At 34.9% G+C, this 72089-nt stretch overlaps 4 protein-coding genes and 2 long non-coding RNA genes across 28 annotated transcripts; 5 read left to right on the top strand and 1 right to left on the bottom strand.

Moving 5' to 3' along the window:
* The first annotated feature begins 3362 nt into the window (after positions 1-3362).
* LOC142642529 (uncharacterized) lies at positions 3363-8804 on the top strand. Of its 4 annotated transcripts, XM_075816904.1 has the most exons (4): positions 3396-3565; positions 4903-4996; positions 5391-5609; positions 6355-8804. In XM_075816904.1, the coding sequence occupies exon 4, from the start codon at positions 6683-6685 to the stop codon at positions 8612-8614; it is 1932 nt and encodes a 643-aa protein (XP_075673019.1). In that variant the 5' UTR covers positions 3396-3565; positions 4903-4996; positions 5391-5609; positions 6355-6682; the 3' UTR covers positions 8615-8804. The 4 variants fall into 4 exon arrangements, with proteins under 4 accessions (XP_075673021.1, XP_075673019.1, XP_075673022.1 ...); XM_075816906.1 differs by lacking the exon at positions 4903-4996 and having other exon boundaries at positions 3363-3565; XM_075816905.1 differs by lacking the exon at positions 5391-5609 and having other exon boundaries at positions 3397-3565.
* A 7723-nt stretch (positions 8805-16527) lies between these two features.
* LOC142644040 (uncharacterized) lies at positions 16528-18173 on the top strand. Its single transcript, XM_075818728.1, has 2 exons — positions 16528-17009; positions 17796-18173. The coding sequence occupies exons 1-2, from the start codon at positions 16545-16547 to the stop codon at positions 18171-18173; spliced, it is 843 nt and encodes a 280-aa protein (XP_075674843.1). The 5' UTR covers positions 16528-16544.
* A 1655-nt stretch (positions 18174-19828) lies between these two features.
* On the top strand, positions 19829-21686 carry LOC142642540 (15-cis-phytoene desaturase, chloroplastic/chromoplastic). Its single transcript, XM_075816919.1, has one exon. The coding sequence runs from the start codon at positions 19907-19909 to the stop codon at positions 21353-21355; it is 1449 nt and encodes a 482-aa protein (XP_075673034.1). The 5' UTR covers positions 19829-19906; the 3' UTR covers positions 21356-21686.
* A 25604-nt stretch (positions 21687-47290) lies between these two features.
* LOC142605400 (uncharacterized) lies at positions 47291-49714 on the top strand. The gene is made up of 3 exons (XR_012839031.1): positions 47291-47479; positions 48405-48472; positions 49341-49714. It is a non-coding gene; the product is annotated as an uncharacterized LOC142605400 (long non-coding RNA).
* Positions 49715-52545: 2831 nt separating this feature from the next.
* Positions 52546-54952, bottom strand: LOC142642064 (uncharacterized). Its single transcript, XR_012845577.1, has 3 exons — positions 54808-54952; positions 53011-53124; positions 52546-52665 (listed from the first exon to the last, which is right to left on the bottom strand). It is a non-coding gene; the product is annotated as an uncharacterized LOC142642064 (long non-coding RNA).
* A 2458-nt stretch (positions 54953-57410) lies between these two features.
* Positions 57411-68108, top strand: LOC142643356 (putative disease resistance protein RGA4). 20 transcript variants are annotated; one of them, XM_075817933.1, is made up of 11 exons: positions 57411-61159; positions 61257-61349; positions 61863-62021; positions 62245-62338; positions 62469-62674; positions 63782-63886; positions 64090-64545; positions 64840-64939; positions 65091-66338; positions 66983-67193; positions 67594-68108. In XM_075817933.1, coding segments are annotated over exons 1-2 (3558 nt in total). In that variant the 5' UTR covers positions 57411-57602; the 3' UTR covers positions 61258-61349; positions 61863-62021; positions 62245-62338; positions 62469-62674; positions 63782-63886; positions 64090-64545; positions 64840-64939; positions 65091-66338; positions 66983-67193; positions 67594-68108. The 20 variants fall into 20 exon arrangements, with proteins under 20 accessions (XP_075674048.1, XP_075674047.1, XP_075674044.1 ...); XM_075817932.1 differs by having other exon boundaries at positions 62240-62338; XM_075817929.1 differs by having other exon boundaries at positions 61863-62149; positions 62240-62338.
* The last annotated feature ends 3981 nt before the right edge of the window (positions 68109-72089 follow it).

Here is a 72089-nt window from a genome sequence, read left to right as displayed (position 1 = left end):
ATAAATGTAATCCAAGAAAACAATAATGTAATTCTTGACAATTTTACTTCTTTGTGATGTACGAATAATAATTTTTTCATAAAATTTCATTGGATTTAACTGAGAAAGTAAAAAATAGGGGTTATTTAGTTATTTCCCAAATATAGCAGGGGAAATTTAATTAGTTTCAAAGACAATGGAGGAAATTATGAACCACCTCAAACATAAAAAAGAAAAAAAAATGCATTTTTTTCTCCGTCTTACAATATTCTAAACTAATAAACATTAATATTGTCTCTCTTCATTTCTTTTCTCCGTCAAAATTTCTAAACATAGGATTAGGTGAAATCTCATCTTATCTATGGTGTCAATTGCTAAGCGTTTAAATAGAATTAAAATTAAGATTTTACATCTCTCAAAAAAAAAAATTAAGATTTTAAAAAAGATTAAGAATTTGAATAAACATGCTTTTGTCGAAATTTTAGTACGAGCAATATCACGACTAAATACTAAGGTTGGCTTATTTTTTAAGTAGATTACATAGTAGTTTTAGTACCATTTTGTTGGGACTTTATGCAGTTATTACTTAATAGTGATGACGTAAAGCATGACGTAACTCAACAATAATGTTGCTAATACAAAAAATTAAATTTTAGTTGGTTATATTATATACAAACATAGTTAAAAAGAAGTTAAGACAAAACTAGAAATAAACATATTAAAATACTCTTACATGACTAAATGGCATTCAAAAATGTCAAGTTGAGGCCGGGCAAAGTAGGACATATAAAATTTTAATTTAATTATAAGTTAGAAACGAAAAAATAACATAAATTATTAGGTTTCAACTTGATGCCCACATTATATTGCCAACAAAAGGAAAAAAGAAATCCCCTTTTTTCAAAGTCATAAGAGGATTGAGACAAAATAATAATACTAAAATTAAAAAAAATTAATATTACTCTAAACATCTAAATTAAAAATTTTAAAACTTGCTAAATTTGTCAATTGTGAACGATAAAAAAAGACGGGTCCATATAAAATCAATTATAATTTTAATATAGTTAATCATGTGTAATAAATAATCATTTTTACATAAATTTATTGTTTTTTTTTTCTACTCATAATAGACTGTCAAAGTTGAAAATTTTTAGTACACTGGAAAAATTATTAGGTACTTTCAGAGTACTATAAATACATACTCTCTCCTCTCACATGAGTAGTGGGTTCCACCATGAATTTAATTACTGGGATCCACCATTCATGTGAGAAGAGAGAATACGCATTTATGGTACTTCGGGAGTACACAATAATTTCCCTTACCAGAGTATGGAGAAGTGATGTTCTCTCTTTTCATATTCATAATAGACTCTATCATGAATTTAATAAATGAATCTTATCATAAATGTGAATAGAGAAAACATCATTCTCTGTATCATGAGAGTACTTAATAATTACTCCATCAAAAGTATTACCAAAAGTTGTGTCATATGCTTACCGACAACCACATCAACACATAAAAAGAAAAAAAAAAAAAAAAAAGACGTGTCCTTATTTTTAATCTATAAAAAAGTACCATGAAAAGAAAAAGATAAACATGTTCTCATAGAGATACATTGGCAATGGCACGGGCAAAGATATGTCAGTGGTTCGTGAACCAACCAAGCCGTTGACATGAGAGCCAGTTAGAGAAGCCAGCGCCCAATTAGCCAGCTCTTATAGATTCGTTAATAAGACTTTTTGACATAGTAAAAGTAGTAGTAAAGTAATACACTACAATGCACACTATCGATGATAGATAGATCAAATATAGATTGCTGCTGGCTTGTGCGCACTTTGTGTTTGTATTCGTGTTTGTGTTTTTGTTAGATTTGTGCTATGGGCGCCCCCACCACGCCTCCACTCTTCTCCTCGTCCACTAGTTTCTCTCCGCCACGCCCTACCCAAAAGATATTATTAAAAAAACAGAGAAACTGACCCCAATAGACAAAACAACCCTCTCTCAACATCGTCGAATATTCATTTAAGGATGGCAATTCAGACATTTCGTTACATTTCCTTTTCAACTAAAAGTATGCAGGTTGAAAACCATTTGACAGTTCGATTGTGCGTTGTTTTGTTTTGTATTGTGCACCCACTCAAGCAAAACAAAAGCCTGTTTCAGGACCAAATATGTATGGAAGTGATATTTTGGTGTTCGAACAATTTATCAAGCTTTAAAATATATATATATATATATATATTTTTTTTTTATTTGAAAAAGTGAGAAAATGCTAAGGAAAAGTGAAGTTTTTTAAATTGTATATAAAAATTAAAAGTTAAAAACTGAGCTTATAAGTTATAAATTGATGCCAAACAAACATTAAAGTCTTTGAGCTTAGGGTCCGTTTGGTTGGAAGAGTGGAAATATGGAATGATGGAAAATTGTGAGAGGATGAAAAAGTGGGAGGATGAAAAATATTTAGTTTTCTTACTTGTGTGTTCGGTTGGAGGAGTGGAAAAGTGGGAGAGTAGAAAACTTTTTTGTTTGGTTGGAGAGAAAAATAGAAGGATGAAAATTGTAATTTATATAAATTGACTATTATACCCTTATTACATAATATGTAAGAAATAAATTTATTTGTACTCATTACATAATATAAAATTTATTATATCATATATATATAATTTATATTATTATTTTTATTATTATAATGTAAAAATTAGATTAGGTCACATTGAAAAAGAGAGAGAGAGAGAAGAGAACGTTGAAAAAAATAGGTGGAAAGAGGGTATTATTGTAAAAGTGCTACAATAACACTTTTTTCTCCAGATTTTCCTTCCGATTTGGAAGGAAAAAAAATGTGAGTCCGGAGAGAAAACTTTCTCCCCAATTTTCTCTTATTCCTATTTTCCTTCTTTAAATGAACAATGAAAAACAATATTTTCCACCCTATTTTCCTTCCTCTATTTTCCACCCAAATAGACGAACCCTTAGAGTATTCTATTTTCTACCGTGAGATACTCTAAAAACCTTAATGATCGATGATATGATAGATAAAATTTGAGAATTTTGAAACTACAACATGTCTTTCAAGTCAATTGAATCCACACTACATATATTTTTGAAGTGTGGTGTCTCAAACTCACGGTATTTTGATTAAACTATAACTTTTTATTCATGAGATACTCTAAATATAATACTGTAGAAAAAACTTGAGGCTTTTGAGTCTACGATAAGTTCGTTAAACCTACCCTCGTGACCACCCAGAAGGGACAAACAAGGCCATTTTTGGTATCTCACAATTCTTGACTCTACTCCACAAGTGGCTGCCCCAGCTAAAAAAACACATAGCCAAAAATAATAATAATAAAATAAATAGAGCCGCCCAAATCAATTTCCATTTATTTAATAAAGCCTTTTACGTTATTTGGCTGCTTCTGCATTTGCTCTCTCTCTCTCTCTGTTACAACAAATCGCTTCTTCTTCTTCCTCTTGTTGTTGTTGTTGTTGTTGTTGTTGTGGGGTTTTAGAGCTTTAAGATGTCCACAGCCGCTTCTCAGATCCGCCAGCTTTTTCTGGGTTCTCCATAAACTGATTATCACGGTATATCTGCTAATTATTCATCTCTGTTTTATTCCTTTTAATCCGTAGCTGTTATTTATTTTACTGAAACTTTTTTGTGTGTTATTTCAAAAGTACTGTTTTGTTTTCCCTATGAGATAATTTTATTTCTTATAGGTTTGGGTTTTACCTGCTTTGCTTTGCTTTTTTTTTTTTTTTTTTTTTTTCACTTTATGGTTTGGAATTGTTATAGATAATATGACAGGTTGGGTATTCTCAGTGCTCCTTCTCAGTTTCAGTTATAGTTTTTTTTTTTTTTTTTTTTGCAGAAATTTGCTGTTCTCCTATTTTTTATTAATGGGTCTTTGAGTTTTTGTTCTTGTTTTTACTTTGGTGGGTGGAAATGATCTTGGGTATCAAATTCTTAACATCTCTGATCTGGTTGTGTTCTTGACTTGGTCCATCCAATATATATAACATATATATATATATATATGGTGTTGATAGGACTTGAGTTTCTGTTCTATAGTTTTTAGTACTAATTGAGTTTTGGGGTACCTGGATAGATCTTAAAATGTTTAGCTGTTGATTTAACTTGAATTTTTTTTTTGGTTGAGTTTTTGTCCTTTGATATTGATAAAGAGGTCTGCAATAGATTTTGTTGATTTTTAGTCCTTCTGTTTGTTATGAATTTTTTATATTTGTCTTCTAATAATATTCAGCTAAACAAAGCAAAACAAGATGGTGTTAGTTAAAATCTGATATACTGAATTCATTTATGGTTCATTTGTACAGAAGTATTTGAAGAGATGGATTTGGATTTCAGTTGTTAGTTTAAATGACTTGAATAAAGCATAACAAAAACATAGTTTTCTTTGTATTGATGAAATTCATGGATGGATTTAAGCCTTCCTTGTAAGTAGATTTGAAAAGATTAGGTGTATTTATATCACGCGTTTTTGTTGGAGAAAAGTCCAACAGTTTTTTTTTTGTTAGATTAAAGATGATACTTATAAAAAATAAAATAAAAAATTTCATAACTATATTGTTAATTTACTTATCTTTTTTGAATGATGAAGTTGAAAGTGGTGTAAATTGGGTACAAAATTAATACTTAGATGTTGAAGTCCTTTTTGTTATACCCTCCAAGTCTGAAGCTTTTGATTTTTATGTGGTCACATTCCATAGAGAAACAGCCATAGATTTTCTTTGTGGGCTTTTAGTTGATTTGCTCAGCATATTTTAAGGTGACAATGAAAGGAAGAATTGAGGATGGACAGAGAAAGTAGGAAATAGATTAAATTTATTGTAATATTCAGAAACTACATCCATCTGCAGTTATGTACACTTGCTAATCAATAATTCATATTAACAATCAGGATGAAGAAAGCATTATCTGTACTCAATTGCGTAGCTGCTGAATTCCACTTGAATGCAATGAAATCTACTTTTTTCCCTACTAAGTTAGTGAAGGTCAGAAATCAGAAGTCTTTGCCTAGTATTTTACTTGTTTCAATATGTATATAATAATCACTATGTATTGTTTCTTCCATTTTAAGATCTTTATTGCAATTCTCTTCTTTTAAAGGAAAATTTGGGTTACTTTTAATGAAATCATGCACTATCCTTATCTTCAAAAAAATTAAAAAATCTTCCCTCCACCCCCTCTGGCACGTATGCACAAATTATTCAAGTATGTAAACAGGTACTCAATGATTATGGGTTTATAGCTTTTGTTGTTGCTTGATCATGTAGAAAACATTTTAGCTATCTCTCTAATCGTTTTCTTTTAATTAATTATCTGTTTCGCCAACTTTGTGATTGATTTTCAATATAATAAGTTACTCATTTTATTTACACTATATAGGCTGATCAGAGTTAATAAGAAGGCTCAGAGTGTATCTTTTGTTGAATGGGGCGTGGAATTAAGTCGGCATCAGAATTATCTTTGATGTAGTTGTGTTCCCACACCCTCCTTCAAAAAAATTTATTATATTTAGATAACAGCTATTACCATCTTTCCTTCCTATCTGAATAACAACATGGGGTGGCTTGAAATCCTGACTTCTCCTGTTGGTTTCAACTGGTAAGCCGGAATGCCAAAAGAAGGACAATGTCACTGGCATCTTTTATTTATCTTTTTTTCCCTCTTTTATAAGTAAATAAATTTCATTAAAAAGCTCAAAAAAGTAGCATAAGAATTTTAGTATGTGGGTAGTATAGTCTTTTAATCTATAAAGCTGTCATTCCGTGGATAGCCAAACGTTACATAGGAACAACTAGGGAATCCTAATGGCTGATATTTCTCTTTTAAATAATTTCTGTATAATACTGAGGAACTTAGAAGCAAGCAGATGAGATTCAAAACTAATTGTGGGTGTAATGTTTATATGTACCAGACCTGTCGTGTTGAACATGAACTGCATTTTTAGAAAGTCTGCAGTAGTTTTCAAATTTTCAATTTTGTAGAATCCAGCAGAAGTAGGAAGGCTCAGATAATAATGTAATACATACTGGGATAGAAAGTTTACAGGTTGATTGATGACTAGCATTCGAAACTTGGTTATAATTCTTTTACCATCAGTTTTGCATAGACCCTTGTTAATTTATAAGGTTCTCCACCAATTACAGGCAACCTTTAGATTTTTGTGTGTTTATGGTAAAATGAGATTTTGGTGTCTTTCTTCTTTTCTTCCACTCAGACCTGCAAACTAAATTTCCTCCACTAATATGTTTGTTGTTGGTTTGTATCTTTGAGCAGAACATTAATTTCCTTTGAATTGGTTGATTAATTATTTTCTAATGCAGTCTCCTTTTTTATTCACTGTCAGGGTTGATGAAGCTTTATGATTTTTCAGTAAGGAGCACAAGAAGCTCCAAAGATTTCTGCACTTCTGTATTTACCATTCTACTTAAAGGGTTCTATCCAAGAAACGTTATCAGATATTCTATAAAGAATGTGCTTTCACTGAAGCTTTGGGTGCCGACATATACCAAAGATGGACAGAGCAGACACATCTGGCTTTGTTAGTGGGGGAAGTAGCGTGTTGGAATTTCTTGTACGTTTTAACTTGGCGGTGATATATAGAACTTCTGGTAGCTTGTAAATTATTTTTTGTTGTTGGGCCTTTTAGAACTGTAGTGTATATTGTTTAGAGAATGGATCTGAACAAGAAGGGGGTACTGTTCTCTTATGATCAAGCTTTTATAAAAAATGACACCTTGGGTGATACTACTCTGAGCCTGAACTGCTTTGGCTATGGAGGCAATGACACAGCTAGATTTGGGTGTAACCAAAGCAATCTTGGGGTTAACTTATCCAATGCTTCTGATGACGGCTGCAGATTGGTACTTGGACTGGGCCCAACACCAAGTGCATACTCTGATAAATATAATAATGTGGGCTTTAAGAAGAACAAACGATTAGCCAGCACAACATTAGCTCACAGGGTATCATCTGAGGTTGATTCAATCCTACAACTCAGTCTTTCTGGAGGTACTAATGATTCTTCAAGTGTTCTTGATATTTCAGTTTCAACAGAGGCTGATTTTAATACCTTCTCCCTCCCAAACCAAGTATCTGTTGAAGATAATCATCTTGTGATTCCTGTTGTTGATGAGGGTTCTACCTCAGCAAAGAAATCAGGTGGCTATATGCCATCACTTCTTTTTGCTCCAAGAACAGACAATGCCGAGGTATCAATGCAAGCACAGGAACTTTCTGAGCTCACAACCAAGGCCCAGTCGAGCTATGAACTGTCCTCTACAACAGAGTACTCAATTGGCACCATCTCTGAGCAAGCAACTACTGGAACATCTTCAGACCACCGAACCAGCAATTCTAAGAAATGCAAATTTTCAGGTTGCACAAAAGGTGCACGAGGGGCATCTGGTCTTTGTATTGGTCATGGGGGTGGTCAGAGATGCCAGAAACCAGGATGCAACAAGGGTGCTGAGAGCCGAACTGCCTATTGCAAGGCCCATGGTGGAGGGAAGAGGTGCCAACACTTGGGTTGCACTAAAAGTGCTGAGGGGAAGACAGATTATTGTATAGCACATGGTGGTGGCAGAAGATGTGGGTATGCAGGTGGGTGCAGCAAAGCTGCACGAGGCAAGTCAGGCCTTTGCATTAGACATGGAGGGGGTAAGAGGTGTAAGGTCGATGGTTGCACTCGTAGTGCTGAAGGACAGGCTGGTTTGTGCATCTCTCATGGGGGTGGACGCCGTTGTCAGTATGAGGGATGCACAAAGGGTGCGCAAGGGAGTACCATGTTTTGCAAGGCACATGGTGGTGGAAAGCGATGCATATTTGCAGGTTGCACCAAGGGTGCAGAAGGGAGTACTCCATTGTGCAAGGGACATGGTGGGGGTAAGCGCTGCCTCTTTGATGGTGGTGGGATTTGCCCAAAGAGCGTCCATGGAGGTACAAACTTTTGTGTTGCCCATGGTGGTGGAAAAAGATGTGCTGTGCCAGGCTGCACAAAGAGTGCACGTGGCCGAACAGATTGTTGCGTTAGACATGGGGGAGGGAAGCGGTGCAAGTTTGAAAACTGTGGAAAGAGTGCTCAAGGGAGCACAGATTTCTGCAAGGCTCATGGTGGTGGAAAGCGATGCACTTGGGGAGAGGGCAAATGTGAGAAATTCGCAAGGGGTAAGAGTGGCCTCTGTGCTGCTCACAGTAGCATGGTCCAGGAGCGGGAGACAAACAAGAAAGGTATGATTGCACCAGGACTCTTCTATGGCCTTGTATCTAGTGATTCAATAACTGCAGGGAGTGGATTTGAAAACAGTAGTTCTTCCTCTGGAGGCAGTGTTGTCCCCAGCTGCATTGAGTCGCTTGAAAATTCAGCAAAAATACAACGCATACCCCCACAGGTATTGGTTCCTCTATCAATGAAGTCATTTTCATCTAATACAAGCTTCTTGAGTGCTGAGAAGACGGAGGGAGGGACCAATGTTTGTGGCATTGGCATCAGCAGTAGTGCTGGGAGTAAAAGCTTTGACTTTGATGCTCCAGAGGGGAGAGTCCACGGTGGGGGTCTCATGTCATTGTTTGGTGGGAATCTGAAGAATGCAATTGATAGGATCTGAAGTTGTTCGAGTCAACTAGTAGATTTTATTGTGAATTAGGGGCTTTTATTTGTTGAATTGTGTATAAGGTTTGGTGCTTGTTCAAAGACTCATATATAGTTTGTGTCAATTAATGGGGTTAATGTTAATGTTATGGTATTTGTATTGTAACTGGGCTTCGATTCATTGAAATTTGGTTTAATTGTTGAAACAGCCTTCTAAATCTAGCCTCAGGACACCTTCTTTAGGCTCAGCGGGATTTTAAGCATTTGTGTTGTTTTCAACAAATGCTCAAGACACGGGGTTCTATTGATGTCCCAGCGGCAATGGCATCATTGGAGCACCATAGAAAGCCATGCAAGTGACTGCATTGGCCATAGCCATGGAATTTCAATTTTAATTCCTACATTAGGAGAAGCTACCTGAAGTTTCAAAACCCAACGGAAAAATGAAGTCTTTTAAAGTTACTAGCCTAGCTAAATAACCTAAAGGAAGGAAACAAGTCATGTTGACACCAAATATGGAGTAAAAATAAATGGGTGATACTGTATATGTGGATCCAGTTAGTTCAACTGGTAAAATTTATGTCTTGGATCTGATGATAAATGGCACAACTATTCGAAGCAGACAACATAAATGCAGTGGCTTACTATAAGACTTGTGGGTTGTGGCCACTAGTGGCATACCTGCCAACATAACAATAAATAAAGATTCCATCTCTCTCCTAATCGCCAATTTAAATCATTCAAGCTACACGTCTCATTGTTAAATGGGCCTTCTGCAAGCTCAACATCTTCATAGGGCTATGTCTAGTCCCGTCTCATTCTCAAATGGACCGGACTTTTTGCAAGTCTAATCTAAAGGCACCTTTGGAAATTATGTTAGAAATAATACAAGTAATATTTATTGCTGAATATTGAAGATGTTGTAATAATGAAATAGATATTCTTATTTATAGTTGTAAAATTGAAATAAAAGTCCAAACTTAAATTTATAAAATAGCTTATTTATACAATTATGTTTTCATTTATTGTGGGACTCAATTATCCTAAAAATGAATATTTATTGAAGTTCACAAGGGTTGTAAATGAACCGAGTTTTATTAAATATTGAATGTTCAAGTTTATTCCGATAACAAATATAAAATGTTTAAGCTTGGTTTGAACTTAAACCAAGCTTACAAACTATGTTTGAGCTTGAACTTGTTAGAAAGTCTACAAGTTTGAGTTTGGCTTGGCTTGACTAAAGCTTAGCTTGACTTGATTCATTAGTCAAGTCAAACTCAAACTCCATATTAAGCTTTTAAGATCAAGATCCAATACAAATATATTATCAAGTTCATATTAAGCATATTATCAACTTCATTTGGTTTGGACATGTGGTCCTAACTCCCAACTAATTAAAGGGCTTAGTAAGATATTGGTTTATTTTTCAAGATTATATCAAATTTATTACCAAGCTCAAAAACCTAGCTAAGCTCGTGTTTCATTTTATCGAATCCTATTGTTCATAAGCTTGTTCATGAATATATTTTTTGCTTGGGCTCGAGGCTCAGCTTGTTTATTAAACAAGCCTAAAATGAAGGTATATATTTGGCTTATTTATAAATAAACAAACATGAACAAACTTTTTATCGAGTCAAAGTCTAAACTGTTTATAAACGACTTGATTCATTTACAATTTTATTCACATCATTGCTCAATTTTCAAATTAATATGGACTATAAATTTTAGAAAAAAAAATTTGTTACGCATTTTAAGGATGAGGTATTACAGTCCTTTTAGCAAGGAATAATTATTCCTCAAAATTGAGAAATAACTATTCCTGGTAATAAAAATGCAACTAAATAGTTAATCCACATGAATAACTATTTCATTACAAGATCTATTAATTTGTATCAAACATGCCCTTAGGCTTAGAACGATCTATTGTCCTTTGGTTTTGTGAATAACTTTGATCAAATGTCCTTGAAGGGAAAATATTTTTTATTTTTTATTTTTTATAATTCATTACAATCATGGAAAATAGAGAATTTGAACTTTGCATGTTTCTACTGTAAAATATCAAAAGGTATCAATTGAATTATAAAACTTCTAATCTATATCTATATATATCTAAAAGCTGAAGCGTAGCATTTATTGTTGCTACGCTCCAGTTAAGCCACATCAGCGTTCACCTCATTATCATTTTCTTTCCAATTTCCCTATAATTGTTTATAACATTTATTTTTTATTTTATTTTAATATTTACACATTTTTCAACATTTCTCCACCCTCACCTTTTCATCTCCCACTAGCCTAAATATAAATATTATTCTTCCTCTTTTAATCTCCCCACTACCCTATACATAAATAATATTCTTCTTCTTTCTCTTCATCTTCCTTTATTTTGTCTCTTCCTTTATTTTGTCTCTTTTTATTCACACCCTCTTACTATAAATTTGTAACTATTTATTCCATCCTATGCATGGTTTTCTCTCACAAAAAAATGTTCTCACTCTCTCTCTCTCTCTCACTCAATTTTTCGATGAATTTTTTATACATTCTTCTATTTATGGCAAATTACTAATCTTTGGAAATCCTTTTTTTTTTTTTTTTTTTCTACACTAGAATCATTATGCTTATTTTCTCACTTAATTTAATTAGGTAGTTTGCTGGAATTCAAAAAAAGGTTCTCTCTCTCTTTCTCTCTCAATTTTTCAATGAATTTTTTATACGTTCTTCTATTTATGCGAAATTACTAATCTTTGGGAATTCTTTCTTTTTTTTTCTTCTACACTAGAATCATTATGCTCATTTTCTCACTTAATTTAATCGGGTAGTTTGCTGGAATTCAAGTAAAACCAAACAATAAGGAATTTTACGGTATTGGAGAACGCCTGAATATATACCAGCCAAAAGTTGAAAGTCCAGCAAATTAGTGGAGCTATGATTAAGCTTCAAATAGGATTGATGGTATTGCCAATGTTCTTTAATTAGCATCCTTATTTCTATTTCTCTATATATGTTTCCTAGAATTAGTATTAGTCTCATTTTTATTTTCTCTATTATATTCTAGGTAAACAAAGAGTTCTTTAAAACTCCACCTTGGTTAATTCCATTTAGATTTTTTTTTAATTTTTTTTCTCTTTAATTGTTAAATGTTATCCTATTTTTGTTCTTTCTTATAACTCTAATTAATATTGATGGTTCTTTTTTTTTTTTTTGGTTAGTTAAGGTTGATGATTCTTTCTTACAGAGAAAAGAAAAAATTGAAAACAATTGAATTCCGTATAAATCTGTACCTAAAGGGGACAAGAGCCTTTGTTTATTTGATTAGAGACAATATATTAAAGGGGCATATCCTTTGGCCATTGCATTACATTTCTTAGAGGTTAAAGATAAAGCTTGTCATTATAGGAAAACATTTTGGGTGGGGATAAGGGCGTCATTTTGTTTGCTCTAAGAGTAACAAAAGATCCTATTATAAAGGAAGCCCACAATCATATCAAATGCTTATTACACTAATCTGCATGAGCACAATTCATTATTCTCTCTCACCATGTTTCTACTACATTTGCATTTAGCAACCTAAGATTAGAATTTATTCCCAATAGAAAACTTGTAGAATCATTCAATTTTTATAGGAAACTAGCCACAGACGCGCGATGCGTGGAAATATAAATATTATGCAATGAAGTGTAATATATAAAAAGTAACAATTTCCTTAAGCATTGTCTTTTTTTTTTCAAAAAAAAAAAGATTTTTACACTTATTTTTTAAAATCTTTTTATCTCTACAAATATATCATTTTAATATTTTTTGTGTATTTCATTAATATTTTTTAAGGTGAACCATATTCTTCTAATTTGTTGTAGTGTGTTACATTTGCTTAATATAAAACTCAGCTCTTAAGGAATAAGGAAATTATCATAATAATAAAAAATCATCACAAAATTACAATGTTAACTTAACCAAAATTAAAATAAAACTAAAGAAATAAAAAATAGATTTTATAATAATTATTCGTCAAAAAATTGGTAGGCATATTCAAATTCCTATTTCCAAAAACAACTAAGTATTAATCCAAACCAAAATTCAATCAAAATTACAAAAGGGAAAGAAAAGACTTTCGGATGGGAAGTTAACAAAACACAATACTAAAACACATATTAAAACATAAAACCATCAATCTTAATTAGAGTTATAAGAAAGAATAAAAATCTTTCATGTGCAATTGTTCTCTTTATTGGTATTTATTGTTATATATTTTATTTTTAATTTTTTCTTCTTCTCATCTTATGTTATTCAACATTTAAATTCATTCACATCTTCCACATCATTAAATTATTTATATTTTCTCACTTTTTTTATTTTTAATAATTAAACATGGAATATTTTATTTAAATTCAAATCAATAAAATTATCCTTAAAAAATTGTACTTTTTTTTTAATTTTTACATTTACCCTTTGTCCAGGCTTTTTCCTTACCTTTATCTTTTCATCTCCCCACTACCTTCTACCTTAATATCACTATTCATCTCCCCACATCTTCTATATTATTAAATTATTTATATTTTTCTCTCCTTTTTATTTAAAAAAAATTAAATTTTAAAATTTTACTTAAATTCAATAAATAAAAGTGTCCTCATAAAGTGGAGTAATACTTGAGACACACTCATTCTCAAACCCAATACATCAAAGAAAAAATATAATATGAAACAAATGCCAATTGGGAAACACTAAATTAAAAAAAAAAAATAATGAGGATATCAAACCAAATATAATATAAGGAAACTAATAGTTATAGATATACTAACTTAAAGGTAGCAAAATTAAATGAAAAAAAAAAACTACATTGCATATTTAATGCAATAAAATCATTATCAAATTTTGGAAAACACTAGGATGCCTATGGAGAGAGAGAGAGAGAGAGAGAGAGAGAGAGAGAGAGAGAGAGAGAGAGAGAGAGAGAGAGAGAGATGGTAAAGAAAAAAAAAATCAAATGTCAATTAGTAACTATTAATTGGAAAACAAAGAGGTTGTAAGGAGAAGTAAAAATAAAAAATAAATATGACCAATATGGAGAACATTAAAAACTTTACAGTGTAATTCAGCAACAACAAAAAAAAAATTCAGCAAAAAAAAAAAACTTTATAGTGTAATAAAATCAATTGTTACATTCACTTAAAAAATTGAATCAATAATCAATAATTAAACACAATCATAGCAATATATTTAAACTTAAAACTAATCAAACTCTAATTCATAACTAAAAGGAGATGTTCTCATGTAATAATAGAAATTACATAAGAAATAATGTTAGAAAATTTAAAAATCCTTTTTTTGACATTTCATTTAACTTTATTTATATATGTATGTATGTATGTGTCTATATATATATATAATCTTCATACAAAATTACATTTAAAAATCTAATAAACGATACTACATCTCATTTAACACCTCTGTTATGAAAATCATTAGCCAGTAAATATATAGTAATAGTAAAAAACGTTATAAATGAAATTATGATAAAAAAGTGATAAAAATAATTAGCTACTATCATTATGAAGTAGTAGTCTATGATTTTACACATCTAAAGAAGTGGAATATATAGAGTTTACTTAAGGTATATGTAAAGATTCACATTAAAAAAAAGATATGTAAAGCTTAAAAAAATGTATATTCTATAAATAAATGAAAAGGTATATGTAAGGTTTTTATTAACTTAAAAGAAAATGAAAAATCAATTATTAAGAACAACAACAACAACAATAATATAGAAGTAATTATATTCCCCTTCCTTGAGGTTTGAAGAAATTACACTCTACTCCAAACTTGTAAGCAAAACATATTTTCACCCTTTACATTTGTTTGACCAAACTTTGTTAAATTAATATTAAAATATTTTGTACTAACCTGCGTGTGCTTGAGGTAGGTTCCAAAATTGTCCTTAATTTTAAAATTAAATTCTCTTATTTTAAAATTTTAAATTAAAGTATATTTCAAAATATTAAGTAATGTCTTTTGCTTTACCCCCCCCCCCTTTTCTTTTCCCAATGAGTTATGGAAAGATTTGTCATTTCAAATGTTTTGGTATTTTATAAATTTGTATTTTAATTCTAAAGTTATGAGTAATGTCTTTACTAACCATTGTTAAACATTTATATATAGAATCTTAAATAAATTTAAAATATTTTGTTATTAAGATAAACAAACTTGGAGGGCGTTATTACTTATTACCCCAAATATATTTAATAAGATCATCCTAAAAAAAAATTATCTCGCGCAATGCGCGGGTTTGCGACTAGTGAAGGAGATAAAACTTGAACCCCTAATAAATATTTTTTTGAATAAATTAAAACATACTCATTTGAGATTTGGTCTGCCATAATTTAGTACACAAACGTACATAAATTAAAACGTACTTATTTGATGAAGGGGATAATACTTGAACTACTAATAAATATTTTTTTTGAATAAATTAAAACGTACTTATTTGGGATTTGGTCTGCCATAATTTAGCACACAAACTTTCAATTACTATATATAACCCTTTAAATTTTCTTCTATTTCTTTTTAAAAGAAAATTTTAGGATTTTGTCTAAATTAACAATTTTTTTTTTCATTTTTTGGACAAATAATTACCTTTTATCTTATGGTTTGACCCAATAGTCTCACAAACCTTTTCAATTGTTATATTTTGAGCACAAACTTTGTATTAAAATGAAATTGCTAGGAGTACTTAAAATAGAAGTAGAACCCTAATATTTTAATTTTAGTTCAAACCATAGGTGATCAAATATAGCAAATAAAAGTTTATGGACTAAATTATGATAACTCAAAAGTCAAAACCCTTGTAACTCTCTCTTAGAATTTGAAAATTGTAGTACGGTGTTCACTCTTTCCTTACCCGCGTAGTTTCAGTGCCTATATATACTCTGTTCAGTCCCAACTTTAAGTCCAAGATCGTAGTTTTCTCTCAAAAAACTCATCGAAGAAATTCCATTTAGGTCAAAACCACCAAAGCAAAAACCACATTTCCTCTTCAAAATCTCTCTCCGTAGCCGAACACTCAAACTCAGCCACAGCCTTCATTTTCAAGGTACTATTCCACTACCTCACCATTTCTCAGCCTTATTAGTTTTTCTTTTCAAATTCAAATTCTCGATGAATTTCGCAATCATTGATTGTTGCTTGTTTGAATTCTGCTGCAGAGTGCAAAAACTGTAATTTATGCTTTTTTTTATTTATTTTTAGTTTCAAGATCTAAATTCGAAATCGATCATGTGTATGAAAAATTATCTGTGAAAAAAGCATTACAAGAATCGAATTCGTTCAAAGCATCGAATTTCTAGCGGAAAACGAAATGCTGTTATATTTTCAAATTTTCTTTTCAATTTTCTCTCCGATTCTCTGTTTTTTTTTTTTTGGCCTTGTGATGTTCTAGTTCAGATTCTCGATAAATTTTGTATAATTGATTGTTGCTTGTTTGAAATGTAATGTGAGTGCAAATACTGTGATTTATGCTTTTGAAATTGATGAATTTCAAGACCTAAATTCAAAATCGATCATCTGTAAGAAAAATTCTCTGTGAAAATAACAGAATAGAAGCGAATTCGTTCAAAGCATCAAATTTTTACTGGAAACCGAAATGCTTTTGTATATTCAAAATTATTATCTTCTTTAACTTTTTAAAAGATTTTTTCATATTTTATTGTTTAATTCATTGAAAGAACGCTTAAATTTAACAGATCGCCTTTCATAGAAGAAGAAGAAGATTTTGGCGCGAAAATTCAAAATATAAAATCGAAAGCAAGCAATAGAAATTCAGAATCACAATTGATTGATTTTTATGTGAGATACGAATTCAAAAATGATTTTTTTGAATTGCATTTTGGATTTGCTGGAAATTGAGATGAATTTTGCAATTGTGAATGGAATCAGGACTGGTCTCACAAATTCCAAAAATGGCTCGGCTGAAGAGTACTAGCAACCTAAACGTCAGCGTTTCGCAGATGGACAAGGAGAACAACAGCAACAACCACCACTTGCTATTGGGAGGAGAGTTATTGTCACCGTCACGGCCACTGCTGCCACCGCTCCTCAGGTACCTCCGTAACAGGAGCGGTTCTCCGCCTCTCCCTCTGTCACCACTGGATAACATTGCTTGGTCGCCTAATAATAATTCCCCCACTCATTACGCCATGACGCCGATCAAGGTCGACGAGGACGGGACGCTTGTCATGGATGGGATTTTGCTCCCCTCTACTGGAACTGCTGGAAGGTTCTCTAGGTCTTCTACATCTGCTGCTGATTCTAGTCCTTCCTCCTCCTCATCTTCGTCGTCATCAGGTGGGAGGAGTCTGAATAAGACTGACATTTGCCGCTCTTGGGAGGATTCTGGAACCTGCCGCTATGGCTTCAAATGCCAGGTTACCTCACTTCACTTCATTTTTTCACTCAATGTATATATTCAAATGGTTAGGACTAAACTGATTTGGGGTACGTACTACATAGGGATAATAATGTAGAGCATTGATCATGTGGAGATTTAACAAAGTTTTCTAGTATGAATTACCATTTCTCTGATTCAATTCCAACATTGTGAATTATGCCAGTTGTTGTGATGCAGTGCATCTTTAGCTATTTCTACTAGTACTTGAAGCTTTTGTAACAAACAAGTTTGTACTTTTTATAGAAAAGTTAAAGGGTAAGCTAGGAGCCTAATTAGATACATACGAGTCTAATTATTAGCTAAGAGCCAATCAGATGTAAGAACCTATAACACTAATGAAAAATATTTAGTCACACTCATTGTTGTACACTTTGTACGCACAACATTCATGATTTCACACATGTTGTACACGTTTGTTTATTGATGTCTATGTATAAAATGTGAAATGGGTAATGCGCTTAAACACTGTATTATAACGAGATTAATTGTCCTTACACTAAAACAGGCCAATGACATGCTTGATTTTCTAACAATAAATAGGCAAGCAAGTGTAATTTGTAATCAGTTTTTGGTATTCAATATAGAGTATATAGCCAAGAGGTATTTTTCCAAGGAATGAGTTCTTGCACCCTATCCTGCTGTAAGCAATTAAGCTGTACCATCAAACCAAATTTCCCAACCTCATCCTTCATCATGTTGATGGCTTGATGCAAACATACAGAGACTCTTTTGGTATTGATAAAACAATTTCTTGAATTTGCAGTTTGCACATGGAAAGGAAGAGCTCCGTCCACCTCGTTTCTCTGCAAGGAACAAATCTGACTCAAGCATTAATAGGTCAAAGAGTCGTTTTCTTAATCAGATCATGGCAGCAGGAGGGGGGATGACAATCCAAACAGAATCACCCACCAAATTACCTGTAGACGACACCAGCTGCAAAATCCCAACCACCACCATTTCCATCATCACCAGCAGAGATGACTGGTCACCCCAAGTTGATGGCATTGAGGTTGTACTGCCACATTCTTCAACTGCAGAGCCTCCATCACAGAAAGTTGTTGATGCTTATATTCATGGCATTCTTTATGGCCCCTCTACAAGAAAGAGACTGCCGGTGTTTGCTGAAATTTGCTCAGAGTAGTGATCTCATTTGCTTAACAGGTCTCATGAGCAAGGTATATGACACATTCTCTCGGAACAATATATACTATACTTGGGACTCCTAATATTCTGTTTCCACGTATCCAGCCTTCATTTCCTCATATAGCAGGTAACTGGAATTAGACTGATAGTCATATTAGTTGGCCAGGTACACACTTGTGTCTCATTTTGCTGATGAGACAGTTACTATACTACCTTACAAACAAATCACATTTGGATAATTGGACTTGAATGCAGTTTTCCTAATTCTGGACTTTATCTTCTTTCTGCCTTTGTTTGTAAGCTTACTTGCAGAGGTAGGAGAACAGCATGGTGTGATTTGGTTAAATGGAACAAATTGCTTGGACTGCAACTACTTTCGTCCCATTTTAGTTGTCCATTTTTAGAAAATCTAACTGTTTAAGTGAGTATCATTTGATACATTGTTTCCAAAGGAAAATTTATGTAAATTTTAAAATTGTCCTTATAAACTTCAAAAATTTTAACCTTTAACTTAGGGAATAATGGGTCATTGACATTTAAAATGGGAGAAGTATTTTGGTACAACTAAAAATTGAATTCTGGACACATGTTATTACTTTGATCCATGCATGAAGTGCAAGTAGGATGTGCATGGGCCATGGAGCAGAAGCCGTTAGTTCCACTCTGGAAGCAGTTGACTACTTGGAGTGAGATGGTGATGTAAGAAAGAATGAGGAGTCGTAGTGCTTGAGTCTTATTTTCAATCAATAAGACCTACTGATTTTCAATTGTTTATGTTGACGTTAGGGTTGTTACTTGTTAGTATTCTTGAAGAGTTCCTAGCTGAGTCTGGATATATTGGATTCTTGTGGTTCACGATTAGAGAGTGGAACCTAAGTTTAGGTTTGATTAGAAATTTTGGTATAAATTTAGCTACTGATCTTTTGAATGAATCATCAAATAATTTGTAATGAACCCGCTGGTTTTAAAGGAAATGAGAAATGTTATGTCTGTAATATTTTTATAATATTTTTACAACAAATTCTAAGTGGTGGGTTGTTATTGGTTGTTATGGGTAAACAAAAAATAATTTAAGTTATAAATTCAAATTAAAACTAATAACAACTTATTACCTATGATTTATTGTGAAAATATTGTGCACGTAGTACTCATTAAAGAAAATAAATGGAATGAGTGGAAAAAAGCCAATTACTTATGTTATGATTAATGCTTTTAAGTTTTTATTTATATTTCTTGATAAGCACGAGTTTTTATATATTGAATAATAGTGCTTAGTATTCCTTCAATGATCAAAATTAAGTGCATATAACATTTTCAACTCTTTACGATTGTAGTTTCTCAAATGCTAACAGCTTTTTTCTATAATAATTTTTCTTTTTTGCCAAACTTTTAACCCCAAATTTCTGCTTCCTACCACAATTTAAAAGACACTTCACATATTATATGTTCATCTACCCTCAAATTGGTGCAAAAAAAAAAAAGAAAAAGAAAAAAAAAAAGGAAATGGTAAAAAGTAAATGAATTAAAAGAGAATTGTAAAAATAAAACTCTACCTTAAAAAACATAGAGAAGAGTCACGGTCTTAATCCGACGTGGACAGATAAGGCACGTGAGCAGGTTCAAAAACAAAACCAGCGCCGAGAGAAGCACGCAATACACAACAGTGGCCATCAAGCAATAACAAAAGCATCCCAAAGCTCATCCAATCCAATCTAATCCAATCCAAAACCAATGACTCTATTCCTCTCTTTGCCTCAACTCTCACCCCAAAACATCCACATCCACGCCCACACTCACCATCACCGTAGCATCCGACTCAAACCCCAAGCATCACTGCCACTCTCTTCCAATCCCCCACAATCCAACCAATCCTCATCTTACTCCAAAACCGGTGTCATAGTCATCGGTGCCGGCCTCGCGGGTCTTGCCGCCGCCACTCACCTCAGCTCCCAGAACATTCCTTTCCTCCTCCTCGAAGCCTCCGACGCCGTCGGCGGCCGTGTCAGAACCGACTTCCTTGACGGCTTTCTTTTAGACCGGGGCTTCCAAATCTTCATCACTGCTTACCCTGAAGCCCAAAAGCTCCTCAACTACCAAGCCTTAAACCTCCAAAAGTTCTATTCAGGCGCTCAAGTTTATTACGACGGAAAACTCCACACCGTTGCAAATCCTCTACGCCATTTCTGGGACTCCCTAAACTCCCTCCAAAACCCAATAGGATCACTTCTCGATAAGCTTCTTATTGCATCGAATATAATTCGTGTTCTCACCAAATCTGACGAGGAAATTATCACCTCAAACGAAATTCCCACCATTGATTTGTTGAGGAAAACCGGGTTCTCGGACTCCATTGTCGGTAGGTTCTTTAGGCCTTTCTTTGGTGGGATTTTCTTCGACAAAGAGCTCGAAACCTCGTCGAGGCTGTTCGATTTTATCTTCAAATGTCTTGCTCTCGGTGACAATGCTCTTCCCGCCAATGGCATTGCCGCAATTCCACAACAATTAGGGGACAAATTGCCACCCGGTTCCATCTTGTTCAATTCTAAGGTTGTTTCGATCGATTTCGATGGAGTCGAATCCGAATCGCCGCCGAGTTTGAGGTTAGAAAACGGTGACGTTTTGAGGAGCGAACTTGGTGTCATAGTTGCCGTTGAAGAACCCGAAGCTCGTAAGCTTTTGCGAGAGACAAAGCCAAACCCAAAACCAGTTCGAACCACGGTTTGTTTGTATTTCAGCACGGATCGGACCCAAGTCCCGGTTCGTGAACCCGTATTGTTTCTAAACGGGTCGGGTAAGGGGATTGTGAATAACATGTTCTTTGCAACTAATGTGGCTCCTTCATATGGCCCAGCAGACAAGGCCTTAATATCGGTGTCGTTGATTGGGATGTTTGAGGATATGTCCGATGATGATCTGACGGCTGAGGTTGTTCGAGAGCTTTCGGGTTGGTTTGGGGAGCCAATAGTGAGGTTGTGGAAGCATTTGAGAACGTATCGGATCGGGTATGCACAACCGAATCAATGTCCACCAACGAATTTGATGAAAAATCCAAGAGTTGGGTCGGGTGTGTATGTGTGTGGTGATTATTTGATTTCGGCTACATTTGATGGCGCTTTGGTTTCTGGGAGGAGAGCAGTTGAAGCTTTGCTTAGAGATAGGGTATCCACTTCAGTTTCATAACGTATTGATTTATTAGTTAATTCATCTCTCCCCCCCCCCTTCCTCCTTCCCTTTTGCTCATTGTCCTTCCATTGAGAACTGGATTTGATATTGTTATGGTTATGGGGTTTGGTATGGGTCCAGTATTAGAGTGCACTGCACTGCACTGGACACCATTCGGACATGTTGAATTCATCGCATGTTTGGTTGTCTACATTGTGTCCCATTACTGTACAACAGTGTTGCCCTATCATTGATTCGTATTGCACATATGAAACAAAAATTGTCATAAACACAATATTTGTCACAATTGTTAAGTTAAGAAGTTGTTGATTCTCATATTGGCATGCTATGAATATTTTATTGTGTATTATTACAGGGGCAGAGTTTGGATTTTTTGTTTGGGGGCCAAAAATTAATACTAATATAATAGTCACGAATCAAGATAAATCATTACATACATGCGCACATATACATATATAAACAATTATATTTTGATATTAGAGTTGGTCATATTATAAAATATATTGTGTATATAAAAATAACAACTTTCGCTTATGTATCTTTGCAAGATAATTTTTAAGGGAACTTATCATTTTATAAGCTCCAATGAGAATACAAATGTTGTCTAGTTTGATATTAAAAATGTGTAAAAATGAATTTGTGAAAACAAAAACTACCTTGTTTCTAGAATTACTAGATCGATTGACAAATTCTATTAGTTTTTATGAGCATCATTGGACTAACTCAAACATTTGGGGGGGCCAAATTCTATTCTTGTAGCTAAATATTTAAAGCTTTTAGTACATGCGCATATTATAAAAGTATTTTTTTAAAATTGGGGTGGGGGGGGGGGGGCTCCACCCTGTATTATTAAGAATTTGTTACCTCAATATTTGTAATTCTCCAAAATGATGATTTTCCCTCACTTTGTCAAGGTATGTTAAGAAAGTTGCTTATGCATGTCTATTTCCTCTTGTTATGCATATGCTTAACATGATATGTGAATGGATGAACCCCTAAATTACACTCTATTGACACTTGCTAGTTTTGAGAAGGAAGCACTAGGTTCACTATGCAGCAGTTCATTAAAAAGGCATATTGGAGATTTAAAATTATTTAAATTAAAAATAAATAAATATAAAAACAACTTAGAGCATTCACAATAGTGAAGCTAAACAATTTAACTTTTGGCAACTCAAAAAACTACTTTACTTATTTTAACACCTTACTTTATAATACACCCAACATCAAAGATTTTTTTGTTACTACTTCATTTAACTATTCTTTCGTTATTCTTCCTCTATGTCTCTTTCTCTCTCTTCCTTCCCTCCACCCTCTCTCTCTCTTCTTTGTAGCAAAAGCAACCAACAAACCCACACATCATTCTTCTCAACCCAGCAAACCCCACCTCTATGGTTTTCAGACCCGGACCGTTCATTGAACCTTAAAAAGAAGAAGTTGAAGATTTTTGAGGTCGAACCGAGGTTGAACTGAAGTCGAACCATGATGACGTCATAATTAATTTAATAATTATTTTAAATATAAATAAAAACATTAAATTAATAAAAATAGAAAAATTAACTAAAATAGTCTAATTTAATATTGAGATTTATCTTTCAAATATTTTTTATATAACTTTTACCAGACAAATAAGAAATGTCAAATCCTAAGCAAATATAAATAGAGTATTGTAGGGACATTGGGCCCAGTAATTTATAAAGGATGGCCCAAGAGTATCTCTTGGGCTAAAAGCCCCATCCGAGGACATCAAGTGATCTAGGGGTGTGTGAATGTACCTCATAAAGAAAATACTAGGTAAAAATGTGATAGCGAATGAATAATTATGTTTGAGGAAGACTTTGTCCTCGGATAATAAAGCCGAGGTAATAGAAGGAGAGGTTTAATATCCCTAGGCTATGTTATAGAAATTCCTATGGTTTCGGGAAGATACGGTACATGTGGAAGGTAATAGAAAGGGCGGTGGAATATCTAAGGTAAAGCTGCTACCACCGCCCCCGCATTAAAGACTCTGCAATTGATATACTGGCTGCATTAATGGAGAAATGGGACCTGAGCATGAGGTTTGGAACTTGGCCCTTGACTCTAAAAGATTTCAGGGAAATCTGATGGGACAAGTATCTAAAACCAGCGTTATAACCATGAGGTGGAAGATGAGAAGGAGAGGAAGAGGAAGTATAAATAAGAGAAGTGACCTTCGGAAGAGGGGCAGGTTTTTCTTGGGAGAAAAAAGAAAGAATAGTATATGATAATTTGACTATCCACAATTATAATCTATCTTAAGAAGCAATATTATAAAATATCCTCGGATTGTGTCCGAGGAGGAGCTTTCATTCATATTCTTACAGATAATTCCTTTATTTGTGCCATTGGGCCCAAAGCCCGTTCTTTCTTTGTTGTTTAAACCACATTTGAAATCTAGATTTCAAGCCCACTCTCTACAAATTTATTGAAAAAGGTCTTTCAAGCCCTTTCCCTTTTGATTGTGGATCGGGAGTTCGAATTGTGTCCTTACAATTGGCGCCGTCTGTGGGAATTTAGTCTTTGAAGTGGTTTAAACATCATGGTAGGTTCAGGACCACAACACCATACAGAGTCTATGGGCTCCCAGCATGAAGATCATTCCTTGCATCTTGAGCACGAAGAGAACTGGGAAGGTAGTGTGCATACTACGTACACTACCAGAAGTAGGAGTCATTCACAAGGGGGAAGCAGAGTTCCTCACGAGGAAAATACCAAAGCCATGCAAAAAGAAATTGACAGCCTAAAAAGGAAATTGCGTCACGAAAGGCGAAGGCGAACTCCTTCGGTCTCCGATCCCTCTTCGGAGGGTTCCGAGGATGACAATTACAGGCAGAGATCTAGAACTCCTCTAGATGAATCTTTCTCTTACGAGGAAGACAACCTGCATGGGTGGCAGGGTAGAAACTATTCTTCTAGGGGCTTAGGAAATGATGCAATGGGTAGGGCGTTGCACCAAATCTCCAGGTCACCCTTCACACGCAAGTTGGAAGAAGGGAGGCTACCTCAGTGCTTCACACAACCGACCTTCATTATTTACAATGGCCGAACGGATCCTGTGGAGCACGTAAGCCATTTCAGCCAAAGGATGGCAGTACATTCCAAGAATGAGACTTTGATATGCAAGATTTTTCCCTCTAGCTTGGGACCTGTGGCCATGAGATGGTTTGATGGCTTGAGGGCAGGCTCTATCAATTATTTCAAGGAACTTACTAGGGCATTTGGTTCTTGTTTCATCACATGCAGTAGGGTTTCTTGGCCCTTGGATTCATTATTATCCATGGCCATGAGGGAAGGGGAAACCCTGAGAACGTATTCGGATAGGTATTGGGAGATGTTCAATGAAATTGATGGGGACTTTGATGATGTGGCGATAAGGACCTTCAAGGTCGGCCTACCTACGGAGCATGACTTGAGGAAATCTTTGACGAAAAAGCCTGTCAGGAGCGTGCGTCGGCTCATGGATCGCATCGATGATTACAAAAAGGTTGAGAAAGATTAGCAGCAAGGAAAGGGTAAGGCGAAGGTTATCCCTCAGGAAATGAGGGATTTCAGGTCGGACAGGTACAACAACAACAGGCCTGCAAGAGATTTCTTCAGACAAGCTGGTCCTACGGCCCCACAGGTGGTCAATACCGTTTTCAAGGAACCAGTGCAACAGCTGTTGGAGAAAATCAGGCATGAGTCATACTTCAAGTGGCCCAATAAGATGGCAAAGGAGCCTTTGAGACGCAACCAAAATCTCCATTGCCATTATCACCAGGAGAGGGGTCATACCACTAAGGATTGTCGGACTCTGTGGAATCATTTGGAGCAATTGGTTAAAGAGGGAAAGTTAAAGCAATTTCTATATCAGCCTAATGGGCAAGGAAATCACTCAGGGGTGGTAAACCACGGTGGCCCTTCGTCAAGGCCTCCTCTAGGTACAATCAATGTTATTTTTGTGGCACCTGGAAGGACTGGCTCAACTCCTTTTAGGGTGATGTCTGTGGCTTGGACCTTGGCCGAGGAATCAAGGGATCAACTGAAGAGGATTAAGGTGAATGTTCTACCAATTTTGGGTTTCTCGGAGAGGACAAAATCGGGACTATCCAGCCACATGATGATGCCTTAGTTGTTACCCTAAGAATAGGGAATTACGATGTGAGGAGGGTAATGATCGATCAAGGCAGGGGCGCAGATATCATGTACCTTGACTTGTTTAAAGGGTTAAATTTAAAGGTTGAAGATCTTACGGCTTATGACTCACCCTTGATAAGCTTCGAGGGAAAGACTGTCATACCAAAGGGGCAAATTAGGCTGCCTGTACAATCAGGCCCAGAAGTGGTAAACATAGATTTCATCGTAGTGGATGCCTATTCTCCCTATACAACTATTGTGGCAAGACCTTGGTTGTATGCTTTGGGTGCCGTTTCCTCAACTTTGCATGTCAAGGTTATATTTCCTTCTAGAGATCAGGTGGTGGAGTTGATTGGGAGTCAGTCTGTGGCTCAACAATGTGTCACGGCTGCAATTCTGCGTCAACCTGAACCAGAGTCCTCGGCCTCGGCTAGTGGAAAGTCGTAGCAATCAAAGTCTTTGGCCACAACCAAGGTAGATGAACCTGCATGTGAAGAATTGGAAAGGGTTCTCATAGACGATGACCCTGAAAAGTTCTTTCAGGTGGGGGTTCAACTGCCACAGGAGGAGAAGACAGCGCTGATTTTGTTTTTAAAGAGAAATATGGATGTATTTGCATGGAATGCTTACGAAGCCCCTAGGGTCGATTAAAGTTTTATTTGTCATCATTTAAATGTTAATCCAGCTGTGGTACCGAGGAGGCAACCACCTCGGCGATCCTCCAAATAGCATTCTGAGGCTGTTAAGGAGGAAGTGCTCAAACTCAAAAAGGTGGGTGCTATCAAAGAAGTTTTTTATTCTGAATGGTTAGCTCATACGGTTGTGGTAAAGAAGAAGAATGGGAAGTGGAGAGTTTGTGTGGATTCCACAGATTTAAACAAAGCTTGTCCGAAGGATTCTTTCCCAATGCTTTGAATTGATCAGTTGGTGGATGCTACTGTTGGGCATCCTCGGATGAGTTTTCTTGACGCTTTCCAAGGTTATCACCAAATACCTTTAGCTGTGGAGGACCAGGAAAGGACTGCATTTGTCACTCCTATAGGAAATTATCATTATAAGGTGATGCTCTTTGGTTTGAAGAACGCAGGGGCTACCTATCAAAGGATGATGACGAGGATCTTTGAGCCACAACTGGGAAAAACTATCGAGGTATATGTGGATGACATGGTGGTAAAGAGTAAAGCGATTTCCACGCATTTGGAAGATCTGAGCAACACTTTTCAAACGCTGAGAAAGTACAAATTGCGATTCAATGCCTCTAAATGTTCTTTTGGTGTAAGGTCAGGCAAGTTTCTAGGCTATATGGTAACTCATCGGGGAATTGAGGTCAATCCTGCTCAAGTCAAGGCCATTAGCAACTTACACCCACCTCGAAATCCTAAAGAGGTTCAGAGACTAACAGGAATGATTACTACCCTCAACCAATTTATTTCTCGGTCTGCGGACAGATGCAGGCCTTTCTTTCAGTTGTTGAATAAATGGAAGGGTTTTGAATGGACCGAGGAGTGTGCGGTGGCTTTTCAACAGCTTAAAGAATATCTCTCGTAACCACCCGTTATGTCTCGACTTGAAATTAATAAAGTTCTGTTCGCATATATTGCAGTAGCTAATCATGCAGTTAGTTTGGTTCTTATACGGGATTATGATAATGTACAGAAGCCAGTTTATTACCTGAGCAAGTCTCTGCATGAAGCCGAGGTGAATTATTTATCACTGGAGAAAGCAATCTTGGCAGTGGTGCATGCTACGCGAAGGCTTCCCCATTACTTCCAGTCTCATACAGTTGTTGTCCTAACACAACTCCCTCTTAAATCTATACTTCGAAGTGCGGATTATACGGGAAGAATTGCCAAATGGGGAACTATCCTAGGGGCTTTCGATATCAAGTATATGCCTCGCACCTCTATAAAGGGGCAAGTCATTGCGGATCTTGTGGCGGAGTTTGCTGAGCCCTCATTAGAAGAGTATATTAAAGGATCAGGTATGGATAAAAAATCAGTAGGCATGATTTTGTACAAAGAGCCTCTGTTATAGAAAGTATATGTTGATGGAGCAGTAAATCAAAGGGGATCTAGGGTAGGGCTAGTTTTGGTATCCCCTGAGGGAATTACTTTTGAGAAATCTTTGAGATTGGGGTTCTCGGCCACCAACAATAAAGCCGAATATGAAGCCGTCCTCGCTGGAATGAACATGGTTTATAAGATGGGATGGAAGATAGTACAAATATTCTCGGATTCACTATTGGTGGTAGGCCAAGTGGAAGGAAAGCGAGAGGCAAGAGATTCAAGAATGCAAGGATACCTAACCTAGGTCAGGTATATGCAATCCAAATTTGAGTCCTTTTCTTTATTACATGTGTCCAGATGTGGGAATACTCATGCTGACTCCTTGGCCACACTCGCAACATCCTCGGCGCAAAGCCTACCTCAGGTTATCCTTGTTGAAGATCTGTGGAAACCCACTGGGATGAGTAATAACGCCACTCAAATTCTTCAAATTAGGATAGGGCCTAGTTGGATGGATCCAATTGTGAAATTTCTCAAAGATGATATCTTGCCTAAAGAAAAGTCCGAAGCAAATAAGGTTCGCAGGAAAGCACCTCGGTTCTGATTGTCCGAGGATCAGAAATTATACAAGCGCTCTTTTTCGGGACCATATTTGTTATGTATGCATCCAGAAGCAACGGAGTTACTTTTGGAAGAGTTGCATAAAGGGATTTGCGGAAGCCACACTAGAGGAAGGTCTTTAGCTCATAGAGCCCTTACTCAGGGTTATTGGTGGCCCAATATGCAGAGAGAAGCACAAGATTATGCGAAGAAGTGTGACCAATGTCAAAGATTCGCTCCTAACATACATCAACCAGGAGGTGTTCTTAATCCTCTGTCTAGCCCTTGGCCTTTCGCTCAATGGGGCTGGACATTGTTGGACCTTTCCCAAAGACAACAAAGAATAGGCGGTGGCTCCTCTTCGGAACGGATTATTTCACCAAATGGGTTGAAGCTGAGCCATTATCAAATATCAAAGACATGGAAGCAAAAAAGTTTGTATGGAAGAAAATTGTCACCAGGTTTGGAATCCCTCATACTCCCATTTCAGATAATGGTCTACAATTTGATAGTAAGGCCTTCAGGAAATACTGTTGTGATCTAGGCATCACGAATAGATATTCCACTCCAGCTTACCCTCAAGGGAATGGGCAGGTCAAGGCTATCAATAAAGTGATAGTTAATGGGCTCAAGAAAAGGTTGGGTGATGTTAAGGGAAGATGAGTGGAAGAACTGCCACATGTCTTGTGGACATATCGAACTACACCACGAAGGTCCACAGGAGAAACACCCTTCTCCATGACTTATGGAGCCGAGGCAGTAATACCTCTAGAAACTGGGTTCCCAACACTAAGGAAGAACTCCTTCACTCCAGACAGCAACGATAATCTATTGGAGAGAAGTCTAGACTTAGTTAAAGAACAACGAGAGAATGCCATGGTTCAACTAGCTTATTATCAACACAAACTCAAGCAGGGGTATGATTCTCATGTCAAACTGTGGCCTCTTGCACTTGGGGACTTGGTATTAAGGAAAGTTTTGGGTACAATAAAGAACCCAGCATGGGGAAAATTGGGGCTCAACTGGGAAGGACCTTATCGTATTACCTTGGTCGCAGGCATAGGGGCTTATAATCTTGAAGATCTAGATGAATATGTTGTACAACATCCCTGGAATGTAAATAACCTACGAAGGTACTATTATTAAATGTAAGGCACTTCGGCCATTTTTATTGACACTATATTGCGTTCATTATCTTCGTTTATCTAAGTATCAAACTGAAGCTTGGTATGCCTGGATCCTCGGACCACATACCTCGTCTAAATTGATATTTTTTATCAAGTGTTAAATAGAACCTTAGTTATGCCTGGTCCTCGGATCATCTACTTTGGAGAAATTAACATTTCAATTCTTTTCACTAAGTGTCAAACTGAAGCTTGGTATGCCTGGATCCTCGGACCACATACCTCGTCTAAATTGATAGTTTTTATCAAGTGTTAAACAGAACCTTAGTTATGTCTGGTTCTCGGATCGTCTACTTTAGGAAAATTAACATTCCATTTCTTTTCACTAAGTGTCAAACTGAAGCTTGGTATGCCTAGATCCTCGGACCACATACCTCGTCTAAATTGATATTTTTTATCAAGTGTTAAACAGAACCTTAGTTATGTCTGGTCCTCAAATCATCTACTTTGGGAAAATTAACATTTCAATTCTTTTCACTAAGTGTCAAACTGAAGCTTGGTATGCCTAGATCCTCGGACCACATACCTCGTCTAAATTGATATTTTTTATCAAGTGTTAAACAGAACCTTAGTTATGTCTGGTCCTCAAATCATCTACTTTGGGAAAATTAACATTTCAATTCTTTTCACTAAGTGTCAAACTGAAGCTTGGTATGCCTGGATCCTCGGACCACATACCTCGTCTAAATTGATATTTTTTATCAAGTGTTAAATAGACCTTAGTTATGTCTGGTCCTCGGATCATCTACTTTGGGGAAATTGACATTCCATTTCTTTTCACTAAGTATCAAACTAAAGCTTGGTATGCCTAGATCATTGGACCATATGCCTTATCCAAGTATTGAACAAAGCCTAATAAACGTTTTGATCCTTAGACGTGCCCTATGAAATTCAACTACGTATGTCTTAAAGTCTCCCTGAGATAGTGATAAATGAATAAAAATCCATGAGCATCACTTAATGCATTTACAGACATGTTGAACATATCTATTGCCCAAATTCAATCCAGGTTGCTACTTTGACTTTAGTAAACTAATAAGGGTAAAAGGATTACTGTTCTAAATATGGCAAAACAAGAATGAAGTAGTATGATCAAGGCAGAACAAAAGCAAAACAAAACATCAAACAAAGGACGTAGAACTTATGTTTTCATTAAATTCAAAAATTCTTTGAAATTACAAAAGTACTTGCGAATTATCAGAATTACACTAAGTAGAAATAAAGGAAAGGCTAAAGACGAGAGGAGAGCAATCACTGCTTCAACTTTATCTTCAAAGGGCCTTTAGGGTCTTGAGGAAGTTAAGGTTGCGCCAAAGACTCAACGGCTATTCCTTTACCCTTGGGATCATCCTTCAAGGTTATCAGATTTGCTTGATCATCCTGCTTGTCCTTGAAAGGGTCATTAAGGTCACTTGAGGGCTGTGTGTCCTCTAGTGCCTTTCCTTCTATTGGATCAGCTTGCTTGGGGAGTTGATCTTCAGCAAAAGCAGAGTCTTTAGCCAGCTCACTTTTCTTATCCCCAGATTGTGGTGGGGCAGCATCATCATCAACTTGAGGAAGGTCAGAGGCTCGAATGGCTGGAGGGTAGTAGACACTCTCTACTTTCCAAAGAGTAGAAGAAGCCTCAACCTCAGCTCGAGAAAGTGCCTCATTCCACACTTTGAGGCAATAATGCCTGCATACCTCAGGGACCTGAGCCTTAAAGGTTTCTGTGATCTCCTTCACACCAATCTCATAACCTTCCTGTTCAGCTCGGTCTTTTGCATTCTCAGCCTCTTCTCTTGCCTTCTCAGCCTTTTCTTTTTCTTGAAGGGCCTTCTCTTTGCTCTTGATAGCCTCCTCTTTCATCCTCTCAGACTCCTTCAGATTCTTTTTAAGGTCCTCAACTAGCTTTCGCGCTGCAGTAAGATTCTCATCAGTTTACCTAAGCAGCAGTCGTTGGTCCTCGGTCTGTTTCACAGTTGTTTTAAGAGCAGCCTCCAAACTGGACTTCTCACTCTTTGCCTTAACCAGTTTATTTGAGACCTCTTGTAGTTTTTTCTTTTGTAGGTCTGAGATCCTTTGGGCGTTTTTGCGCCTTAATTCTTCGGCCTTCAAAGATTTGTATGAGCTGATGGCAATCTCTTCTGCCCTATGGGCAGACTAAACAGCCTATGAACGAAAGGCAACAATACACAAAAGACAAAGTTATAAGTTTTATGAAATAACAGGAATAGAAATGGACAAGGTTTAGAAGAGATGCTTACCATGGCAAGTTCCTTCTTCAGAATCATGAAGACATTCTGGTCTCTCTTTTTTCTGAGCTCACCCATATCCTCGGGGAGCAGTAAAGCTTGCTCCAATGCGTCTACTATGCAAGCAGCAGTCCCCTCATCGGAGTTCCTAATGGATGCGTCAACAGTGACTGCGTGGTCATCCATAGTCATGTCAGGGAGCCAGAGTGGAGCGTGTACGGCCACGTGAGATTTGGTCCGTCTATCTGACCTCGTCTGCACGGTGCGGGCCTGTTTTCCTCCTTTTTCGATCTCAGGCTCCTTAGGAAGAGAGCCCTTTTCCTACCTCCATCACTTCTTTCCCTTTTTGCTGGTCCCGTTTTCTTTTGAGGTCAGCCAGATTGGTACGCTGAGGTTTGGAAGGAGGGGGAGGAGGAGGGAGCCTGGATTCAGGGCCTTTTTCAGCACCTTTATCTTGGACCCTAGGGCGAGGTTCCTTAGGAAGCTCTTGAGGCCCCGCTTAAGCCTCCAGTACATCTTTTAAACTCGGCTTGGCCTTGTGCTGGATACCCATGGGATCAGATTGTTGGATGATGTCTTGTGAGACTTGAGAGGATGTGCCGAGGATAGAAATTTGGTCTTCGGGGGAGTGGGGTTGATTAAAAACCTCGAACTCGTCCTCAGAATCGGATACTTCGACAATCTGTTCTTCTTCCTTTATGTTGGGTTGGGAAGAGGTTGCTTCACCAAGTATGTGTTGTGTTGAAATAGGGATTAAGGGAATCCCAACCGGAACGGGTTGTGGGGGTTGTACGGGTTGGGTCACCAGGGTACCCTGAGGAATAGGAGCCCCCTCGGGTAGCAAGAAACCTTCAACAACAACACTGATCTGGGGAAGACGTGGGTCCTTGGCTTTGACCACACACTTTGGCGCCTGGAAAGCTTTGAAAATGGGATCGTAGCCGAGGATTGAATGAGCCGCTCGAAGTTGGCCGTCTGTATGCACGAAAACTTTTGCTTGTAAAATTCTGTCCAATCTCCCAAAATCAACAAGGAGAGGGTGACGATCCACTGCGTGTGGGTCTGCAGAATTGTCCAAAAGAAAGAAAAACAAGGTAAGAATAGATAAAAAGATAAAAGGAGTGGTTCTTAAGGGTTTTAGATAAATCCAAAATTTCACCTAGGGTCCCCTCCCTTATCGGACAGGGTAACCCATCGTGCTAATCTCCTGATATGATTAGGAAGTCGTTTTTTAGACCCTTATTGGATTCGGGCAGACACTGAATTAACCTAACTGCTAGATGTCTAGATTTTAGGTAATATTCAACTTTTTTCGTTAGGTAGTGGAGGTTATAAACCCAGTTCACATCGTGATGAGTGAGCCCTAGGTTCATCTTCTCATTTAGGGCATCTATGGAACCTAGGATCCTAAAAACATTTGGAGCGCATTGGGTAGGAGCTAGTCTAAAAGCCCTAAGATAATCCCTAGTTACAGTCTCCATTGGGATTCTCATCCCTCCTTCGATGAATGCAATCATCGGGATTACTACCTCTCCCGTTTTTCTTTTTACAAAATACTCCTCTTCTGTACAGTACCTAATAGATACCCTCGAAGGAATTTGGTATTTAGCCTTAAATTGCTCTATTTTTTTCATTTGAATCCACTAGGGATGCAAATATACCCATTTTTTTTTAAAAAAGGGTGTAGGTATGTTAAAGAAACTAAATAGACTAAGCCGAGGACAATGGAGTACAGAGAAGAAGAAAAGGAAAGGAAGAAAAAGAAAAAGAAAAAGAGCTGATAAGAAATGGAGAGAGTATGGGAGAACTTACTTTAAAAAAAGAAGAAGGCACGGTCACCTCAGACAGGGTATTTAGCAAAAAGAGAAAGCACGTGGAGATGGCAAATGTGGCAGGTACGTTATAGGAGCGTTGTGATGTGTGAGAAGATTTGAAAGAAATTAGTATTTATATATCATTAGGAATTATGAAGTGGGAGAATTCCCGCCTCTGCCCAAGAGCAATTCTCAACCGTTGGATATATGTCACATTGTTAAACGTGGGGAACATAAAGACACCAGAATTTAATTTAGGGACGCTTCGCATGCCGAAGCGTCGGGAACATGCGATGGGCAGTTCAAAAGTCATTATCCCTGTCAGCAATATTGCCAAATATCCGCAGGACAAAAGGAGATAGATGCTGAGATCCTCTTTTCATCCTGAATTGGAGAAATAAGAATCTCAAGGGGCTATTGTAGGGATATTGGGTCCAATAATTTATAAAGAATGGCCCAAGAGTATCTCTTGGGCTAAAAGCCCCATCCGAGGACATCAAGCGATCTAGGAGTGTGTGAATGTACCTCATAAAGAAAATATTAGGTAAAGATGTGATAGCGTATGAATAATTATGTCCGAGAAAGACTTTGTCCTCGGATAATAAAGCCGATGTAATAGAAGGAGAGGTTTAATATCCCTAGGCTATGTTATAGAAATTCCTATGGTTTTGGGAAAACACGGTACACGTGGAAGGTAATAAAAAGGGCAGTGGAATATCTAAGGTAAAACTGCTACCACCGCCCCCGCATTAAAGACTCTGAAATTGATATACTGGCTGCATTAATGGAGAAATGAGACCTGAGCATGAGGTTTGGAACTTGACCCTTAACTCTAGAAGACTTCAGGGAAATCTGATGTGACAAGTATCTAAAATCAGCGTTATAACCATGAGGTGGAAGATGAGAAGGAGAAGAAGAGAAAGTATAAATAAGATAAGTGACCTTCGGAAGAGGGGCAGGTTTTTCTTGGGAGAAAAAAGAAAGAATAGTATATGATAATTTGACTATCCACAATTATAATCTATCTTAAGAAGCAATATTATAAAATATCCTCGGATTGTGTTCGAGAAGGAGCTTTCATTCATATTTTTACAGATAATTCCTTATTTGTGCCATTGGGCCCAAAACCCGTTCTTTCTTTGTTGTTTAAACCACCTTTGAAATCTAGATTTCAAGCCCACTCTCTACAAATTTATTGAAAAAGGCCTTTCAAGCCATTTTCTTTTTGATTGTAGATCGGGAATTCGAATTATGTCCTTACAAGGATATCTTTATTTATTTACATGTTAATTAGTAAAACTTGTGATAATAAAAATAATAATAATAATAATAATATAATTATTATTATAATATAAAAATGAGAAAGACACTTACCTCAAATAAAATAAAATATTTAAATTATCTAATAATTTAAAAATTAAAAAAATTATTTAGTAATTTATAATTATAAGTATAAGTATATCTATTTCAAAAAAAAAAACTTTAAATATTATAACAATACTAGTATTATAATATTTTATACAACTTTTACTATAACTCATTATATGATAAGTTGTGAGTGGTGAAAAAAATTATGGATGTATATGAGTTTACATTTTCATCACTCACAACTTATAAAAAAATGGTTAAAAATGTTATAATATTAGCATTATTTTAAATATAAATTTGTTGCAATTGCGTGGTAATCTGCCAATACATATCCTTTATGTCACATCACGTTAGGCTCAAAGGCCAAAGCTGAAAAGAAGTAATGGAGAGCTGTGAGCTGTCACGTGGAGAGCTCAATTTTTATTCAAAGATTAAAAGCTGTAATGGAGAGCTGTGAGCTGTCACGTGGAGAGCTCAGTTTTTATTCAAAGATTAAAAGCTGTAATGGAGAGCTTAGTTTTTATTCAAAGATTAATGGTCCGTTTGGATTGAGGGGGAGGGAGGGGGAGTAGAGTAGAGTAGAGTAGATTTAGCACAAAATCAGCTTATTTTTAGCCAACTCTACTCTACTCCCCTCTACTCCCCCTCCTTCCCCCCTCCATCCAAACATGCCATAAAAGCTTTTCATTATTTCCCATGCTAGTGTCAGTGTAGTCACGTGGAAAGCCTAGAAAACTTCAAAGACAAATACAAAACAAAGAAAGAGAGTGAGAAATCAGACCACATACATAACAAAGTTCAGCAGAAAAAAAAAAAGAGGGAGACGTATAGAGAAGAAGAAAAGAAGAAGAAGAAGAAGAAGAAGAAGAAGAAGCAGTTGCTTCATGGTGCCACGCCGCGACCCCTGCTTCGTCGTCGTCTTCTTCCTTTTCTCCTTCTTCTCTGTTTTCTTTCCTTACAAATGAGTTCCAGATCTGAAAAAATGAGACCGTGCGAACCGCAAAAACCGGTCACGGTTCATAGAATCGTACTGTCCGGCCACGGTTCGAGCGGTTTCATGTTTTTTTCACATTGAGAGGTTATTAGTTCTAATAGAACCGCAACAGTGAGAGGCTCATGGTTAATCGGGTCGAACCGTACAGTCCGGTCTGGGTCTGAGAACCTTGCCCACCTCTCTATTCTCAACCCTACAATCCCATACCCACAACCAGCTACCAGTATAAAAAGAAAAAAGAAGAAAACACTAGCCACCCTACCCAAAATCATAGATTTCAAACTTGGACCGTTTAATGAACCGTAAAAATGAGAGGTTTAAAGTTTTTGAAGCTGGACCGAGGTTGAATCGAGGTCAAACCATAATAATGTCATAATTAATTTAATAATAATTTAGAATATAAATAAATAAATATATTAAACTAATAAAAATTAAAAAATGGCCTAAAATAGTTCCAAATATTTGACCATCCAATCCAATAAACCATTTTTTAATGAAACCCAATATAAAAGTTTTAAGAAAAAAACTTGAATAGTGGCAGACAATGGTTTGTCTGCTTGCTAAACTTTTGCGGAGACTCGAGAGACCAATAAAAAAAAAAAAGTTAAGACTCTGGTACTCATCCATTCCCCAATGCAATTTAAAAATAAAATATAAAGTAAAGCTAGAGAACTAGAAGAGTGGGAAAGGAAAAAATTGTTTTGTTCATCAGTTTAAAATCAAAGCCTAAGAATATAGGTTGTGGCTGATAGTCAAGTTGAGCAAATGAGAAGGCAAAAACACAGAAATAACAAGAGAGAAGAGAGAGAGAGAGAAAGAGAAGGAAAATAGGAAAAAATAACAAGATAAAGAGAAAGAGAAGAAGAATAAAACATCTTGCGGTGTTTTGAAGCTACAACAATGGAGATCAACTTTTGTAAGAATGTAAATAAATAACTAAATGAAAAATATATTGTAGTGGGTGAAAATATGATTATGTTGATTTTCCTACAATAAATTTGTTATTTGAAGAAGAATCTGCTGAAACTAAGTACATCATGAGTCATCTAGAGGGTATCCTGGGTAGAAGATACATGTAGGGGTTAGGGTGTGTATCTAATAGGTTCAAAAAGTGTGTACTTGGAAGCGTCAAAGAGAGTCCTTGGCCTAGTGCACCTCGGCCAAGTTAGAGGGAGTACTTGGGAGTGTCTAAGAGAGTGTTCCGGAAAGTCTCCTCGGCCAAAGGGAGTCTTTGGCCTAATGGACCTTGGCCAAGTCAGAGGGAGTACTTGGCAATGTCTGAGAGAGTACTCTGGAAAGTCTCTTCGGCCAAAGGGAGTCCTTGGCCTAATGCACCTCAGTTAAGTCAGAGGGAGTACCTAGAAGGGTCTGAGAGATTGCTCCAGAAAGTCTCCTCAGTCAAAGGGAGATAATCCCTCAAAGGGTCAAAGCTCTAAGAGAATTAAAAAGAATAAGAAAGTGAGAGAGAAAGAGAGTGAGAGTCCTATTTTCCAAATGGTATCTTCCCATTTTATAGAGAACTATGTGGTTGCAGATGCTCAAGGAAATGTGTAGGCTTAATGTATAGAACATGTGTCACAATGCATGGTTCTTTGGTATTACATGTACCTAATTTTAATTGGTTGATTCACTTTGTTTAAAAATGGGACCCCCCACCATAGCCCCCCAATTTCCATTTGCTAGATTTGAGGAGGGGAAGTGGACATTGGATGCACTCTTGGGACCTCGGCTAACTCGTGGTTTGGCCATACCTATGCAGATAAGCTTTTAGAGAATAATGGCAGCGCTGGGCTTGGCCATACCTAGGATGGCCAGGATTTAGAGATGATGGCGACTCTGGGCTAGGTAGGGTTTTGATATAATGGCAACATTGGGCTCGACCATACCTGGACTGGCCAAGGTTTAGAGATGATGGCAATGCTGGGCTCGACCATACCTGGGTTGGCTTGGGTTTTGATATAATGGCAGTGTTGGACTTGGCCATACTTGGGCTGGCCAAGATTTTGATTATTTGATGCTTTCTGAGAGAAACTTACAAGAGTCTTCTATGATAGACCACCCTAATCCAGCCCCCATTTGATGTATGGCTAGTAGTTGCTTTTATGCAAAGACTAGACCTTAATCTCAAGTTGTACCATAGCTTTAGTTTGGCTCCCCACAGATGAAGTCAATTGTCGTGGGGTGAAAATATGATTATGTTAAATTTCCTACAATAAATTTGTTATTTGAAGAAGGCTTTGCTGAAACTAAGTACATCATGAGTCATCGGGAGGGTGTCCTCAATAGAAGGTACCTGTAAGGGTTAGAGTGTGTATCTAATAGGATCAAAAAGTGTGTACTTGGAGTGTCAAAGGGAGTCCTCGGCCTAATACACCTCGGCCAAGTTAGAGGGAGTACCTAGGAGAGTCTGAGAGAGTGCTTGGAAAGTCTCCTCAACCAAAGGGAGATAATCCCTCAAAGGAACAGAGCTCTAAGAGAATTTAAAAGAGAGAGAGAGAGAGAGAGAGAGAGAGAGATGGTCCTCTTTTCCAAATGGTCTCTCCCCCTTTTATAGAGAACCATGTGGTTGTAGATGTTCAAGGTAGGCTTAATGTACAGAACATGTATCACCATGTATGGCTCTTTGGTATTACATGTGCCTGATTTTAATTGGTTGCATTCACTTTGTTTAAAAATGGGACCCTCCACACACACACACGCGTGCACACACACACACACACACATATATATAAACTTTGACTTGAACCGTGAGAACCGACTACGATTTCAAACTCGAACAGTTTGATTGCGGTTCAAAGAGTTCTTTTTTTTTTTTTTTTATAGAATGGTTTTTATGGTGTGTTTGTATGAAGTGATTTTTGGGAGAATGGAAAATAATAGAGAGAAAAATGGAGAGAAAAGAGAATTTTTGGCTGTTTGGTAGAGAGGGAAGATAGGATGGATTTTGGTGGGGCCCGTGTGTTTTCTCTCCGAGCCCACCAAAAACAAATCCTCCCAAATTCGAGAGGAGAGAAAAGATGTGTTAGTGTGAAATGACATGGGTACCCTCATTTGTTATTTAATGCTGACTTGTGGTGTGGTATTGGTGTCTATTCTTGCTTGCTTTTTAATTCAATTAATAATTCTCATCCTTAACTTGTTACTGCCATAATGCCACTTGCAAGAATGTATAAATATAAGGGATATGTTTTGCCGCATACATGTGTATGTGGCAGCAAAAAGAAGTTGACATGTGTCTAAGGTTCATCTAGTCATATGCATTGCAAATTGTGAGAGACGGGGAAAATTGCCTCTCAAAAAATAGAGATTTTTGGAATGCTTTTTAGGGCACCTCTCTTTTTGGCGTAAGTGGTATGGAGTCGCTACTTATTTTTTATGTACAAAAAATAAGAAAAATTAAATACAAAATTTTCATGACTGAACGTTCCATTCATTGATTGAATAAATAAAAATACAAGTTTGAAAACTTGAACTTTACATGACTTTGGGTCCTAATTACAATCTACCAAATATACATGGCTTTTTTGTCCTAGTTACAATCTACCCAAAATAAAAATAAAGATAAAGCTAAGTCTACTTAACCAAAAATCTAGATTTGGAGGCTAGATTACGGAATGGGAAGGTGTTAGACACCCATTCCACCTAGACAGAGTCTGGTCTTCTAGACTCTTGTGACCAATGTACCAATTTATACATGTTATGTATGATATGTTGAACATGTGAAAGACAAACACAAAATCATTTATGAATGTATCCTCTTTTGTTTAGAAGAATTCATATCTGTTTTGATGATTGGAGAAATTGATTTTGATTTAAGAAAAATTAGTTTGTATGTGTAAAAAATTATTTTTGAAGAAAAAATTCAGATCTATTTTTGGTTTAATAAAAACAAAGTTTTGTGGTTGGTAAAAAATTCAGATCTGTTTTTTAAGGGATAAAAAAATGGTTTTGAATTTTGTAAAAAATCAGATCTGTTTTTGTGATGACAAAAAATGTTTTTTTATATAACCAAAAAATTAGATCTGTTTTTATATTTGAAAAAGATATATTTTTTTATGGAGAGGATCTCATTCATAAAATAATTTCATGCTTCATATGACTCAAACAAAACAAACAACAAAACAACAATTCATGATCTCTTTTTTTATTTTAAAAATCTACATGCATTAAAAAAATGAAATCTGTATCTAAAGAAGATACAAAATCCATTTTTATTTTAAGAAAAACTTAGATCTACATCTAAGAAAGATGTAGATCCATTTTATTTTGAATAAAAATTCAGATCTACATCCAAGAAAGATGTAGATTTGTTTTGTTTTGACGAAAAAGAGTTAATTTCATGCAAATCTTTAAAGCTAAGAAACAGATTGTAGCAACAATAAAAACAAGATCATATTTTCACAATCTACATTAACAAGTCAGAATATGAATGTTTAAAAATAAGAAAGCATGCACCATCACAATTAAAGAAATATAAGAACAAAAAAAGTTAGAGAACAACCTCTTGCATGAGCACACTTTGTTCTTGAAATGATGTTTTAGGGTTCAAAGAAATTTGTTCAATTCTCTTTGAAACCTAAAAACCTTAATTTAGGCAGCAACACTCAGAGAAGGGATTAGGAAATGTGAGGGATTTGAGAGCCAAAAATGTATGACTCTCAGAGCATAGCAAAAAAAGTGCTGAATTATGAGGTTCAAACTCTATTTATAGAGACCAGAAGACTCTAAAAAATAGGTATGGACAATTAGGGTTTAAATCCAGTCGCGAAAAGGTTGAAAATGGTGTGCTTTATCACCACCCGAAGGCCGTTGGGCCAAAACCCAACCCATGAAAATTCAGCACTCCAAAAGTGCCGAATTGGCTATTGGAGTCCGAATGCGTTTTCGTGTTTGGGTGCCAATTGGACTCTCTTTCTAGGGTTTTTTGGCTGGTCCTTGTACCTAGACAGTTTTTATCCTCCGTTTATGATTTTTTATCTCTTTTTTGGATAATTCAGGCTTTTTAAGAACCATTATCTTGAACAATTATCTTGACTCATTATCTTGTGAATAAATCCCTTTGAATAAATCCTGATAAAGTTCAGATTATCCACAATTTTATTGTTATTCAATCATCCCTTTTATTCCTATGCATACATCTCTATCTTAAAAACTAATTATCAACCAATCACGAAATTATTTAATTAATTTTAATTATTTGACCAATCATAGTTAATTCAAATTAATTGTGTGTGGTCGACTCTTCCCATACACAATGCATATGGACTGTGCAAACTTGATCATGTGATATCTTTCGATCCGATAGTCCGATTTAGAAACCGGAAGCATCATTGCGATTGTTAAAATTTCAAGATCATTTTCATGATATGTAATGAATAACATGATGCATGTAATGCAAAGGCAAAATGATGTATGTAATGCAAGAACAGAATGATGCATGAATGATTTTTTCTGTACATGGATGGTCACTTCAGTCATTCTCGTTGATTAAATTATGGGTGCACAATTGAGTATCTACACACATGATCGTAGCAATATAATTCTCAAAGTGCCGAGGTCGAACCACAAGGAGTGGGGTAAATTCAAAGACAATGTAATTAAGAAAAAAACTTTTGGTGAAGATGAAGAATAATTTTTGCTTGGTAATTGTAAACAAGAATAACAGTGATAACTGATTTAAGTCAATAATGTAAATACTAGGGCATCAGGGTGTTTCCCTATATTGATATGAAATTCTTTATGATCTAAGAAATTATATATTTCATAATTGATTGTTCTTGTACAATTAAATACTTATGATTCGGTTGAACTGAGACAGTTCAGGAATGCATGATAACCTAGATTAATAATGCGGTTAGAAAAGTTTTCAGAAAAACTCAGTCAATTTAAAACCTTATTTCTATTTGAAACTAATAGAAATTCATCTAAACAATAAGAAAAACATGATTGAACTTATTGAAAGCATGGAAGAACTAATACATCAAAAGAAATCTAATTGAACAATAAATATGTTATTGATAAAATCTTAGAAAGAATCACATTGAATATTCATACTGTATAGAAGAAACATAACCTTAGCCCTAACAAAGGGTTTAGGCTGCCATTAGAGAAAGGAAAAAACTAGGTTTTTTCTCCAAAATTCGTCTGCTTCGCCTCCATTCAAAACCCTAACGTCAAAGTGTCCAAAGAAAATAAAACTTTTACTATTTTAATTTTCGTCTAGATTTACAGCAGTAACTTGTGAGTTAATATCAGCCTTCAAATATTGTAAATTTCGAAAAACTCAAAACAGGAAAGTTGTAGATATTTAAGTCACAATTCCAACCCATCTGGCCTTGTGCCAATTGGAATTTTGAGAAGAGAGATACGCCCAAAATACAGATCAATGCTCTATTCTGATTTTTCCTTTTCAGATTCTACCTCTTTGATTTCTTTCCTTATTAGAAGCTTCCAAACATGGTAGATGACCCTAGTACTCCAGCTGCACCTCCTTAGACATTTAAGCAGAATCCTTTAGCTCCTCTTTAATTCTAGTTTGGCCTTAATTCTCTCACAAACTCCTGTAAACTCATCTTTTTCACATGATTTCTTGAGTGAAGAAAATTATACGCAATGAATGACATCTTATTCAAGATATTATGTAAAAATAAATAATAGGGACTAATGCAAATTATGACTTAATTATACAAATTAAGCATAGTAATGAGGAGAAAACGCTCACATAAATATATAACAAGTATACATTTTAAGGCGTTATCATTGCTTGTCATGATCCAATCTGCCACCACAAGGTCTGATTTGCCATCGCCACCACAAGGTTTGAAGACATCACTGAAATGATATTGTATTCCATCGAGTGTGAGATGAGGACGTGCCCGTACACTACGCTTGGGAGAGCCGAACCTAGAATACAACGCCGTTTGCAAGCTAAGCGAGCTTTACTGCTTGAAAAGGAGTCCGTACAATCGGAATCAGACGGTGTACACCACGCTTCAAATCCTCGAGTTGTGGATCCACGTGGCGCAACAAATGTTGAAGCGAGTCACTGAGCTAGTTAAAGCTCAAAAATTCAAAAAAGCTGCAAGTGATTGTTATTTGATCAAATAGATTTGGAAGCTTCTCTTCAAAATTGAATTCTTGTTGGAGTTTGGGTTTGTGTTTTAATTTTTTATTATTATTATGTTTGGTTGACAAGAAAGGTCAATTTCTGGGTTTGTGTGTGTTTCTGTGTTTGTGTTTTTATGTTTGGTTGACAAGAACGGGTAAGAAAATCCTAGAAAATTTGGGTGTGTGTTTCTTATATTTAAATCTGGGTTTGTGTTCATTGTGTGGATTTGTGTTCTTGTTGAAGATGAACCTAGATCTAAATTTATGTATTGAATTTTAATTCTATTGTTTTCTTTTTTAATTTGTTAAAATTGATTAATTAATTTTAAAAAAATTAGATATTGATGTGATATTTTTAATATTATTTTATTCGTCACGTTGGCATTTAGTGTGCTAAAAGGATATTTCCGTTAAATGAGTAACGGAAATGACCAAAATGGAACGGGTTTTTTATTTTAGGGACTAAAAACGGTAAAATAAAAAAGTAGGGATCAAAATAGAAATAGGGTCAAAATGTAGGGACCAAAAGTGCATTTATGCCTAAAAAAATTTGAAAAAGAGAGAGAGAGAGAGAGAGAGAGAGAATTCAATCTAAAGCATCGTATCACATATCTAAGACATCAAAAACCAACAATATTAAAACATAGTAGCCTTTTGCCTGTAGCAAAGCAAATTATTTCACTTTTTCACCTAAGATTTACGCATCATCTTTAATGTTTTATGAATTTCTTTTTTCGTTTCTAAACTTTTTAAAGTTGGATCCCTAACTTTTTAGGACAAAAAAGGATTTTTTAAAAATTCAATAATTTAGGGATGAAAAAGTATTTATTTTAAAATTTAAGGTCAGAAAGTGAAATTTATATATTTTTTATAGTTTTAAGATGAAAAACAAACATTTAAAGTTTAGGGACAAAAAATGAAATTTATGAAAACCTTAAGGATAAATACAATATTTTAGCTGAAAAAATAAAATAAAAAATTGGATGTTCTTAACATTACTCTAACTTCAATCTTGAAATGTCAATATATTCTTCAAGGTTGTGGGATTGGAATCTATGCTCTCTCGGACCAACTTTACAAAAGGGTACGTACTATGGTACCAGGCATAAAAGAACCTTATACTGTAAGTCTCTAATTGCATGCCATTGCCAATTGTTTATAGATAAAGTGAACTACAGTGGACCAATATTATTTCACTACAGATTCCTTTTAAGAGTCTTAAGACTTAAGAGTGTACATGAGTCTTTGTGAAAGGAAGAGAGAATTAAAAAAGAATGGTATGAAAAGTGGAGCATCTTGGAGTGGCTAGCACCACTACTTAGAAAGAGTGACCTGGTTGTGGTCCCATATTTGTTGGGCTTTGTGAAGTTTAGTTGTGTTTGATCCAGACTATAACCCGACCCGAAATAATATTGGTATGGTTTTTAATGAGAGATTTTTTGAGACTTAGTCCATGGAGCGAAGGCTTGAGCCAATGGGCTCAAGTCGTAACACTCATTTTGTAGCCCATTTTGAATCCTGTGCGCAAAATATAAATTTGTTGTTTTTGAGAATAGGGTTTTATGTTGTTTTTTAGAGAGAAAACTATATTGTTGTATCTTGTATTTTTCCTTGAAAATAGTGAAATGCCTGCAACTTAGTGGACGTAAGCAAATTGCCGAACCACGTAAATGTTAGGATGTGTGCCCTTAAATCCTATTGTACGATGCTATTATATGACATTATGTATGACTTAATGTTGTGATTAGTAAAGTTGTTTTATTATTATCTAAAAATAATGTTAACATGAATATTGAGACATTATCATATAGTCCATGAGATGCATAGTATGTGATGGTCTCAGAAGATATAAATCACAAGTTCTTTGTAAATTCAGAATATTAGTTCGTAGTTGGTGATGAAATTGGGCATTTCATCTGCGAAGACTATAACATATCAACTAAGATGATTTGTCTTGATCATAGAAATGGAGATTTCTAGTTGGTATGTTGATAAGTTTTAAGAGTTAAAACATATTGAACTGGATTGCTGTGAGATTTATTATTCTCCTAACGACTGTCAAATGAATAATAAACTCACAACTTATATTTACATGAACTCTTAATTCTGAGAGGATAATGGACCTAATTATGAGGTGTAAGTTGTTTTGATATATCAGAAGTGAAATCTAAAGTCACGATCAAAACCTCAGTATGTTGGGCAGCCACATTTAATATTGATGGAACATATATTCTCAAGATGGAATTCATAGTCTCTAGGGGTGTGCATGGGTCGGGTTGGGTCGGGTTGAGGGAATTTTTTGACCCAACCCACCATGGTGGGTCAAAAAAAATTCGACCCAACCCAACCCATCACATATGTCCAACCCAACCCAACCCAACCCACATGGGTCGGGTTGGGTCGAATTGAACCCATGGGTTGGATATTTATTATTATTATTATTAAATTGAACCCATATTTTTTTTATTAATTACATAATATATTTAAATATATATTAAAGAAAGTAATAGGATTTTATATTATATATGTTTGTAGGAATTGATGAAGTGTTCTACAGTTGAGTTTTAACTTTAAATTTTTTTATTAAATATATAATATATTTTAAATATATATTAAAATATGGGTGGGTCGGGTCGAGTTTGGTGGGTTTGTAATTTTATGACCCAAACCCAACCCGACCTGCTACAAAATTTTTTTTTATAACCCAACCCAACCCACCAAACCCTAAAAACCGACCCAACCCGGTGGGTTGGGTTGGGTTAAGTTGGGTTTGGAAGGTCGGTGGGTTTTCTACACACCCCTAAATAGTCTCTTAATGGAGATATAAAATATTCCCTTGAGATAAGTTTAATGAGTTTGGTTATTCAGAGTGTTAGGCTTAGGGGTGTGCAAAAAACCGACGAACCAAAAAAATCGCTTCAAACCAACCGAATCGATGCAAAATTTCAGTTCCGTTTCGATTTCAGTTATATTATATAAAAAACCAAAAATTTCAGTTCGATTTTTAGTGGGAAATTCTAATACACCGAACCGACCGAACCGAATCGAAATATATTAAATAATAATTTGTACAAATTATTTCAATAAAGTTCCTGGTATCCTAGCGGCAAGGACACGTGCTTGTCTCCAGTCAGCCCAGGTTCGACCCTTAGTACACTTCTTCACCAGTACTTTGCTTCGCCGTTCTCATTCTTTTTTTTTTTTCTTTTTTTGGGTTTGTTAATTTTTTTTTCTTTGTTTGCTTTCTTAGAAAATAAATGACAAGGAAACTGAAAAAAAAACCCACTGGTACGTTGCTTCACCGTTATTTTCTGGGTTTGTTTGCTTTCTTCGCTGGTACGCTGCTTCGCCGTTATCTCTCTCTCTCTCTCTCTCTCTCTCTCTCTCTCTCTCTCTCTCTTTTGGGTTTTGTGTTTGCTACTTTGCTTGGTGCTTGGTGTTTGGGTGGTGAGAAAACATGGGAAAGCAAAGGGATTTTCTGGGTTTGTTAATTTTTTTTGGGTTTGTTAATATTTTCTAGGTTTCTGGGTTTGTTAATATTTTCTAGGTTTGTTAATTTTTTTTTCTTTGTTTGCTTTCTTAGAAAATAAATGATAAGGAAACCGAAAATATCCACCGAAACCGAACGAAACTGAAATCCAACCGAAATTGATTGATTTCCAATTTCTTCGGTCGGTTTCGGTTGAAAATTTCACAAACCGAAAATTTTGGTTTTGGTTGGCCAACACTTAGAAAACCGACTGAAACCGAATCGACACACCCCTAGCCTAACCACTTTAGTAAGGAGTTACTAAAGTAAATATTTATGAAATTGGATTTCATAAATATATGATGAATAACATCAAAGGATTAAATCGGGTACTCAAGGAACTAAGATGTAGTAATTTACAAAGTGACAGTCTATATTCATGACTTTGTATTACTACGAATATTTTACGAATGGGTTGCATGTATAATAATGTCTTGGGATATAATTTATAAATAAGGTCTAGAGTGCAACTATATTTATATAGTGGTATTAAATATAGTTAATGATAACTTTGGATTTGTCAATAGTTGAAAGAAAAGCCCAAGGCCCATTGGAGTTAGTGTCTTATTGGTCCCTTTTGGTCCCACTCCAAGGTACACACTTAAGCCCAATTGGAAAGACCTAAAATGTAACACCCCCAACCTAATTGCATAATTAAATTTATGAGTTTATATGTTTGTTATTACCTTAATTATTTTAAGTGCATTAAAACTTTGCTATTGTGATATTATAGAAGACATATGCTCTTTTAATGTTGTAGAAAAGAAATTTTATAAAGATAAGGATATATATATATATACACACACACACATACATACATATATGCAAAGTTATATTGTCATTGGACCTTTCTTGAAATATAAGTTTATATGGGGTGAAAAGTATAAATGCCAAAAAGTGGAAAAAAGTGGGTCTTGATCTTTTTCTCCTTTGCTATACACGTACACCCCCTCAAAGTCAATTCCTCATCTTTTCTTTTGCTGTACCAGAAGCTTCTTGCTTCATTTCTTTTGCTCTTTCTTTTCTTTCTCTCTTTGCTTTCACATGGCAAGACCTCTCTCTCTCTCCCTCTCTCACCAAAACAATAAATCTCACTCTAAAGAAGGAATTAAGAGCCTAAAACTAAATTTTCAGCTTCAAATTTGTGGGTAAGTAAGTAAAAACCTTATTTGATTTTAGAGTATTTGATAGTTTAATTGTTTTCCCTTCTTTGTTCTCAAATCTGATTTTAGGGGCTAAACTTGTGATTCTGTTTTTGTAAGTTGAAAGTTTGATGGTGTTATGGTCTATTGGATGCTTAATAAGTCATTTTAATGTTTATTGTATTGGTATAAAAATACCCAAATGAATTGAAGACCATTTGAATTTAGTTGATGAATTTTGTATCAACATGCACTGAAGCTGTCACTGTGACAGATTTGATATTCACTACAGGAAAATTCTGTATTAAATCATTTTCTGTGAATTAGGATGCTAGAAGTAGTTTTTATGAATTCTAAGACACATATGGTTGTTATAGAAGTGGTCTCACTGCATTTGGATTAATACAAAAAATAATGGTTTAATTTCTAATTTGCATAAATTTCTGTCAGGACAGATTTGAGCATGTTGACTTGTACAATTTTTAATAAATTATGATTTTATGATTTGACTTTGAAATTTATATGGTATATATTAGACATACAGGGGAGTAGCTCTGTAAAATTTCATGATAATTGGATGTGTTTTGACAGCCCATTCGTATTTTACAAATGGGGAATTTGCTACTGAAATGATCAGTAAACAGTGTAGGATAACTATGACTTTGTAGATTTAATTTTGAAGTTAGGGTAAATGTTTTGAGCTATAATTTAATGTGCTTATCTTTTAGTATGTTTAGATCATATATGAATTTTTATGGCTTGGTTTCTCTGTGTTTTGGTATGTTATGAGTTTGATGATTGTACCTTGTTTTGGGGAAACTCTATGCGATGGGAATTAAGATTTTACTAAGTTGGGAGTTAGGTTGTGTTTGAGGTATAAGTTTATATTTTAGTAAGAGTTGTTAGTAATAAGTTTTGGTCTTTCATTTAGGTGACAAGAACGAGAACATGGATACTTGAGCTCCTCCAGTACAAATCTCTCGCGTCTTCTGTTTTCAGGTAAGGATTTGTGACATGTGCGTTTGATAAGTATAAGGATTATTTAGAAAATTATAAGGCATTAAAACCTTTTAATTAGAGATATTACATATAAGCATGATTCAAGTAAAGATTTATGTTCGTGACTTATTAAATCCAATATATATATATATATATGATAATTTTAGCATATTGATGCTATTACTCATATCGCGAACATAATGTTTAAAGAAAGAATTGGATATGCTACTATTATTAAATAGTTATGTAAAAGTATAGTATCTGAAAAGTATAGTTTTTAGTTATTCCATTGTTATGATCTCAACTCAACTAATAGGGGTTATAGTACTGGTATTTCCATGGAGATTCTGTTTGGCCATTAAAAGTGGGACTGGCTCTGCTGTACCCGCCCTTGTTGATAACCGCCAACTTGTGGAGGATGTCAACCTACCCCCATGGTTGAAAATATGTATTATGATATGATTTCGGAATTACCTAGCATTGTGGGGAATGCTGAATGCCTGGCACTAAGTGCTGGAAGCCTCCCAAAGTTGTGACAGACTTACAATTGGACTAACTAATATGTATTATAAAAGAGCTATTAAGTTATTTGGAAGTTATAAGAAAAGTATGATGATAAGAAAAGTATGTTGAATTATGTTTAAGTTCCTTATCATGTTCTTTTATTATTATATGAAAGGAAAATGAAGTATTTTCATTTGAAAGTTCATAAGTTAATTTAAGAACAATATGAATAGTATGAAAGATATTTTATCAAAACTGGCATATCCATAAAATATTTGATTTACATGCATTCTTATCAAAGGCCCATGGAGCTTAAAAACCTTACTGGGCTTCGCAGCTCACCCTATTATATTTCAATGCACAGGTTCTTCCTGGAAGCAGCAAGAGTATTAGAGGTGGCAAGATTTTGTAATTCTCTTTTGTTTAGATTATATAGTCTTTTTTTTGTTGTATAGTAGTTTAGCTTTTTTGTTGTATAAGAGGAATCAAGATGTACTTGATCCTTTGAGCACAGATGTAATTCTGAACTTTAGTTTGGTTTGAACCCCGGTTGTATGTCTTTGGAGTTGGGTTTGTAAATAAGAGTTTTTGCTAAATGTTTAGCTATGTAATATTTGCACGAATACCTGAAGTTTCAGCCAAGTGGCAATCTTGCAAAGTTCAAATGAAATGAATTTTCAAGGTTTTCACATTTTTGTATATTATGGCTTTTATGCAAGAAAATAAGCAGGTATACAAGAAACAGTTCTTGATAAGCACCTTCTATTTAGGTTGGTTCATGTTAGTATTGAGGTAAACTTGATATTAACATGCCGGTCATGCTCTAAATTCTGAAATACAGGTTTGGGTCGTGACATAAAAGGCCGGCCTAATTAGATAATCAGTTAGATACAAAGGAAGAAATATACAGAATTTTACTTGTGAGACACTATTGAAAAATGGTGTGTATGTGAGTGAGAGATACACTCTTATTCTCCCTTGAACTGATTGAGAGACCACACTTCTTGGACGTTAGTGGAATTGGAGTGAAGATTAAAAGTATTCCCAAGTGCTTCTAATCTTTGTTTTGAAATTCACCATTTCAAAGTACGCTCTCTTGTTCTTAAATTCTGAAATTTACTTGGTGCATGTTATCAATCGCAAATGAAGTAGATCCATTAATTTTCCGCTGTGTATGTTTTGTATGAGATACAAACCATGTTTTTCCAACAGTAAATACTGTCTTGTGTGATTATTTTTCTTTGGCATATATATTTTTCCTCTATTTTTGCATCTCACAGATCTGAGATTTTTGTTTAAATTCCCTACAATTGGTATCAAAGCCTAGGGTTAGGTTTGAATAGGAGCAATGGCAGAAGAAACAGAAAAGGCATTTGAAATAGAAAAATTTGATAGCACAGACTTTGGATTCTGGAGGATGCAGATCGAGGACTATCTCTATGAGAAGAAGTTGCATCTACTACTTTTGAGGGAAAAACTTGAAACTATGAAAGATGATGAATGAACTCTTCTTGACAGACAAATACTAGGAGTTATCAGATTAACTCTATCAAGGTTCGTTGCACACAATGTTGTTTTTTAGTACTACCGCATTTTGTATATTTTCCTGAGAATAGTGAAATTTCTGCAACTCTGTGGACATAAGGAAATTATCGAACTACGTAAATTCTGTCTTATATGATTATTTTTCTTTGACGTATATCTTTACTCTATTTTTGCATCTCACAGATTTGGAAATTTCGTTTAAATTGCCTACAATACCTTTGTGCCATACCAATACCACACTAAAGTATGCCAAGCCACATCCCAAAAGAAGATTAATCTATTCATCTTTTGGCAGATAACTGAATATGTACAATTTTAGAGCGATTTGGGACACTGTTCGCTAGATTTTGGTCCCATATCATATATTATATTGCATCGCCAGAGTTCTATTGGAAAGTGTTTGGGGCCCAAAAATTATATTTATTTGCTTTATGTCCCTGCCTTTAACTTTATTTATTTTCAGCGATTCAAGGGTGGTCGCTCTCACTTACATTTGATACAATTCCTACGATGAAAATGTCGAGGCTGGAATTAGGGACAACTTTGCCATTTACTGAGAAGCTAACCAGCCTCGTTTGAAAGGGAACTATTTTGTCCATTTCATAGTCTTTCATTTGTGAAATGAATGAAATATAGAGAAATACACTACAACAAATTTGACTTTTTTCAAGGGTCAAAACCCTTAAAAAAAGTATTTAAAAACCTTGAGAAATATTATTTTAAGAGTTCTATTGACCCTTGATAACCTTCAAAACTTATACCGTCAAAAAAGAAATTTTGAAGGCCTTCATGGCCCTCAAAATAAGTGCTCTAATCTTATTTTGAGGGTCAAGAGACCCTTAAATAACCTTTTACCAAGGTTTAAAAAATTTACATTTACAACCCTTGATAAATAAGGTTATTTAAGAGGGTCTCTTGACCCTCAAAATAAGATTTTATTTTATTTATAAAAAAAATCACAATCATGCACAAAATATATACACACAAAAATTTACAATTGTTGAGATGATACGCTATGATATTGATATATAGCAAAAGTGATATCAATGGTCTTAAAAGTGATATGTCAATTATTGTTTAAGAGAAAAGATATCAACAACCACACTGTACAAAGACCAAATCTGTCCAAGAGTTAAAAGTTTTGATACATTTTATTTATCATCATCATCTCCAAAGCAAGAAGTTATCAGCTAGGGAAATTGAACATTTCAGCCATTATGGGTGTCCTTAAGTTTCTAAAAAAGAGAGTGATAAAGATTATGAAATTGAAACATGTATGGAACACCAGAAGAAACACATGAAGAATAACCTAAAAGCAGGAACAGACTTCAGTGGAACCAAAACTAGCGAGATACCAAATCATCCAATAAATAAGCTTACACCTATATAAACTAATAAAGGGCCACAACATAGATCTTAAAACAAGCATAGTAATCATGGCATCCTATACTAGAGACACCCATTCCTACTCCAAACCACAGCTGTAGTAACACTACAGTTTTGGCATTCGGTTTGCAGAAAAAATACCATTGAGATAGATCATGCAACAATAGTACTTGTGTAAAATTGACCAAATTTCACAATATTTAATAACTTGCCAAGTTCTATGATTTTAACAGCCTTTATAGGGACCATTAATGACATGTGGTCTTCAATTTATCTAGGCAACTACAAAGTGTTCCAACCTTTCAGATGACGATTTAGCTTTATGTTGTAAAATAAAAGAATTTCATGTTGAAAAAAAAATTATTGCAATAAGTATTAATCACATGTGGAATTATCATAAATTCCTTAAATTATGGGTTAAATGCCAACCTTTGAAGCATCTGCATGATGCCAATTGATGCTGCTATCTACAATTTTTGGTAGGCGGTCAGATGTCTTCTCAAAAGATAACTTTGATTCCTTATTAATCTTAATGCATTTGACAGACCTGAAAAACAATAATAACAATGGGTTACAAATTTTGAAAATAAAGAGTAAGACTCTAGGCCCCATCGCATTTATAATTATCATGGTTCTTGCCTGCATTATCTAGTAGCTGCTAATGATAATCCAATTACACCAGCTCCTGCATACAAATCAGCAACAGATGCACCAAAAGGAACATACTTCTGTAACTTCTGGAGCAAGATATCAAAAGCCTGAAAATAATTAGCATTGGACTGAATATTATTATTACTTGTGTCAACATAAGATAAAATTATGCATGTCTTGCTATCAAGTTCTAGTTATCTAAAATAAAAAATTGAAAATAAACCTAAATGATGCAACAAAACATAAAAGTACAAAAACTTGGGCATCCCAAACAAAAAGGCAGGATCTAAATCCCAATACTCATGTTCTTTATGCCTTCAGCCCATAAATCCTATCTTTTCAAGTAATTGATGATCCACGTCCATTGCTGTCCAATATTTGATCTAAAAGAAAGAATATACATGCACAATTAAATAAGAAGAGGGGTTTGCTTGATTAGAAAGTCCATCTACCCGTGTGTTTGCTTGGCCAAAACTGGATGGAGTAAAGGCAATATCAATTCCTCCAACATGTTCCCAAAAGTCTCTCTCTCCTTAAAGATGTCTCCATCTATTCCCAAAAATTATCTGCATCATCAGTTAAACATTCTTAGTTCCACAAATTTCAATCCTTTGAATAAATACAACAATTTGTAAACTATCCTAACATATTGCATAGCAGATAAATACATGAGAGAATACAGTAAGTCTTGCAGTTAAGAAAGCAGATCTTAAATTGAGATGACCTGCATTAGACGTCATAATTGTAAAGGAAATATTAACCATTGTAAGAGTATACCCAGGAAGTGAACTATTCATTTCCCTATTTATTTCAATCATCTCCTCAACATATTATTAATTTTTGGGCTGGCAGTTGTGTTGTGTTTTGCTCATATTATAGCGTGCGTGCACAAGCTAGTTGGACTTTCAACTCTGTCCAGCCATACCCATAATCTAATCTTTTTAACGGTAAAAGCATCTACTACTTTCACGTGGGTTCTTTCCTTTCCTGACATTTATAGAAATAATGTATAAAAAATGCAACTCATAACATATGAGACTGCACAATGATGAACTCCAAATAGCATAGTGCAAAAAGACCAAATTGATGATCTTAAGCTCTAAGGATATGATAAATGCAAGTACATGGCAATCAAAAGAGGAACCAGAAACTGTCTACCAGCCCACTGTTTCTATGACTAGAAACAATTTTTTTTTTTTTTTTGTGAAAAATTTATTTGGTCATTTAGAAAGTGTTAATGCAGCAAATCAGAAACTCATTGGCAAGCTGAGCAGAAACTTTTCAAGAAGTAACTGCTAAGAACTGTCAAAAACTAGACAACAAGAACAACCCAAAAATAGTATAAGTAAATATCAAATAATGGGGGATCAAGGGGATTCTAAGTAGATGTATAGCCACATATTTAATGCTCCCTATTATTAGAAAATCCAAATTGAAATACTAGTGCTACCATGTTTTTGGCACGTTTTCATCAGAGATAATGGTTGATAAGAAATTCTATTAGCATTCCAACTCATAAGTGAAGGAAAACTGCTTCTTTGATTCTAATTTGAATATTAGTCTATGTTTTGGATAGTTGGGTTGGTTTCTCATGAGGTATGCCAGTTTTATGCCTTCTTTAGCCAATTCATGAAGATGAAACACCATCTATCAAATCAACCCCATAAAGTCCTTTCTATCATATGATTTTTTCTAGCTGACATAACTAGAACTTAGGGAGAAGGGCAGAATAGAAAAAGCCTTTTAGTAAATAAAAAAAAGGGAGACTACAAGTCAGAACAGAAAACAAATCTGTTGAAAGAAATAAAAGACAAAGCATAACAGAGCTGATATTTTTTTACATCAGCCTAGAATGAATCTAGGGGGATTAGAATGTGACAAGACTAAAGTGGAGAATGTAAAGGTACTTGCAAGTACTGAGAAAGCAAGCATAAAGAGTTAATGCCAATGAAGAGTAGGAAGTCAAGTAATTTATAAAATATAAAAAGCATATGGTACAAAAAGCAATACATAACTATAGAATGCAAGTTTTTCCCCGCTTATCTCAAATTTAAAGAACAATGAGAAACAACAATAATGTGTAAGCATAAATAGCTCCACAAACATACAAATATCGATCGGCTTTACAATAACACCTGGGGACAGAATGTGGATCTGGATGAAAGAGACTGCTGCAAGAAAACTTTGCACACATAACACAATACATAGCTACAAAACTAGCTTAGCTTGGCCTTTTGCAAATGGCTTACCTTGGCATAGTAGTCCTTCCAGACTCTGTGAGCAATCTGATGACCCCCCAAATCAAATGCTTTGAACTTAATTTTCCCAATACTCAACTCCTCTGATGTAGGGTATTGTGTTAGCTGTTGATGTACTAATCTCTGAAAATCAATCAAAGAAGGCTCAACATCACCCCATGACATCCAAAAACAAATTGCCCAAATGGACATATGACAATGCAAGGATCATGATATTCCATAACAAATATCATCCCACTAATTTGAACCTTCATAATTCATAAAATTCACACACATTTTCACCTTAACTAGGCCTTGCGCAAAGAACATGATACTCCAAAACAATGCCAAGAGCCTTGAAGCCAAACCTTTGATAATTAAAAATTAAAAAGCTAGATCTGAAGCAAATTAATTATTAAACAAATACGCATTAGATCCAAATACTACAAACAAAGACAAAGAGAGTGCCCAAGCATTTTCCACACAATAAAACAACAAACAATATAAATTAACACATATATCAACAATCGCATAGTAACTCAGCAATTGATAAACTAATAGTTCTTGAATCCAAAGTGAAATAGAGAATCAATATTCATTCATCAACACAGTCAGAATACGAAAAGGCAGCGAATTCAAATTGATTTTCACAAGCCTCACTGATCCAAGCAAGTAGTGCAGTTATACTAAAATCTGATTCGATGAGAATCTGAATGAAAAAAAAAAAAAACAAATTTTCGAATAATCTGATTCTGCATCAAAATTGATCAATTCGATCAAATAGAGATTGAATTTGCATGGTTTAATTTCGATAAAGTGATTGATTCGGTGAAACGCAATAGATCAAATAAAAAGCAACGAACATTAAAGCGCAACAATGAAAGAATCGAATCGAATCGAATCGAATTGAATAGAAAGAAAGGAAAATTGAACCTTCTTGGGAGACCAGAGGTACCAGGCTTTTGGCCATCGATTGGCTTGGTCTCGACGCGAGAAACCTTGAACACCATTGCTGAGAGAATGAGAGAAAGAGTGACTTCCATTTCTCAGTTTTTTGAGAAATGTGAAACTAAATCATGGGGGAAATCGATGAAAAAGTGTGGGTAAACCAAAAAAACAAAAAAATCAAAGACGAAATTAGGGTTTGTGACTTCCATGATCAATTCGTACCTAATCGGAGCTGTGCGATTTTCATGATCGTCAAGCTTCCATGATCGTCGAGCTCTTTGGGCTCTATGGTTTCTCAGTTTCTGTGAGAGAGTGAACAAATATTTTAACGAGTGCTGTGGCTTCTTTTTAAATTTTTTAGTGGGCTTTTTTCAAGGGCCGAAAATTTTCTCATATTTTATCAAGGGTTGTAGTTTGAAAAATGTAAAGTTTTGTACCCGCGCTTTTTTTTCACATTTATTTCAAGGGTGTTTGAACTTATTTTGAGGCACCTAATAACCTCTTAGATAAAGTTTAGTAATATTTACAAGCGCACTTGTATGTATTGATTGTAACAACAGATTTTAGTAAACCCTCGATAAAAGAGGATCGAAAGAACTAAAGTTTGTTGTAGTGATATGTTCATAAAACATTAAACCTCTAAATATTTGAAATAGAGAATAAATGGTTAACTGCATTTTACTCGCATGTGTTTTGGCCCGTTTTAAAAGTGCTTACTTGTGACTTGAAAAATGTTATCTTGTCAAAAATAAAAAGTGTCATTTCACTCACTTTCCGTTACCCTTCCATAACTCATCTCGTCCACTTCCATTAGAAAAACACTTCTAGGATATGAAACACAATTAAAAAAAAAAAATTCTAAGCCACTCTTCATGAATTCCTTCTCTCACTATCTTAAAAATCAAATCTCATGATCCAAAATTGTGTCTATTTTAATATAAGAACTTAACTTTTTTAATTTTACATACTCACTTTTCAAAATACTTTACTTCAAATTATTTATTTTATATTACATTTTATTAAAATATAATATTTTCTTGATTTTTTCAATTTTTTTTTATCTTCTTTCATACATAAGAATTATCATTCACTCTTTTTTCATTCTCAAGGTATGTAAAAAAAGAATAAAAAATTGAATGCAAAATGAATGGTGTCTATATAAATTTATACGATTGCTATAGCAATTATGTGTTTTTACACAACTTTAAATAATTTGATTTGGGTGTATTTTAGACTTAATTGACTAAAATATCGTCATTTTTTTTAATATACCAGCACTATGAGTTCTCTTAATCTGTAAAACACTAAAACTACTCCTCTAGCCAGGCTTCCTCAGGCCAAGGTGGCTCATGCGTTTAGGAAAGCAAACAAATGTGCCGACTTTTTGGCAAAAAAGGGATGCTCTATGCAAGAAGATTTTGTCCTTTTTGATTCCCCCCAGCCTCTGTAGAATTTGATTCCTTATTCGCTTCAAATTTGAATGGTTTGTATTATTGTAGGCTTGCAGTCGCTACTTTGGTCTCCATGGCCACTAAGTTTGCTATATATTATCTCCTTTTGGCCCAAAAAAAAACTCTATATATATTTACTTCTTAAAGAAAACCTAAAATAAAAAAGAAAAGAAAGATTGCTCTTTATTCTTACGCAGAACCATTATGGAGTAGACAGTAGTGGAGCAATCTTTATTCGCCTTTTGCACGCAAAATCAAAAACCATTATTGATCAGTGGTGCCATTTACAAAACTGGTGAAGGCAAATATCTTTTCACAACAACTTCAATCTTCGTTTTCCCACATTTCATCCTTGCTTTCAGCTTTCTTGTCTGTCTTACAGCTTTTTCTTTCATCCAACAAGAAGAAATGGCCGATGCAATCCTGTATGGCGTTGCGCAGTCAATCATTGTACGGTCGGGATCCTTCATTAACCAACAGATTAGATTGATAAGGGGTGTCAAAGCTGAGCTCCAAAAAATGAATCACACTGTTTCCACTATTCTTGCCGTACTTCATGATGCAGAGGAGCAGCAGGTCGAGAACCACCAAGCCAAGGACTGGCTCTTGAAGCTCACAGATGCAGTTTTTGACGCTGATGACTTGTTGAGCGAGTTCTCCACTCATGCATTGCGGCAAAGAGTGATGGACAGTGATAAAATGCCAAAGAAGGTAAGAATTTTCTTTTCAAGTTCAAACCAACTTGTTTTTGGTTTTAATATGAATCGCAAAATAAAGGCTATGAGAGAAAGGCTTGATGATATAGCACATGATGGGAACAATTTCCAGTTGAAGTTGGTAGATAGTCCTTTAGAGACATGGGCTGTGACTAGGGGGAGCGACCAAACTCACTCATTTGTGCGTGAAAAAGAAGTTATTGGGAGAGAGGAGGATAAGAAGGCCATTATAGATCTATTGTTAGATTTTGATATGGAAGAAAATGTTTCATTCATATCCATAGTGGGAATGGGAGGGCTCGGGAAAACCACACTTGTTCCATATGTATACAACGATGAGGAGGTCACGGCTTATTTTGAGTTAAAGATGTGGGTGTGCGTTTCAGATGTTTTTGACGAAAAAGCCATTGTTGAAAAGATAATTGCATCCGCAACTAATAAAAAACCTCAAAACCTTGAAATGGATCAATTGCAAAATGAGCTTCGCAAAAATCTTAACCAAAAGAAGTACTTACTTGTGATGGATGATGTGTGGAATGAGGACGAAGAAAGATGGTGTAATTTGAGAACACTTTTGTTGGATGGTTTAAAGGGTAGTAAGGTACTCATAACTACACGAACCAAGTTAGTTGCAAATATTACCAGTACAGTCTCACCATATGTTTTAGAAGGCCTATCTAATAATCAATCTTGGTCATTATTTACGCAAATGACATTGGGGAAAAAGCAAGAGATTGACAATCCTAACCTTGAAGCAATTGGAAGGGACATTGTAGAAAAATGTTGTGGAGTGCCTCTTGCTATAAAGACAATAGGAAGAGTATTACACTCCAAAAAAACCGAACCTGAATGGTTATATATTAAGAATAATGAACTCACAAATGTAACTAAGCTAAGAGATGGTATTATACTTGTTTTAAGATTGAGTTACAATCATCTCCCATCGCATTTAAAGTGTTGTTTTGCATATTGTTCATTATTTCCCAAAAATTATTTGATTGATAAGTTTACATTGATACAATTATGGATAGCACAAGGATTTATCCAATCATCAGAAGAAAATCTACAATTAGAGGATGTTGCTAATGAGTATTTCATGGATCTACATTGGAGGTCCTTCTTCGAAGAAGCAATTGAAGATCAAGGCAGGAATATGTACTTTAAAATGCATGATTTAATCCATGATCTTGCACAATCAATCTCAAGGATTGAGTGTACACTGGTTGATTCTAATGCAAAAAATGTCAATGAAAAAGTTCGTCATCTATCATTTCCATTTTACCATTCTTCATTCTTTAAGGAGAATTTAACCTTGTTGGTTAAAGCAAACAAGATACGCACATTTATTTTGACAAGTAATCCTTATTTGACTAGTATTGCAGAGGCAAGTTATAGACAATCAGTAGATGACATTGCATCGTCTGTTTTGGTATATATTGCCAGCACTGTGGGAAGTGTGGAAGAATCAACTCTTAAAACACTTATTTTGACTTTTAAATACTTGCGTGTATTCGACCTACACAGCTTACAAATGGTAACTGTGCCAAAATTTGTAGGTAAGATGATGCACTTGAGGTACCTTGACCTTTCCTATAATTATATTGAATTTCTCCCTAGATCTATTACTAGACTGGTAAATTTGCAAACATTAAAGCTTATTCATTGTCAAAAGCTTAGGGAATTGCCAAAAGACATTCAAAAGTTGGTCAAGCTCAAGCACCTTCACATAAATGGTTGTGAGAATTTGACTCATGTGCCATGTGGATTAGGACAATTGACTGGTCTTCAAACATTAAGCTTATTTGTTGTGCGTAAGGACCTTGTAGGCTCCTCCAAGCACCACGGTGAATTAGATGAATTGAACAAGCTAAATGAATTGAGAGGAAAATTAGAGATTAAAAATTTGGCATGGGTGATAGATGCTACCTCGAAGAGTAAGGTTGCAAATTTGAAGGAGAAGCAGCATCTCAGTGAGTTGGAATTAGTATGGAATGCGAACGATAATGTTGGCATAGAAGCTCAGCAAGATGATGAAAGTTTGTTAGATGGTCTCCAACCACACCAAAGTTTAAAATTTTTGAGAGTGGAGGGATACAGGGGTGTAAGATTTTCAAGTTGGCTTTCATCGCTAACAAATCTAGTTAAATTGAATGTAGAGAATTGTAAGAAGTGCCAATATTTGCAACCTTTGTGCCAACTCCCATCTCTCGAAGAACTACTTGTTCGGCACATGGATGGTCTGGAGTGCATATCAGACCAAGATATCACTTATGAGAACCTTGCTTCAATGGGATCATCAGGGACAACATTTTTCCCATCCCTATATGTACTCATTCTCGAGTATTGTCCTAATCTAAAGAAGTGGTGGAGGAGGGATATCGCTGATAACGGTGATGTGGCATCAACATCAACATCAACATCATCAAGTCATCAATATCAGCAACAGATATCACTACCTTACTTTCCTCGTCTTTTATTGTTGCATATACGGGATTGCAATAAACTGTCTTGCATGCCGCTGTTTCCAACACTTTATCAGCTTGTTTTGAGAAATGCCAGCTGGAAGCCATCGCAACAGACAATGGCGATGACGATGAATACGGTAGAGGCTTCTTTATTACCATCCTCCTCCTCCTCCTCCTCCTCTCCTCTCTCCGGATTGCACTGCTTGACTTTGGAAAACATCCAGGACATAGAGTCTGTGCCAGAGGAGTGGCCGCAAAATTTGATTTCTCTTGAGAGATTGGACATTTGGGAGTGCCCCAGGCTAACATCTCTATCTCGATTTATGCAATATCTCCCCTCCCTTAAGAGTTTGACAATTGAACGCTGTGAGTTGGTTGATCAGTTCAGTAACGACACAGAATGTCATCTCCCTATAGCTGCGTGCCTCCAGACTTTGGTTTTCACAGGAATTTCAAAACTGGAATCTCTCCCGGCGTATCTTCAACACGTTACCACTCTCCAAAAGCTCGAGGTTTCCGAATGTCACAGTTTCTTGACTTTACCGGAATGGATCGGTAACCTCACATCACTTCGAAAGATTGTAATTGAAAGCTGCCCCAATCTGACATCACTACCCGAAGGAATGCGTCACCTAACCTCTTTACAGATGCTGAGAATCTTCAATTGTCCCCAATTAGAGCAAAGATGCGAAGAGGAAAATGGCGAGGATTGGTATAAGATTGCTCACGTCCCATTTTATTCCAATGCAGCATTAGATATGGATGATTTGCTTGGGAATTTTTGGTATGTAATTTGATGTCATTTTTCATTTCTTTTTTAACATCTTTTATCTTCTTCAATACTAATGTTTTGGGAAATTTATTTGCAATTCCGTACACAGAAATTTTGGAAGCACAATATGGATTACTGAATTACTCATATCCTGAACAAATGTTGGGAGCAGATGTATCTGGCTCGTTATCAATTTTTTACGGTATAAGTTTAATTGTTAGTCTCAATTCTTGTACAAACTCGAATTTGATTGTTATTCTGCTCTTCTTTCTTCTCCTTGAATGAGAAATGTTTGTAGACTTCTAGACTTCAGACTTTATATATGCATAATCTGTGACTTTAGCAACTATATAAAGTATAAACAGATTAATAAGTCTTCAACTAACCCAACCTCTATCTTGGGGAAGTAGAAAATCATCAGAAGGCCTTTATCATATATATATATATGGAGTCTGCTGGTGGTCTGATCCAGTATAAACTTCAAACCCGTAATTCTCTACAGAAAAACTAAAACAAAGGGATGAGAGCTTAGAGCATCTACCTTCATTCATTACTCATAATTGGTTCTTGTTTAACTCTTTTGGACCCTGCAGTTTTCTATAATTAAGTGCTAATTACCTTCTTTTTCTTATTTATAAAAACGGTCATTTTAGATACAGTTTCTTCACATATGATGATTTACTTAGCTGGTTCATTGATTTAAGTGCATAAACAGATTGCTATAAGGGATGCTGGCAGTGTAGTTCCTTCAATCCAAGGTATTGATGCTCTTGTAATTCTCATAAGCACTGTGCTGAAGATGAAACCTGACTTTGATCCAAGCAAAGGTCGAAGCCCTGGGTTCTATTTCGAAGATGGAGCATATCCTAAACAGGTCATTAGTACATTTGCTGATCTTTGGATGGCGATATGTTTTTGTTTTTTGTTATTCGTCCTACTGTTCATGGAGTATTTTTGCTTCATAAGTTGATTGGATTGGACAGAAAAACCAAATAGACGCTGGTGGAGTATTGCTTTCCTCCTTTTCACTTAGTCAAATTCTGTTTGCTGCAGTTTTTTTCTTTTTTCTGAGTCATATGATTTATATGTCAGCCAAGGTTGCGAGAGTGAAGCAAATTGTGTTGGTTGGCTCTATGGGTGGAACAAACCCAAATCATCCCTTGAACAACTTGAGTAACAGCAATATGTTTGGTTCGTGAATCATGATCCCTTAATATATCAATATCACTTGAATTCTTTCTTGTTTCCTTTCCTTTCTTTGGTTATTTGTTCTTTGCTAATTGTATAATCCAAATGCTTTATCTTTTTTACCATATTGTAGGTGTGGAAGATAAAGGCTAAGCAGTATTTGACTAACTCTGGTATTTCATACGGAAATGCAGTTGCTAGCATCAAAGAGAGCTGCCATTGACAATAAAGTGGAGTTCAGGCTTAGCAAACAAGCTCTTGCTGCAGGATTTACTTGGTTGGTTGACAATCACTTTTGACACCTTCAGTATGCTAATTTTTTAAGGCTTCATGATATAGGTGAGTTGACAATCACTTGATGCATATCTTATCACCAAACATTTATCAAAATGCTTCATAGGCAGTTAGGGTTCTCTGACTATATCATAAGAAAGGGTAAGAGCTGTGCAGATTTGCATATCATTATTTAGTTTATAGAATTTTCCTTTTTTTTATTCTCTCTCTGTTAAGATTTGTATTTTCTATGCTTGTAATGTCTTAAAATGCAACCGCACTCATTTTTACTTTCTTGCTATGTATGTGAGTCTAGAAGTTGCATTAATTGGGAATTTATTTTAGATGCATATTATGCAATTCATCTATAAGAAATGGACAAATCTTTTTAATGAAGATGATTTAAGGGGATGGTTGGGAATTGATGATTACAGCAAGCCTTTCATTTTTTTATTACAAATTAAAAGAAGCGATATATATTCAAAAGAGTGGGTTATATGGTTTGATTTTGAAAGTCTCACATTTTTTCTTGGTTTACTGGAGTTGCCATGTTAAGAAAAAAAAAAAAGAATTATTGTGTCTATATTTGGAAACTAAGGGTTTATAGCTTACAATCTTTGCTTGGTAATGTTCATACAGGTATAAGAAAAAGAGTCAAATTATGTAGGGTATACTAACAAGGGCAAAATCAAGGTTGCATTGTCTTTTAGAATTAGATGTCACACAATGGTATCTCCTTTTCTGTTGTCTCTAGTGTTCTAAACGTTGTTTCTTCTTGGTTAGGTTAGCTCTATAAATTACCAAACCTTTTCTAATGATTTGGGGTATCAAGCATCAGGCATCTTAGCGCATTAATGATTGGGTATCAGGATTTCAAGGTTGAGATTAGGCTTAAGGAATATCTAGATATGGTTAAAAAATCTGCAGAATAATGCAAACAAGATAGTGAGGAAGGAAAAATAAAAAATAAAAGAAGAGACAAGAGACAAGATTGCCTCAGAATCAAAAGCTCTTTTTGGAGTTTCAACTAGATACTAATTACAAGAATCTTATAAAATTCTTAATTATCCATATCTTGCTTACATAAATGGCCATACCATCTACTTTAGTATTTTCCCCCACTATTTTTGTTGCTGATGTTTTGGACAATTTATTTGCAATTTGAATATGCAGAAACAAGCATAAGGAAAACATTTGAAAGGGTGCCAGCAGGAAACGGGACAAATGCAAAAAATTGCTCACATCCTGGACTTGGGAAGGGAAGAACCTATCCATCAGGTATTTATCCTATTCATCTAAGAAACTATTTTGCTATTTTTTTCTGATGAGTGACATTTCAGTTGATCTCCTATGCAATTGAGGCATAGGTAAAACCTAGTGTTATCTTTGTTTAACTTCTCATTTGTAGTAGCTGTAGTGCATCTTCCATCTGTTATCACTTATCACATATGATGATTTACTTAGCTGTTTATTGATTTAAGTGCACAAAGAGATTGCTATAAGGGATGCTGGCAGCATAGTTCCTAGAATCCAAGGTATTGATGCTCTTGTAATTCTCATAAGAACTGTGCTGAAGATGAAACCTGACTTTGATCCAAGCAAAGGTCGAAGCCCTGGGTTCTATTTCGAAGATGGAGCATATCCTAAACAGGTCATTAGTACATTTTCTGATCTTTGGATGGCGATATGTTTTTGTTTTTTGTTATTCTTCCTACTGTTCATGGAATATTTTTGCTTCATAAGTTGATTGGATTGGACAGAAAAACCAAATAGACGCTGGTGGAGTATTGTTTTCCTCCTTTTCACTTAGTCAAATTCTGTTTACTGGTTGGAGATGGTTGCAGCTAGATGGGCAGTACTCTTTGTGACAGAAATTGGCCTTCAACAATGCCACTTTGAAGGTGACTCAGAAATTGGAATGAAGGCACTACAAAATGGTGACATGCTTCTTTAATTCATGTAACCTCCCTTAGGAGTTTTTCTTTCTCTTATATTGTTAGGCAAGGCAATACGGTTGCACATGCTTTAGCCCAGAGAGCAAGGCTTTCTTTCCCTTTGATAGTTTGGATGGAGTATGTTCCATCTGATGTAGACTTGTTTGTTCCAGCAGATTGTTCAGTTTCTTAAATAATATCAGTGGACTTGGTCCTGTTTCTCAAAAAAAAAAAAAAAAAAATTCTGTGTACTGCAGTTTTTTTTCTTTTTTCTGAGTCATATGATTTATATGTCAGCCAAGGTTGCGAGAGTGAAGCAAATTTGTGTTGGTTGGCTCTATGGGTGGAGCAAACCCAAATCATCCCTTGAACAGCTTGAGTAACAGCAATATTTTTGGTTCGTGAATCATGATCCCTTTATATATTAATATCGCATGAATTCTTTCTTGTTCCCTTTCCTTTCTTTGGTTATTTGTTCTTTGCTAATAGTATAATCAATAAAAACATAATGCTAGGCCAAATGCTTTATCTTTTTAACCATATTGTAGGTGTGGAAGATAAAGGCTGAGCAGTATTTGGATAACTCTGGTATTTCATACAGAAACGCAGTTGCTAGCATCAAAGAGAGCTGCCATTGACAATGAAGTGGAGTTCAGGCTTAGCAAACAAGCTCTTGCTGCAGGATTTACTTGGTTGGTTGAAAATCACTTTTGACACCTTCAGTATGCTAATTTTTTACAGCTTCATGATATAGGTGAGTTGACAATCACTTAATGCATATCTTATCACCAAACATTTATCGAAATGCTTCATAGGTAGTTAGGGTTCTCTGACTATATCATAAGAAAGGGTAAGAGCTGTGCAGATTTGCATATCATTATTTAGTTTATAGAATTTTCCTTTTTTTATTCTCTCTCTGTTAAGATTTGTATTTTCTATGCTTGTGATGTCTTAAAATGCAACTGCCCTCATTTTTACTTTCTTGCCATGTATGTGAGTCTAGAAGTTGCATTAATTGGGAATTTATTTTAGATGCATATTATGCAATTCATCTATAAGAAATGGACAAATCTTTTTAATGAAGATGATTTAAGGGGATGGTTGGGTATTGATGATTACAGCAAGCCTTACATTTTTTTTTTATTACAAATTAAAATAAGCAATATATATTCGAAAGAGTGGGTTATATGGTTTGATTTTGAAAGTCTCAAATTTTTTCTTGGTTTACTGGAGTTGCCATGTTAAGAAAAACAATGAATTATTGTGTCTATATTTGGAAACTAAGGTTTTATAGCTTACAATCTTTGCTTGGTATTGTTCATACGGGTATAAGAAAAAGAGTTGAATTATGGAAGGTATACTAACAAGGGCAAAATGGAGGTTGCATTGTCCTTTAGAATTAGGTGTCATACAATGGTATCTCCTTTTCTGTTGTCCCTAGTGTTCTAAACTTTGTTTCTTCTTGGTTAGGTGTAGCAATATAAATTAGTGGACCTTTTCCAATGATTTGGGGTATCAGGCATCTTAGCGCATAAATGATTGGGAATCAGGATTTCAAGGTTGAGATTAGGCTTAAGGAATATCTAGATATGGTTAAAAAATCTGCAGAATAATGCAAACAAGATAGTGAGGAAGGAAAATAAAAAATAAAAAAGAAGAAGAAGATAAGAGAAGAGACAAGATTTCCTCAGAATCAAAAGCTCTTTTTGGAGTTTCAACTAGATACTAACTACAAGAATCAAATGCAAAAAATTGCTAACATCCTGGAGTTTGGAAGGGAAGAACCTGTCCATCAGGTATGTGCTTAATTATTTATCCTATTCATATAAGAAGCTCTTTTGCTATTATTTTCTGATGAGTGACATTTCAGTTGATCTCATATGCAATTGAGGCATGGGTAAAACCTAGTGTTATCTTTGTTTAACTTCTCATTTGTAGTAGTTGTAGTGCATCTTCCATCTGTTATCACTTATCATACGCCAAAATGTATTGTAGACTAATGTTTTTGAAAGAGAGTTTGTGTTTGATATGGAAGAAGAGTGCATATATGGCATTTATATGTTAGGCTTACAGTCCTTCACTTTTGTCTCTATATTTGTTCGAACATGTACCTATGCTTAGGCCTGTTATGGCTCTCTACACTCTTGTCTGATGGTGAGCACTATGTGGTTTGTTTGGTTCATCTGATATGTGCTCTTTTAGGTTAGTTAAAAACTTTGATCTCTCTCTCTCTCTCTATCTCTCTCTCTTAGTGTGTGTGTGTGTGCATGCCTGTAGGAGTCCGTCAAATTTATTTTATCAAGTAATCACTATCGCTTGTTAATAATTTCAAGATCAACTTTCTTCTGATTCTCTAATGTCCTCTAGTTTGTGATCAACTTGAGATTTAGTCTTTGGTTAATAATTTTAACTCTCATATGGTTATTTCCTATTACTGTAGGTAATTTTAACTGTATAGAAAAACTTACGCTGAAATATGTTGGAGTTGCTGCTGTGGATTTTGAGTTTAAAACAACATCCAAAGAAATATTACATGACTGGTGAACATCTGTTCTTTATGAAGCTGCATAAATATGGGAGGATGCTATAAATGGCTGGGGGTTCCTTGCAATGCATTCAACTGCAAGATATGCACATCATATTGCAAACGTGTAAGCATGAAATTCATATGTTTAATCTATTGATGATCATGGAATGCATTCATTTCTTTCTTCTTGGTTGGCTTGATAATTAAGACATGAGTGATGTGTATTAGAGATCTCTCCATCTTGTTCCCCAGTGGGGAGATAGTAGCACTTCAATTGAGCTACAGAATGCATTCATTGCATGATATAGATATAAACACATGTAAAAGTTGGAAAGTTTTCATGTTTCCATTTGAATTCATAGTTACGTAGTGAATTTTCTTTGAGCGACTATTTTTTCCCTTCTCATTTGCCATTTTCTCTGTTTGTAAATTCTTGAATAGCAGTTATACATATTATATTTGTTACAAATTTTGTTGAGAGTGATTATCTGGAGGTTTGAGATGAGAGTGATTTCCATGTGCAGTGGTTCCAAAAGCCTTCCCAAATAGGTTTTATTATGGGTGGTGAATTTGAGAAATAAGAAGGTTTGGAACATCATTTCAATTTTGCTTGAAGACCTTTGATGATTTAATCAGTTTCAAAAATTCTATGGAAGAAGAGGGTTATGATGTTGGTGAGGCATGCATGTGGCATAGGAGAATTGGATCAAAGATGGGATTTGAAGAGTGGACAGCCCTCATGACTGCAGCCATGTTTGGAAGAAAGGCTTGAAGTTGAAACCAGCCGTGTCAATGTTAACAAGGCTTGGTTTAATTGGGCCATGACACTTAATTATGTTACTGCTTGGCGATTTGCTATTTCAGCTGAGGCTATGAAACTCTTGCCTGATGCTTCTGCAGTTCATTTTGTCATGTTGCAAAGTACTGACTATGTACACCATTTTCATTTTATCCAGGCTGTTTCTTTGCTTTAAAGTAATTGAATTTAAGTAATATTGTGTAATAGAACGTGTATATATTTGGACTGGATGTTGTATTCTGTAGTCATGCATTTGGGATCTGAATTGTACCATGACTGTGGAAAATGGGAACCTCTATTTAATTTCCTTCTCTATTTCATTTCAGTTATAAGTTTGTACTGAAAAGAATAAATATATAAAAGGTTATTTTTTCAATATTATACCCTATGGCCAATGCAACTTCAATGAGAGAATAACTTTTTAGCATGAGAGAATCTACATAATCTATATAATATCTAAAAACTGAAATATAGCATTTATTGTTACTATGCTCTTATTGAGCCACATCAATGTAGCGTTTAGTCCACTTCGGTCCATTTCGGTATACTTCGATCCACTTCAGTGATGCTTTGGGATAAGAGGTTTGTGTAAAAAGAAATGCTACTTCGTTGACAATTATGTCACATTCTCAATGTAATGTTGGTAAGTTCTTGATAAAATTACTTTTTTCTTATATTATTAAAGTCATGTATTTTTTTTTCTATTATAAGTGATAAATTTACTTATATTTGCTTCCTTTTAGATCATTCAAGATGTATAGAGGATAAACTATTTGTAAGGAGCACTAGAAACAAATTCCAACCACACATTACATTATAAACAAATTGCAACCATACTTTTGTTTGATCTATTTGGTCCAACTCGGTCCATTTTGACAACTTCGGTCCATTTTTCTCTCTCTATGTAGAAGAGAGTGCCTCAATAAATTATAAAGTCATAGCTATAAGATCAATTTTATAAGGTTCAATTTTACCCTCTTAAAGTCCTTGACAAAAGGATGCTATAAAGTCCTTTACATTTTTTTCCCTTTTATTTCATATGTAATTTTTTCACCATAAATTGAAGACTTAGCTTTTGTTTATTTTTGTGAATTCCATTTGCCATAGGAAGTATTGCTTGCTCACTCCCAAGTGCAGGAGATCGTAGCAATATAATTCTCGAAGTACCAAGGTTAAACCATAAGAAATGGGGTAAATTCAAAGACAGGGTAATTTAACAACACTTTTGGTGAAGATGAAAAATAATTTTTGCTTGGTGATTGTTAAAAATTAAATAACAATTGGTTTAAATCAACATTTTAAATACCATGGCATCAGGGTGTTTCCCTATATTGATATGGAATTTTTTGTGATCTAAGAAAAAATATATTTCATAATTGATTGTTCTTAGATAATGAAAAACCAATGATTCAGTTGAATTGAGACAATTCAAAAACGCATGATAATCTAGATTAATAATATGATTAGAATAGTTTTCAAAAAACCCATTCACTTTAAAAACCTAATTTCTATTTGAAACTATTTGAAATTCATTTAAACAATAAGAAAAGCATGATTGAACTTATTGAAAGTATGGAAGAACTAATACATCAAAAGAAATCTAATTGAAAAATCAAATATGTTGTTTAAAATCTTAGAAAGAATCACAATTGATTATCATACTATATATATATATATATATATATATATATATATATATATATATATATATATATATATATAAACATAACCCCTAGCCCTAGTTGAGAGCTTAGGCTACCATGAGAGAATAATAAAACATAGGTTTCTCTCTCCAAAATTCATTCTCTAGAGCCCCCCTTCGAAACTTTAACGTAAAAGTGTACAAAGAAAATTAAACTTTTTACTATTTAATTCTCGTCTAGATTTTCAACAGCGACTTGTGATTTAATTTCGGCCTTCAAAAAGTGTGAATTTTGAAAAACTAAAAATTGAAAATTTGTAGATATTTAATTTATGGTTCCAGCCCATCTAGCTTAAATCAATTAGATTTTTGATGAGAGAGATATGCTCAAAATACTGATCAATGCTCAAATCTGATTTTTTTTTTTTTTTTCAAATTATGCCTCTTTGATTTCTTTTCTTAATTTGAAGCTTCCAAACATGGAAAACGAACCAAGTACTCCAACTACACCTCCTTAGACATTTAAGCATGGTCCTTTAACTTCTCTTTAATTTTACTTTGACCTACATTCTCTCACAAACTCTTGTAAGCTCATCTTTTCATATGATTTCTTGAAAGTAGAAAATTACACACAATGAATGACATCTTATTTAAGAAATTATGTAAAGATAAATAGTAGAGACTAATGCAAATTATAGCTTAATTATACAAATTCAGTATAGTAATAAGGAGATAACACCCACATAAATATATAATAAATATACATTTTAAGGCATTATCAAGTATAAGATATAAAAATTGATTTTTGGCATATGTTATGTCATACTTTAAGATGGAATATTTTTTGCATGTGACCATACTATGTAATTGTTAGTCTCTCTCTCTCTCTCTCTCAAAAGGCTAAATCCTTTGTTTAGTTCAATTATTTGCGTGATTGATTTTTCTAGATAAGCTTTTATGTTGGGATTTTTTTCTACTAATAAAGTGCAGTCACATTTAAGATTTGTTGATTGGAAAGTGATTTTATTTTATTTTTGTTAATATTTTTTTTATGGTGATCAATTTAGATGTTGAACTATAAGGTTTTGCTAGATTTTTAAAATAAAAAAAAATTCCTTTTGGATGGAAAAATTTGTGGTTTTTGTGGAAAAAGTACTCTAAATAGTTGTTTTTAAGGTAATATATAGCGGCACCTAATCAGACAAAAAAAATAGTTAGTCAAATGAAAATAATCAGAAGTGACATATTTTGACTTTTTCATTAGATTTTGATTATTTTCTTTTTAAAAAAAAATTATAATGATACATATAGAAGCTTGATCATTGTTGACTAAAAATTCATGATGACATTTTGTGTTTTGTTTGCAAAACATCTTCATTTTGGTATATTTTTAATCTAGAAGTTATTTACGAATGTATTGAGATAAGCAAGGTATTCAATAAGAAATGTCATTGTTATACTTTTGTATACTACTATGATAGATAGTGCTATAATATTCAATGATAATGTGGTGGTTTGGGATTAAAGACAACATTAAAATAGAGGGCTAGAAGTTGAAGTTTTTGAATGATAAGAAAACTCTGCTTTTCTCCTTCCTTTTTGACTATCATGATTGGAAAAACTTAATTTCAACTATATTGTTGTTAGAAAGTTGGCTCATTATAGGAGTAAATGAAAATCTTAAACAAAAAAGTGTGTATATATATATATATAATTTTTCATTTATAGGAAATAAAAAATTTTCATGAGAGCATTCACATCCAGGTTTGCATAAAAATGACTAATTATCATCTAAAAAGTTACATTATCTATTATACCATATCACTTTACAATATACCCAACATCTCAATTTTTATTTTAACATACAACACATTAAAATAATATGAACTATGCAATAAAGCAATATGACATCTATAGGGTCATTCGGCCTAGGAATATATGTGGGGTGGCCCAAGAGTATTCTTCGGGCTAGAAGCCCTGTCCGAGGACACAGAATGGTCTGAGGATGTATGAATGTTAACTCATAAGAATATACTAAATAAAGAAGAGATAATATCTGAATAAAATATGTCTAAAAGGTTAGTCCGAGGAAGATTATGTCCTTAGCTATGTGAAATCGAGGTAGGAGAAGGGTTGGTTAACATCCACAGGCTATGTTCTAGTAAATCCAACAAATAAGGATAGATATAGTAAATGTCGAGGATAAGAAGATGAGCGGTGGAATATCTGAAATAAAGCTGTGACCACCGTCCCTGCATTGAATACTCTGCAACAACCATTCTGGTTACATTAATGGGGAAGTGAGACTTGAACATCAGTGTGGAATTTTGCTTCTATCTCCAAAGACTTCAGGGGAGGTGGATGGGACAAGTATCTAAATTAGCAATCTAACCCTGACGCGGAAGATGAAGAGGAAAGGAGGTGGGGAGTATAAAAGAGAGAAGGGACCTTAAGCAAAAGGAGGAAAAAAGTGAGAGAGAGAATAGACTGTAGACCTCACTATCCATAATTGTAATCTATATCGGGAGGAAGTAATATAAGCCATCATTGGCTTGTGTCCAAGGAGAATATTTCTTTCA

The sequence above is a fragment of the Castanea sativa genome, chromosome 7, assembly GCF_040712315.1.
Source record: "Castanea sativa cultivar Marrone di Chiusa Pesio chromosome 7, ASM4071231v1".
NCBI lineage: Eukaryota > Viridiplantae > Streptophyta > Magnoliopsida > Fagales > Fagaceae > Castanea > Castanea sativa.
The sequence above is the reverse complement of the archived record's forward strand: the minus strand, read 5'-3'. Positions and strand labels throughout refer to the sequence as shown.

Excerpts from the sequence above, each read along its gene's own strand:
- LOC142642529 (XM_075816906.1), top strand. The coding sequence starts at position 6,683 with ATGGATCTGAACAAGAAGGGGGTACTGTTCTCTTATGATCAAGCTTTT.
- LOC142644040 (XM_075818728.1), top strand. The coding sequence starts at position 16,545 with ATGGCTCGGCTGAAGAGTACTAGCAACCTAAACGTCAGCGTTTCGCAG. Across the intron at positions 17,010-17,795 it reads GCTATGGCTTCAAATGCCAG|TTTGCACATGGAAAGGAAGA; the intron begins GTTACCTCACTT and ends TTGAATTTGCAG.
- LOC142642540 (XM_075816919.1), top strand. The coding sequence starts at position 19,907 with ATGACTCTATTCCTCTCTTTGCCTCAACTCTCACCCCAAAACATCCAC.
- LOC142643356 (XM_075817933.1), top strand. The coding sequence starts at position 57,603 with ATGGCCGATGCAATCCTGTATGGCGTTGCGCAGTCAATCATTGTACGG.